At 33.5% G+C, this 72,089-nt stretch overlaps 2 protein-coding genes, 1 non-coding gene and 1 pseudogene across 4 annotated transcripts; 2 read left to right on the forward strand and 2 right to left on the reverse strand.

The window, feature by feature from the left end:
* Positions 1–5: 5 nt before the first annotated feature.
* On the forward strand, positions 6–2,114 carry LOC131177101 (glucan endo-1,3-beta-glucosidase 4-like; the record flags this gene model as incomplete). The annotated part of the gene is made up of 2 exons (XM_058142086.1): positions 6–942; positions 1,648–2,114. Coding segments are annotated over 2 exons (969 nt in total), but the record flags the coding sequence as incomplete, so codon positions are not given.
* A 2,577-nt stretch (positions 2,115–4,691) lies between these two features.
* LOC131177104 (MDIS1-interacting receptor like kinase 2-like) lies at positions 4,692–8,541 on the reverse strand (annotated as a pseudogene).
* Positions 8,542–25,898: 17,357 nt separating this feature from the next.
* On the forward strand, positions 25,899–33,764 carry LOC131177102 (probable CoA ligase CCL12). 2 transcript variants are annotated; one of them, XM_058142088.1, is made up of 14 exons: positions 25,899–26,291; positions 27,013–27,142; positions 27,250–27,506; positions 27,821–28,022; positions 28,696–28,736; positions 29,903–30,052; positions 30,207–30,280; positions 30,375–30,595; positions 31,336–31,430; positions 31,510–31,726; positions 32,060–32,185; positions 32,948–33,046; positions 33,139–33,345; positions 33,467–33,764. In XM_058142088.1, the coding sequence occupies exons 1-14, from the start codon at positions 26,020–26,022 to the stop codon at positions 33,578–33,580; spliced, it is 2,205 nt and encodes a 734-aa protein (XP_057998071.1). In that variant the 5' UTR covers positions 25,899–26,019; the 3' UTR covers positions 33,581–33,764. The 2 variants fall into 2 exon arrangements, with proteins under 2 accessions (XP_057998071.1, XP_057998072.1); XM_058142089.1 differs by having other exon boundaries at positions 25,901–26,291; positions 29,924–30,052.
* Positions 33,765–67,330: 33,566 nt separating this feature from the next.
* Positions 67,331–67,437, reverse strand: LOC131177105 (small nucleolar RNA R71). Its single transcript, XR_009146807.1, has one exon. It is a non-coding gene; the product is annotated as a small nucleolar RNA R71 (small nucleolar RNA).
* Between the last annotated feature and the right edge of the window lie 4,652 nt (positions 67,438–72,089).

The raw sequence follows: 72,089 nt of genomic DNA on the forward strand, positions 1-72,089 counted from the left end.
CTAATGCTGCTGTTGTTCTGGTTCCTGCCATGAATTACCTTCATAAAGCCCTAGTTGCTTCAAATTTAAATTTTCAAGTAAAAGTTTCAACTCCCCAATCCTTGGATGTTATCCCTAGGCCTTTCCCACCATCAACTGCCACTTTTAATTCTACTTGGAATTCTACAATTTATCAGCTCCTTCAGTTTTTGAAGAACACCAACTCATATTACATGTTAAATGCCTATCCTTATTATGGGTACACCACTGGAAATGGAATTTTCCCAATTGATTATGCTCTTTTCCGACCACTTCCCTCTGTCAAGCAGATTGTTGACCCCAACACACTTTCTCACTATAACAGCATGTTTGATGCTATGGTGGACGCTACCTATTATGCCATAGATGCTTTCAATATTTCTGGGATTCCCATTATTGTTACAGAGACTGGTTGGCCTTGGCTTGGTGGAGCCAATGAACCTGATGCCACTGTTGAAAATGCTGAGACCTTCAATAATAATTTGATCCGGCATGTTCTAAATGATTCAGGCCCACCTAGTCAGCCAACCATACCCATTAATACATACATCTATGAGTTGTTCAATGAAGACAAGAGGCCAGGGCCAGTATCGGAGAAAAGCTGGGGCATATTTTTCACCAACGGCACTGCAGTTTATACTCTTAGTTTGAGTAGTTCCAATCGAATCACTGGAAATTCTTCTGTCACCTACTGTGTTGTTAAACAAAATGTAGATTCTGGAAAGTTGCAAGAAGGGCTGAATTGGGCTTGTGGCCAAGGTGGAGCTAACTGCACTGCTATCCAACAAGGGCAGCCTTGTTATATTCCTGATACTTACCAGAACCATGCATCTTATGCTTATAATGATTATTATCAAAAAATGCGTAGTGCTGGCGGAACATGCGACTTTGATGGTACTGCCACAACAACTACAGTGGATCCCAGTAAGTTCTTCTATTCCGCTCTTTCGATGAAGGAAACTAGAATATAGTTTTTTTCCATAGACTGCTTGATTAATGAACTCTGAATTCAAGTGGCTCTTACAATTTTGTTGTCCTGGCAAACATTATGTTACTGTTCTCTGATAAACTAGTTACTTTATGCACATAATTTATTTGTTTGTAATGGGTTCTAATGCTATTTAAGTCAAATATTTTAGTTCATATGATATGTGTGGATATGTATTGCTGCATTGCTGCTCATCAGAAGTTACTGTGATCATTTTAGTCAAAAATCTTATCTAAAGATGGTATAATCATGAAGCAAGGAAAGTTCACCAGTTTTTTGCGAATGTGAAAATGCAATACATCTGATGAGTAATCTGCTCACTGCTTCCTAGGATCACATTACGAAAAAATCTCAATTAAAAGTTTGTACACTCATGAAGCAAGGGAAGTTCTCCAAACTGCATTAACCTGCAAAATGCCATACAATTATATTTAAGTTTTATTTTGGTTCAAGTTTCTAGAAGGCCTGAACACTGTTTTTGCCTGGCATCTCTTCCATTTGCTGCAGTTCTTGGTCAAGAAGTGAAAATAATTAAGGACATCATTTTTTCCCAATCAAGCATTTTTATGACAGTTGATCTTTTCTAGTATATATGTTTTTTTCTTCATATTGCCATCTTCACCAATGTTGGTGTTTTGCAGGTTATGGATCCTGCATCTTTACTGGAAGGTGAGAATCTAAATCTGCTCATGGTTAATTCATTTCCTTCTAGAAAATTAAGTTCACAATCATTCACTTATTTTGGTGACTCTAAATTTGTGTACATGTTGAAATAGTACAAATTCAAGCACAAGTGGGGCAAATTTTCCACCAGTGTCACCTGGACCCATAAGTCCTGAAGGAGGGAGTTCAAGTTCGAGCTTCCAAGCTTCAATATTTCAGTCTCTATTAACTGCAGCGCTTCTCGCTCTAATCTTGCTTTGACATCGAAGGTCTATTCATTTTTGCACAATGTTAGGTGGTTCAGTAACTGCAGAAGATTAGTAGCTGACTAGCTTCATTAAAGATGGTTAAAATGTTAATTTTGCTATGTGCATTAAAGAATAGGAAAATTTTCAATTGTTTTTGTCATTCTATCTCATTTTCAAGGTTTATCTGCTCATTTTTTTCAGTCCCTTCTCTTCCACCTCAGTTTTTGGTGTGGTGAGGTTTTGTCTTGGGGGTTCACTGTTGTGTAATTTTTAACTAGACAATTAATTTTAGGACAATGCAACTGTTAAGATCATAAACTCTGTTGCTAGGAAAGATTATCTTCTCGTTGACATCCTTTCTTGAAATTCTGTTTCTGTTGGGATAATGAAGTACTTGCAGATTAAAAATCACAAGGACAGTACCATTTCATACACCAAACAATTGGGGTAAATTGCAAAAGGCCTCTCCATATTCGGTAAGCTTACGTTGAAAAGATATTCAACCTTTTTATATGTAAAGAATTAATAAGATAAATTTAAATAAATTTTGAAAAGACAATATAAAACTTTTAAGAGATTAAATTGGTCTTTTGTAAGTTTTAAACACGTAAATGATTAAGATTAAAAAGAAAACACATAAATGAGTAAGACTTTTGGGTCGACCATATTGGATTTGGACCTGAATATTTTTTTAAAATAATTAATAATAATAATAATAATTTTATAATTATATTAGTTATTTTTTTTTTACCGTTTATAAATTTCTTTCATTGATACTTTATATATATATATATATATATATATATATATATATATATATATAATTTTATTTTTTTAAATAATTTTTTTTTAATTTAGATATCATTAACTGAATAGTGTAAATTTTTAGGCTAATCTAGATTAATTTTCACTGATAATTACTCAATTTTAAATATTTTCTTAGTAGCTTCACTCAACTTTTATTTTTATTTTTTAAACTCAAAACTCTCCCTACTTTAATTTAAGTAAACCTAAAATTCATGCTACTTGTAATTGTAGATTTACAAATTACGACAAATAAAAAAATTATTTTTCTGCCATCACATTTCTTTTAATTTTACATTTTCTATTAAAAATTTAATAATTTCAAAAAATTTCAAATATATTTACACCAACTACGTAATGCCTCAAAAATTTTAAGGAATATATAATTTATTAATTTAATTATTTTAATATTTTTAATATATTTTGATAATCATTTTAAAATTTAAAATTTAAATTTTTTACTATTAAATTTGAATCTACTTATTGTAGTACTATTTATTTTTAATTTAAACGAATAAATCATCATCATCAATAATTTGATAATGATTATTTAAGAATATAAAATTTTAAATTAATAAAAGATATTTTTAGATTTAATGTTATTTTATTAATTATATAATAAATATTTTAAATAAATTTATTATTACTATTTTATTTGGTACTAATTGAGATATTTGAAATTTAATAATAATATTATTATTAGATTATAAAAAAATGAAAAAAAAAATCGTTTTGAAAATTGCGTGATAGCCCCACTTCTCCCTTTCCCAAAGACCCCTTTTTGAAATTTATTTTCATGACGTGGTTAATGTAAATATATTATTATTAGTATAAATATTTAAAATTTATTAATAAAAAAATGATTCCTGCGATAGATAATCGCAGTAAATTCAGTGATAGAAATTACACGTCTGCAGCAACTAATTCATCAGCGAAAGCTTTGGCTTTTGAGGATATTGAGATACAAACAAATCATTCTTCTTTAAACTCAATGCGCAACTGTAATTGCTGGTTTTGAGATACAGAACCAAAAGCATTATCAAGAGCATTCCAAACATCATTGGAAGAGGATAAACCGATTATATAAGGAAATACTCCTTCAAATAATGAAGAGAGAAGCCATGACGGTAATAATTGACCCTCTTGGTACCAGGTCACATATTTGGGATTGGGAATAAGTTTGTTGCGATTGGTTTGAGGAGACCATTTTCTGAGGTGGGAAAAAATTATTTCTTCCAGGCCAAGTAATTCTTGGCGTTAGAAGGAGTGATGGGCGGCAGTGGGTTGAGAGGTAAGTGAGTTTGTTGTGGCAAGTGTGAGTTGAGATGAAATGGAAATTTAAATTGGAATGGATTCTTAAATTAGTAAGGTTTTGTTACAATTTTAGGATAAATTTTGACAATTATCACTGAATTTATTATCACTGAATTTTTCTAATTGTAACATTACAGATGCTGATCTGGATAGTTCTAGTATATAGTTTAGTCAGTATTTCTCTTTTTTCTCTCAAACCATGTGTAAATTGAATCCTTATCTTTTTTGTAGACATAATGATTTTTTACATGTAGAGAGAATAATTTTACACTTTGCATAACAGAGGAGAGAAAAATATTAACTAAGCGTCATATGGGAGCTATTCACTGCAATTATAACTGGAAAATCAATAATTAAAAATCAGAGAGATTTTATTGTACAAAATTTGAAAGTTTAAAGGGTTTTATGTTACATTTTAAAGTTTTAGTATTACAACCATATAAGTTTAGGGGGTTTTATGTTACATTTTAAAGTCAAAGAACTGTAGTGTTATGACCATATAAGTTCATAGACAGTTATTGAAATTTATCTTACCATTGTGCAATAGCAAATGATGAAAAAAGTTTGTTGTATATTGAATAACACAAGCACAAGCTTTTATAGTCCAAAGATATAACTGATAGAAGCAACAGATAACTATAAGAAACTAAGTGATAAAATACAACAAAGCAAGCTAATCATTATAACTGAAACAAGGATAAGAATAACCTCTAACAAAAATAACCTCACAATCTAAATATAATTTGTTAAACTTCATTAGTGGCACTCAGCCATTGAACTATTAACTTAGAACTTTGTACTTTAGAGTGGAATCTTAGCTGATAAAATCTGAGAAATCATATGCATAGTTGGCCGAGATTGAGGATTGCTATATAAACATGCAGTTGCAACCTTCATGATTGTCATCAGTTCATCTTGAACTTGAGGGGAAGGAGTTGGAAGGCGTTGGTCTAAAATATCTTCCAGGAGTGGTCTTTCAACTAAAGGGGATGACATAGAGAAGATAATTTTACCCGGACATTTGCCATTGATCACTTCTAATGCCACCACTCCAAAATTATACACGTCAAATTTTTCAGTCACCTTCATTGTGTAAGCAAGCTCTGCCACATAAAATTAAAAAAAAAAAAGAAAATCAAAATTTTTTAAATAAGAGTTTGCAGTATTCTTAATTTTCTTCTTTTTTTTTTTTTTTTAATTTTATCTGGATCCAATTGAGATTTGAATTCAAGACTTCTAAAGTCTCAATAGCTGAATGTGAATATGAAAATTTTGATTTTTTTTTTCTATAGATAGGCATTTTAAAAATGGGAATTAATAGGGATAAATTTTCAAGGTAACTTCAAATCAATAGAGCCAAAGTTAGTGTATTACCTGGTGCAACATATCCATATGCTCCTGTCAGTGCAGTCCAATGGGATGAATCAGGATTTAGAAGCTTGGCAGTGCCAAAATCTGTTATGTGAACCTCGAATTCAGAATCAAGCATAATGTTTTTGCTTGCTATGTCTCGATGAATAATTGGTGGTGAGCAATTGTGGTGCATGTAAGACAGGGCATTGGCAACACCTTTAACAATATTTACCCTCTTACTCCAATCCAATTCTTTAGCTTCTTTATCATTGCCCAGGATTGTGGCCAAGTTATCGCCTTGAAGGTACTCATAAACCAGAAATGAATGTGAAGCATACGAACAAAAACCATAAAGTTTTACTATGCTCTGATGCCTTATCTCGGTTAATGCCCTGATATTGTTCAAGAACTCTTTTTCACATGTACTCTCGCCGTCATGAAATGAGTAGAGCTTCTTCACGGCTGCTATAATTCCTGATGGCAAATTTGCTTTGTAGACGCTGCTACATCCTCCCTTCCCAACGCAAAATACAACATCGAAACTATTGGTAGCTTTTATGATTTCGTCATGCATGATTCTTCCAACAGAATTTGATATTGGAAATTCTTCATCATCTTGATCGTCTGCTTCTGGATCTTTTCTCTTTTGTAAACAGAAAAAAACTCCCAAGAAAGCGAGAAGTGAAAATGCTCCACAAAGAGGCAGGAAAATTATTAGAAACAACATTTTATGGCTCCTTTTGGAGGTGCGTTTGTTGATGGAAAAATTGCATGGTGGCAGTCCTGGAACATCCCCACACAATCCTTTGTTCCCCTGAAATGCTTCTATGGAAGCATTTTGAAATGCTCGGTTGGAAGGAATGGAACCTTCCAATTCGTTGTAAGATATATCGATGGACGACAAACCATGCATCTCTTCGAAAGTAATTGGAATAGAACCAGAGAGATTATTGTGAGAGATATTCAACGTCTCCAAGCTCTCTAAACTGCTCAATTGTGATGGTATCTTTCCTGTGAGAAAGTTCCTGCTTAAATCTAACTCCGACAAGTGAGTTAACTTCCCCAACTGAATTGGAATTTCTTGGCTAAACTCATTGTTGCTCAAATTCAAATAGATGAGTGCAGCCAAGTTTCCAATATTTTCGGGAATTGATTGGTTCAATCTGTTTGCCGACAGGTCGAGATACTCAAGATCAGTTATTGATCCAAATTCTGAGGGAATCCCCTCAGAAAGCTTATTGTCATTTAAGACCACCTTCAATAAAGAAGTCAACTTCCCCAATTCCTTAGGAATCCTTCCAAATAAATGATTTGAAGAAAGATCAAGTACTTTTAGTTGAGAGGCATTTCCAATATCAGTCGGTATCCTACCCGAAATATTGTTCCCTGCAATCTTTAGGGTCGACAAGTTGTGACACCCCCCCTAGTTGGATGAGATTTCACCATAGAATTTATTGTAGCTTAGATCTATGAACTTCAGGTTCGAATATACACCAAAATCTTCAGAAAGATTTCCATGGAGTTGGTTTCCATCAAAACGGGCTCTGACTAAGCTTGAGCAATTTTTCAAACTTCCAGGGATTGGACCTGTGAATTGGTTGTCATTCACGGCCAATTTCTCAAGTAATCCTCCAACGCAAATATTCTGGGGCAAAAAACCAGTGAATTGGTTTTTGTCAATGTCCAGCTCAGATAATTTCATTAGATTTCCAATTTCATGGGGGATGGAACCAGAAAGTTCGTTGTCACGAAGGAATAAGATTTGTAAGTTGCTTAAAAGACCAAATGAAGCAGGAATCGAACCATTTAGTTGATTCTCACTCAACTCTAGATCAACAAGAGACAGTAAGTTTCCCAACTCTTCAGGAATGGATCCAGAAAGTTGATTTTGGTAGAGATGAAGTTGTTCAATGTTTCTTAGCTGACCTAATGATGCCGGAATTGTGCCAGAAAGAATGTTTGTGTTAAGGCTTAGATTCGTAAGAGACTTCAAATTCCCGATTTCTTCAGGGATGGGACCGGAAAGTTGATTGTTAAACATGTTCAACACAGTGAGATTCTCTAAGAAGCCTAAAGAGGAAGGGATGGAACCTGTTAGGCTGTTGGTGTCCAGGTAAAGTTCAACCAAATTGGAGAGCTTTCCAATTTCTAGAGGAATGGGACCAGAAAGTGAATTATTGTAAAGAGATAACCAAGCAAGGTTAGTCAAATTGCCCAAGCAAGAAGGAATTGAATCATCTAGACCATTCTCATGCAATGCAAGCTCTTCAAGCAACCTTAGTTGACACATTTCTCTTGGAATTGAGCCATTTAACTTATTGTCATTGAGGTGCAATGTTCTAAGATTTGTTAGAAGGCCAATTTCTGGTGGAATTTTTTCAGACAACAGATTAATTTGCAAATCAAGATAGATGAGCTTGGTAAGGTGACCGATTTGAGGTGGGATGATGCCATATAATTCGTTAGCACTGAGATCAACGTATGCGAGTTTAGGAAGGGACGAGAATGGAAATTCTTGGAGCGTACCTTTTGAACCGGAACTTGTGAGGTTGATATTATGGACTCTTCCAGCTCTGTTGCAGCTAATTCCATGCCAGGAACATGGGCTTGCATTCGTTTCAAGGTGGCTAGAACTTGAAGTTGGATAAAGAATCCACGAAGACAGGAGCGGGCTGGCTTGGTTAAGGCTGGCTTTCCATTTTAACAGGAACGTGCTTCATCAATAGAGTTAGAACCAACATTAAGTGAAGAATGCGAAATAACAAGCAGGATCAAAGGAACAAGTATGAGTACTCTCTTCGAGGTTGAGAATCTCATGTTTATTGTTTTGATTGAAGGCAAATAGTGACTCAGGACTCGTTAAGTAAATGTGGACATGCACGCTCCTAATATATAATTTGGGGATTTTTCTTGTTTACACCGAGTTTATCATAAACTCAAGATATAAATATATGAGATCCATATATATATAAAAATTTCCCATAATTAATCCAGTGCCTTACAAAATGTGCAAGAGAAAGACCTCAAGCCTTGAGAAAGAAGTCTTCCACTAAGGAAATTTAAGGTGTTTAAGTTATTAATTAGAATGACAACATAACGTGAAATTTAAGCTGCTTAGTCAAATGCCAACCCAGCATGACCTGCAGTATTCATCTCCGGATTTATCTAGGAAACAGCATGTCTACCTACATCAATTTAAATAATATTGGGGCATTTTTTGAGGGATGAGGCATGAGGGGTTTTTTTTTTTTTTTTTCATTTGGCTCTAATTAAAATTTAAATTTTTTTTAAAGAAATTTTGACAATTTAAGAGACAAAAAATACAAACATAGATAATTGAAAATTTCTTGTTAAAAAATAATCTAGATAGAGTAGATTTTTTTTTTCTTTTTGGACAAAAAAGAAACCTTATGCGATACTATCTTTTTGACAATTTGCTATCTCTGTTACCCACCAAAAAGTTTAAACCATCAAATATCAATAGATGAATAGGCCAGTACTAGGATTCATTGATAAAAGATTATTATTCATACTTAAAGATCTAAACTCTTTAACCAAAAGGAGTTAAGATCCACGTACATTTCGAACTACTAAATAATTCATCAAATATTATAAAAAACAAAAACAAAACCGCTGCTAAGGAGAAGAAAATAGGATTTAAAAAAAAAAAAAAGATGTGAGAGTAGCCACCGATGACTGCCAAAGAGAAAATTAAAGGAGAATATTCATGAAAAAGAGAGAATATATCAAATATTGGTGAAGAAGAGATAGTTATCTATTATTGTATAATTCCACCATGCATGATTTTCCCAATATATTAAATACTTGTAGGTAGTGTTTGATACAAATGAATTTTATAAAATTTTATGGAATTCATTTGTAAATCTCAGTAGTATTTGGTATAAATAAATTTCACAAAATTTTATAGAATTTATTTATAAATATAAAATTTTAGTGTTTGGTTTAAATGAAAATTTATTTAAAATTCTTAATAATCAATTCTATAAAATTTATTATAACTAAATCAAATTCCATCAAAATTGATAGAATTTGCTAATAAAAAATTATATATATTTCAAGTGATAAAATTATTCTCTTATTTTATTTTATTTTATTTATTTCAAATATAAAATTCATCTCATTTAAAATAAATTTCATATTTAAATAAAATATTAAAAAAAATTCATTTGTAAATGAATTCTATCATGGAAATCATTTACAAATAAATTAAATTTTATCATAGAATTGAACCGAATAAGGTCCTAGTTATTTAATTCTACCTATTTTTTGATTGTATAGGATTTGAGTATTTCCTAAATTCATAAAGGATATGAATTTACAAATAAAGTGCTCATTTTAAGTTCATTTTTTGTGTTTATGAATATATAAATTATTAATTAAATATAAAAAATAAATATACTAATTATAGAATTGTTTATTAATATTTGGAGCATTATTGTATTAAATAGAATTTTTTTTATAGAACTATTAGATTATAAAATATAACTAAGTAAAATTCTATATAAAATGGGTATTCTACGCCATTAATTTTATGTTGGAGGCAAATTAATCGAAGTTAAATGAAATGAGAATATCAACACAACGTAATGATTAAAATAAAACAATTTATGAGTAATAATTAATGATATTAAAGTTATTTAATCAAATGAAAAAAAAAAGTTAATTTTTTTATTGAATTAATGAATGCAAGGAACTAATCTTTAGGTGGACTTTACTATAAAATGAAGGATTTGAATTTAATTAAAAAAAAAAAAAGGCAAAGTCATCTTTAAAGTCAACTGAAAACGTAAAATTAGAGGAATTTGTGGTCGCACTAAAAACGCTAGAGAATTTACCAAAACAAACAAAATAAGAACCAGAGAAAACAAAGAAGGAAGACTTTGGTGGCTTTCACAGTCAGTCAAGCTAGTAAAGTGCTAAATGTTGGAAAGCGATTGACTTCCCCATGACGTAAACTTCAAGCCACAAGCTTAGATTATTGGTCTTTTTAAATGAAGAGTTTCACTTTCCCTTCCAATCTTCCTAACAAAAAATTAAAAATAATTTTTTTAAAAAAGATTTTTTCTTATACACAAAATAAATAATACAAAAGATTTGAAATATTTAATAGTATTGATGTTACATGTATGTTGGTTAATAGACAAGCTATTTGCTCTACTATTTATTTATTATTTATTTATTGGTCTAACACTGTTTTAAAGGGGGAAAATATTTAAGTGAAAAATAAAAGAAAGAAATATTGATGAGAAGAAAAATTTGGATATGGAGAAAGAAGGTATGAGAAAAAGTTATTTTATGAAAAATAAAATTATAATTTAATCTCATAATTTTTTTAAAATAAATATAAATTTAATGTATAATTATATATATATTTGTGTTATATAATAATATATTAATATTTATATTTCATTAATATGAATAAATTTATTATTGTAAAAATTTTAAATTCAATTATTTTTTATTATAAATAATTAAATATTATTATTTAAAATTTTAATTAATTTCTAAAATTTAATTAAATTTAATTTATACAATTATTAATTATGATATAAGCTTTATTATTAATTTTATAATATTTATTTAATAATATGACAGTTAAATCTCGAATCGATTTTAATTAAATTTTAAACTCTTAACGCTCTGCTTTCACCAGTTTAGTGACCCAACCAGATTTAAAACCATAGTTTAAAGTTGCATTTATAATTTTAAATATTTTTCTTTTGTTTTTTTTTTTCAAATTGAAGAGGACATGAAAGTGGGGCTCATATTTATTTTCTATTCTAAATTTTCTTCTCTCATCTCTTTCTGACAAGAAATGGATGAAAAATAAAATTATAATCTAATCTTATTTTCCTCTTCCTCTCTTATTTTTTCCATTTCAAACAGAGCATAAATGGAGCTAAATGTTTTTCTTCTTTGAATGGAGAAATTATATTATAAAGTGGTAATTATATGCAGTGATATTATATAAAATAATAAGTCAATAGAAAATAGACACATATAATTTTAGTTATTAATTTTTTTAAAAAAATTATTTGATAATTACTTAATAATTATAATTTTATAAAATTTATATTTTTAATTTTATTGATTTATCATTTATTTAAGATATCATATATGAAATCAACTCCACCCAAGCAATATATATATATATATATATATATATATATATATATATATATATATATATATATATATATATATATATGTGGTGTATTCTATTGTTACTTGGTTTAAAACAAAGTAAAAATTATTTTATTATAAAAAAATAAGGTATTTAAGGAAATTATAAAATTTATCTCATTAAAATTTTGTAAAATGATACTTTTTCCGTAAAGTAGTCAATTACGAAAAATTTCATTAACTTAACGAAAAAATAAAATTTCTTAAATATATTAAATTATCATATTTTCCATGATATCTTAAATTTTAATTAAAATAATATATATTAAATATGAAATACTAAAAAAATATATCTTATTTAATTTTGTTTATAATATTTTTTAATATTATTAAAAAATATTATATATGTTTTGTTATGTGAAGAAATTTTATTTTTTTCTATTAAGTTAATGAACTTTTATAATTGACTATTTTATGAAAAAAAAATCATTTTACAAAAATTGGATGAGATAAATTATAAAATTTTATTAAATCACCTTATTTTACGTAACAAAGTAATATTGACTTTATTTTAAATATATATTTTTCTATTGATCAGATGTTTATCCACCTCTTGATAAGATAAAATTATTAAAGAAAAATTATTAGATATATTCAGTGCATATATGTTATCTTTTATAATTATATAAGATTCATTTTTAATATTATAAGAATAATTGAATTTTTTATGAAAAATAAAATATTATTTTTTTTTACTCTAAATATATTTAATAATTAGTCATAATTAAAATGCAGCCAATAAATCCGCCATAAAATTAGGAATCAATTGGTTGTCCATGTGGTGAGACTTTTTTTTTGGAGTAGGAGACCGTTTATTATGATTGTGCCCATCGTGACTTTTCCTACTCCCATTTGTCCCATGCTGAGGACTCCTCTGTAAGTAAGGACTATGCCGAGCAAGGGATAATATGCACAGACTTTCAAATCAGCTACCAGTATTCCAGACAACAACATTGAGAATGTCAATCATGGTATGCACTTGGCTCAAAGCCAATTTAATCTTATCAATGAATATAATCTTAAAAAAAAAAAAAAAAATCAACGGAGGATGGGTCTAAAAACTTGTTTTTCTTTTTTAGTAAAGTAATAGAGAACGGAAACTGACTCGTGTGAGTAATATACTTTTAGCCATTAAATTAAAATAAGTTAGGCTTAAAAACTTTTATTAATGAGGACATTATACACATATAAATTTATATCCTCTATCTCATTCTCTCCCCTATGCCTATGTGTGTATAATGTTTCAATGAAATATTAAAAATGAGACATTTAGATTTAATTTTAATATAATTTATTTGAATAAAAATAGACGTATTATTTACTTAATTACATTCATAAATAAATATTTAATTCATGAATGTATAATCGATAAATCATTTAAAATAGATTTCAATTAACATCCTCTTAATTGTATAGTATTTTGAATTCACAAAACAAAATTTCTTCACTTATGTTTTTAATTTAACATCATGATTCTAATTAATGAAAAATACTGATTATTTAACTTTATTAATACAGTGCTATTCAAAATGTCTAAATGAATATAATTCTAATTCCATACAAATATTATCCGCTAAGAATAAGTATTTCACTTTATTAGAGATTCCAAACTTCACCCTAAATGGATTTTCTCTAAAATAGAAATCCTACGTTAACTACTAAATGCTACTCAAAATAGGAATTTACCCGATGATTATATAAAGAGTTTAAACCTCCACAATCACGTATATTATTATCTCTAGTAAATTTTATATTCTACTCAGTTTTAATTACTAACTTAAGCATAAGAGAGGTTATTCAAACTAACTCATTCAGTGTTCTCTCTCTTATCTTACAGGTCCAAATCTACAGGTAAAATCCACGAGCAGTATCAGTGGTGTTGTGTGTGAGAACTAAGCAAGTGGACAGCTTGTGATTTATAACAAACCAGCTAAAAATAATTTTCGATGTTATTCAAGAATTCCTTGAAAGTATCTGAGGTTCATCGATTTATTTTCTTCTCTGTTGTATTTCATCAGAATGAGATCTAAATAAAATGTTTGGATGATCTACTTTTATTTTAAGTTTTGAAGCTGCAAAAAATAATAATTTTTCAAAATATTAAAATATACTGATTAGGGACTAGCGACTGGAATCCAATGAAGAGGGCCTCAAAATTGCATATAATTAAATGTTTTTCTTCGCACGGGCCTTAAGTAGATCCATGTTGAGATTAGCTTGTGTAGTAGTCGAACCAAGCTATGGGCATGTCTTTTCTCTTAATTACCGTATTAAAAAAATTAATTATTAATTTAAGTCAATGCTTTCTTTTTCCAATCATCAAGAACCAAATTAAGCCCCTATTCTAATTTTTAATGGCAGGATTAATTTACAATTTATAATCAAAATTGTAATAACAAAATTAGTGTAACACCCTTAATTTTTAAAATACTTATTTTATGTATAAATGTTAATATTTAATTTTATTTAAATTTTGAGATTTTATTTGAAATTTTTAGAATTTTAGAAATCGGATTTGATTTTTTAAAGTCAATAAACTTTGTTAATTTTTATAAATTAATTTAAAAACCATGTGATAAAAATAAAAATATATTTAGACTCCGTAAAAATTTTTTAGTTTTTTGGAATTTTTTTTGAAAATTTTGAGTCTCGTTTTTTGTCTCATGGCAGAGTAAAAATTCAATTTTGAGTATTCTGAATAGGACTGGCTGATTTTAATCGGACCGGGTCAGACCGATTGAATTGGACCGACCTTCTTCTTTTTCTTCTTCACTCTCCCTCGCGCGCCTGACCTCCTTCCTTTGTCCCTCGTTTTCTCTCTTCTCTCTCCTCCCCTTGCCAGCCAACCACTACCCCAGCCCTCCCCGGTCCTTGGCGCACCACCCCAGCTGTCCCAGCTCGTCGGTCGACACTCCAGGTAGCCGGAAAGTTGCACCAAACTCTTCCCAACGGGCGCACGGCGTTCTACATTTCTGGGCCGATTCCAGTCGATTCGGCCACCAATTGGGCCGAGTCTTGTCCCAAACTTCATTTACACCTCGAGAGCTTTCCATAGACACCAAGAACACCCAAATCCATCCAGCGGTTTGTCTAATTTTTGTCCAAAAAGTTTTAGCTTATTTTGATTTTTGAGCTAAATTTCTTGCAAACCGTGAATCTCACGAAAAATCCGAGAGTACCAGAGTGCTCCCTACAATGAGAGCTTCGTGGCAATACCTATTTCAAAATTTTTGGACACCGTTTTCGGTGGATCCCATTAAACTTCGCAATATTTTTCCGGATATTAAATGAGCTTAATAAATTCCATAAAAATTATATACTAACCCCCGTGTTATGGGCTTCACGTAGGTACATTCGATTCACAGAAATTCGATTATCGATCAAGTCTGCAATTTCAGGTCGGACAGACAGGCGGCCGAAGCTACTTCAAAATCGGGTCAAGATTATAGGCTACCCCACTATTTTCAGACATCCCGGATATGTTTTCAGTATCAAAATTAGCGTAGGTAAATCTGAACCCTAAGTTTCCTTAATTATTTAGTTTTGGGTTTAGATTAAAATCCATAAAATATTCGTGGGTAGTTAGAAAATTATAATTCCTTTTGTATTGGCTTAGTAATATTGCTAAGGACCATGGGACAAAATTTTAGAATTTTTAGAGCTCATTTGGGTAATTTTTGCAGAAAGAGTTAGTTATAGGGATTAAATTATAAATTTTCAAAATTATGGTTGTTGACTGTTTGGATGGGCCCAAGAGGGGCCATGTGATGTGATTGAGATATGGTTGTGTAACTTGTGGATATAGAAGTATATTTTGAGCCATTTTGCAGGTTGGGTAGGTCCTAGGTATAGGGGAAACTCTGCCGGATTTTTGACACAACTTAGGGTGTCTTTGGTTCTCTTTAAGCTTTTATTGAGTCATTTGTATTAAATAATTATAATGTAATTATCAGGTAAGCTGGGACAGCCTTCCTCCTCTGCTCAGCCATCACAATGACCTCAGTTTACGTCAGTGAGTAAAATATTAATTTTAATTATAATTTCAATATTATACATATTCAAGGCATGCCTATACATCGTTTATAAATATATATTTACATAGTTAAATACTAGGCATGATTTATATTGTATTTTTAATTGATGAAATGAATATAAATATTATTTTATGATAATTTGGAGCTCTGTGTGTGTGTGTGTGGTGATATTGGATATGGGCAGGACGGTAAGACGCGACTGGAGCTTGACTCGTTGGGATCCGATCCTATTGTGGTTAAGATGGGATAGGCACAGCTCGAGTTAATCTCGCTGTCCCCCGCATTTAGACTATTAAGAGAAAGTTCAGCTTGAGATGTACTCGCTGACATATGTTAGATTTAAGAGAGCTGTTTAGGGGATCAGCTCCCATATATATATATATTGATTGAACATTTTATGGGTGTGTGAGTGCTCCAAATTACCTTCTTATTATCTGTGATGTGACCTGTATAAAATATTTGAAGGTGTTGCATTCCATCCCTTAGGGTGCACTAGCTTTAGGTAGCTATAGAAATTGTACTTAAAATCAGTATTTTACTCTCTGAGTCGAGCGCTCACTCCTGTTCATCTTATTTTTTCAAGATACAAGAGATTTCTTATTGAGTTTTAACCTGTCTCTCTTCTTCGTAGGTCATTTAGTAATATCTATTATGTTGTGTATAACTTTATTAAATTCTAAAACTCTACATGTGTTAGAAGTATTTTATTTGATTTGGGTCTGTAATATAATTCTATGTTGGATCTGTGAATCTATTAAATGCATGTATGATTGGATTGGACGAGGGAGCTGAGCTCCTATTTGATTTTATGACATGATGAGTATGTGGAGGGTGAGCTGAGCTTCCCAAATTGATATATTTATTGTGTTTACAGGTCGGGTGAGTCAAAAACTTCCTGTTAGGTGGTCTATATTATGGCCGGACTCTGTCCTGTTGATCTCTTGAAATTGGGCTCAATATGGGTCTTAGGATTAGGTTAAGAAATAGTTAGGCTTACTACGAGCCTCAAGGGCTTTAGGCTAGCCCAGGTCCTAGTGTCGGTTTAACCCATAGGTTGGGTTGTGACAATTGGAATTATCCTTGATTGAGCAATTCATACCTACACCCAGGTGTGTACAGCAAAGCAATCAACAATGTCATTTTGGCTAAAATTATGGTAGATCCCACTTAAAAATATATATAGATAGTTATTTATTAGTTGCATGTTTATACTCCTTGGTGTGGATAAGAAATTTCCTCCTTGCTTTATTCACGATTTGCCACCTAGATTTGATGAATAAAAAGTATCATACTTTTGCTCATAATTACAACACTGCCATGACCATTTATTTTTTCTTGTCCTTGATGTAATTACAAATTGTGCCATCCGATTTTGAGCTGGAGAATGTGATTATCCTTTAGATGATTGAAAGCATGGTTTTGAAAGCTGGTCCAACTTGGCTGGTCAGACAGTAAAACCTATGAACCAACCCTTTAAGTGGTTTGGTTTATCCTCACAACCTATGTGGCATCAAAATTGGCAAAAGTTCGATGACTTGGCTAGAAATCTAGTCACCCATTCGACTCGTTATGGATTTAACAGTTAGCTGGGTCTTTATTAATTTCTTTTATTCACTTGATTTGATAAAAATGGCTTTGTTTTAGAAAAAAATTAGGGTTATGTAATTGAATTAAGGCTAATTTGCATATATATATATATATATATATATATATATATATATATATATATATATATATATATATATATATATATATATATATATATATATAAATTTGTAGTGGTCGTGGCTTAAATCGTAAACTGTAAAGAAAATGTTTATAGGTTTATATATATAATTGTCCTAAATAGTTATTTCCTAAAATAAATTTAAAAAATGAAAATAAATATTATTGAAAATAAGATAGCAAAATATTTGATACATCCAAAACCTAATTATTTAATGATTCCTCTATCCATTGCATCTATTTATCTGTAATTACTTAGTTTGTTCCATTCATTATTCTACCTAGAAGATAAGCATTCTTTAGGATTTTTGTCCGACATAATAAATGAGTTATTCATTAATGAAGTTATTTTTTTTCCAATACAATAGAAAAGAAAATAGATATTTTTAACCTAATTTATATAGACAATTTTGTTATATTCATTTTTTAATTAATTATGATGCAGAACATGACTTATGGACATTTATATTGAATATAATGATCTTGTATTAGACTGATAATATTATTATATAGGATTTTATGTTATGGCCTGATTCAACCTTGGTTGGACCCTAAACCCTTAACTTTCTGCTTTCATCAGTTTTTAGACCAAACCGAGTCTGAAAACTATGATTGAAAGGGCTTGGTTCTTTATTTATTTATAAATGTGTCATCGCAATAAGTGGCTTGTTTTTTAGAGTGCAAAATTGCCTTTGTGATACCCCTTGCCCGATCTACAGTGTAGCTGAGTAAGGAATGCTATATTCTGTGTCGGAGCACCTTATCTTATCTTACTTTATTCCCTCTTAAATTTTATTGTCATTTTAATTAATTATTCAGTTTGAATTTAATGAAGAAACTAATAGAGTTTCCCTTATTTATTTAACAATTACACTGTTAAAAGTAGTCATCTATTCAAATAATAATTATAGCAATGTCATATTCATCAATATCTCAACATTTCTAAATCAAAGTCTCATCCCACAATAAATTTCATAAAATTTTCATCTTTCATTCATACCCTTCATGGAGTGTACAAATTATATTAATTACATAATGTACAAAATAATTACATAAATTTATAATTTACATTATAATTTAATGCTTAATTACAATGTATAAAAATAACTAACATGGCCTAGTGGGCCCTAAGAAAATGCACTACATATAACTCTTAAATAAATTCTTCTCAAATTTTTAATCTTACTCATTTTAATAGACATTGAGGTCAAAAGTCAACCCTTAAAGTGTATTGATCAAAATGCCCCTTTTCGGGTTATAGTTCATCTTTTTCCATAATATCCGATGAGTCCTTAGATTTTGATTCATCTATTTGTGCTTTTCTCCTTTTTATTTCTTTGGCTTCCAAATTCTCAATAATTTCTAAATAATCCATTCATTAAGGTCCCCATAGGGTCTCACGCGAATTTAGGATATTAACTGAATTTATAGTCGCTTTCCGTGCCTGTCACTCATTATCGGAACCTAGGCTCATTTAACCTATTTGTGCTTCATTACTCTTATTTTCATCCGACCTCATTTAATCTTTATCAATTTTATTTTTGACTCCTCTATGTGATTTAAGTTTAGTTTCAGATATTCTAGCTATCCAGACAGATATAAGTCACCGGAACAGTAGAATGTACGGAATTATTTAGTATGAGGGTGTTACAGCTTTCACTTGTGTTGTGCCCTATTTTGCTTTAAAATACACTCTTGCATTTATTCTTTATCCTGAATTATAGTCCTCCATGGATGAAACTATGATGAGATTTTGAGTTTTTATATTCTTTTAAAATTGAATTTAAAATTATCATGTCTTATTAAGATACTTTCTCTACACTTGGATATTGATTTTGGATTGCTATTGAAGTTATGATTGACACCACAATCTTGTAAGCAATAAAAAAAGTACAGTTGTCTCATAATCAAGAGGCTTGGAGAAAAAGTTTCAAAGTTTGTACTTTATTTCAATTATGCCACTGGAGGAGGCTTGATTTTGATATTACCATAAAAATAGTCACCAAAAGAGCCAATGTACAATAAGTTATGTAAGTGCTTTAAATTTCTCTCATTTTCAATAAATGCCACCACATTTGAGTCTTGCTCTTGTTTACAAACTTTGCCGTCAATCCCATGCTATGGGAGTCTTTCCATTTTAGTCTCGTTTACATGGGATGCCTTTGATATTTTCTTTGTGATAATTGCAAATTGCCATAACTTGTGGCCATTGTGAGCTTGATTAACAATTTCAAAACTACAGGCCGTCAACTCAATTTCCATATTGGCAATCATAGATTGTTTATGAAATTGCCATCAATTTCTTGGTCATTAAAATGGCTCTTCCCTTTAATAATTTTACAATCCTACCATACATATACAACTATGAATTATAATTTTGACTGGCCTAAGTTCAAAGAGTCCAAATTCAATGTTAATTATAGGAAGTTATTTTTAGAATTAATTAAGTATAATTGTACAAAGTTAATGTACAAATTTAAATCAATAATATTTTTTAGAAAGCATATTATGAGGCCATCTAAAATAGCTTTAGAAGTTTATCTCTATAATTTTCTTATTTCAATATTGCTTTGAGGTTGCATTTGGCTTTTTCTAATGTTACAAGCTTTAGCCCCTAAACTAAATTTATTCACATATATGCAAATGCATGCATAAATATTTTACTTCCAAGTGTTCCTTAAGTATGAAGACCTTTATTTTCAGTTAAAATCAATATTTAGACTTATTTAAAAAATGAAATATACACTTGATGTAGTATAATATTTATTGGAAATGTTGAATATATTTGCAACATGTAAAATTACAACATATAGATTTATATAAGCATTATTTTTTTAGAAAATCTTCAAAAACTATTTATGCGATTATGGGAGCACCAAACTAGAAGGAAATTCTCTAATGAGTAATTCAAGTGAAGATCCTCAAACTTGGCATGCCAAAGGAGAAAAAATGGCTCATTTTAGTCCAAGTGTGCATGGGTGGAGTTGGTGGAATTCAACGCTAGCCTTTCCATTCACAAGAGCTAATAAATTCCCAAAATAAATGTTGAATATATTTGCAGCATGTAAAATTACAACTTATAGATTTGTACAAGCATTTTTTTGTAGAAAATCTTCAAAACTATTGATGCGATTATGGGAGCGCCAACCTACAAGGAAATTCTCTAATGAGCAATTCAAGTGAAGATCCTTAAACTTGGCATGCCAAAGGAGATTAAATGGCTCATTTTAGTGCAAGTGTGCATGGGTGGAGTTGGTGGAGTTCAATGCTAGCCTTTCCATTCACAAGAGCTAATAAAGTCCCAAAATAATTCCATTTACAAAAAGGGATAGAATATTTGACCATAAGATGTACACAACCAGCCATGGGATTCAAGTGGGGCGCATGGCTGCCCATAAGAAGCATGGAGGGCTCACCATTGCCATTGAGAAGCTTGGAGGGCGGATGGCTACCCATGATATGCATGGAGGGCGCACCATTGCCCATAAGATGGAGGAATGGTGCATGGGAGGCCATGGGATGAGCTAATAGGAGCATAAGAGGCTATGAGACATGTTTGGGAGCTTGTTTAGGTAGCAAATCACATGGGAAGGTGTGAGAATTTAGCATAGGTGCACCAATGCTTGTGAGATTTACTGGAAAACTAATTTCTTTGGTTATTTTGCAATTTCTTTACATTTTATTAGGGTTTATTGTTGCTTATTAGTGTTTTAGACAGCCACCATGATAAACATGTATTTTTCTTCCTCTTTAAGGTAGATTTAGATTTCAAAGATTATCATCAGTTACTCATTCTGGTTTGGGAGATATGATTCTCTTCTTAGTTCTTATATGAACTGTAACGGTCAGCCTCCAACCTACAGTGTGATTTTGGCTAACCTTTATTCATCAAAGTTGTTCCTTAATGTCTCTACTTTAAATTCCCTTTTGAATCACTCCATTTGGAGTTTTGTAGCTGAAGTTATAGCATTTTTACCATAACTGGCCGGATTGGTCATTGTCCAGAATTTCTGGGTAATTTTGATTCTGGCAGTTTTGATGAGCTAACTTTGGTTAGCAATTTGAATAGGTTATGATCAGAATTTGAGTTTCTATTCTTCATTAAAGTTGTTCTAACTAAGCTTTCTATGGGTTCAAAAATTAGGTTATTTGGACCTCTCTACACAAAGTTATGACCATTTAAACAAACACTATTCATTTGATTATTTTTCCAGGTCCAGATTTTGGTTACCCGGAATTAGGCAAATTTTAGGTCACTTTAAGTTAGTTTTCTGGGCAGGGTCTCTTTATAAAAAATGTGGCATTATGCCCCTAGCTCCACCTCCAATTGGCCTTACACCAATTGAAGCTACACACTTCAAGTTATGGCTGCCCAAACTCACTGGACTCAAAGTCCAGAATTTCCAGCAATTGGGTAGCACCTCTAATGCCTAATTCAATTCCACAATCAATTTTATTTTATGGTCAAATCCTATCAAATAGTCACTAATTGACCATTAGAACATCAAATCACCATCAATTTAGCAAAACCCTAATTTAGCTCAAACCCTAATTCCCAATTTCTTGCACCACACATAGAAATTAAGGTTCTAAGTCTTATATTCTCATCCAAGACCATCAATAAACAACTTTAATTGAATTTAAAATTATCATACACTTCCCTACTCATGGCTGCCAACAATCAAGATTACTCATATATGTATATTTTTACTTCAATTTCAATAAGTCCTAGCTTAAGTCCTTAACCATGAATAAAGTGAGAGAGAAGTGGAGAATAGCACTAACCTTAGTAGGGCAGAATTTTCTCTTAGCTAAACTTCAATTTTTCTTCACTTTCTTGGCAGCCAATCACCTTAGCAAGTATCTAGGGCAATTTTTAGTGTTGAGGCCTTGAAGAATTATAGTGTGAAACTAAGGTTTTAAGAGCTTGCAAGGAAGAAAATGGAGGAAGGGCTATGGAGTGGGTTTCGATTGGTATGGATATGGGAAGAAGATAATGGGTTTTATTTCTTTTAATTAATTTTTGACTTCTTTTATAAGTGTTTGTCCAAGTTTAATTGGTAGAAAATTTTAATTACATCATCTTTCATCATGCACATGTCATAATTCTAATTTGATTTCATTTTCTTTTATTTTTCTTTCTTCATCCTTTTACTCATTTCTAATTAAATTTTTAGCAATATTTATTCATATTTTAGGACATAAATCTCACTCACTTAAATGGATAAGTTGGTCAAAAATCATCTCTGAAGATGAAATGACCAAAATGCCCTTTATTTTGCTTATCGAGTTAAAATTATCTGTACCGATTTACAAAATTTTCTTAGCATTTTCATAGCATTCTATTGTCATCTAAGCCTTAATAACTCTTTACTGGAGTCCCAAAAATTATTTCACAGGGTTTCCCCACAGGTCTAGGGTCGGCAACTGTCTTTATAGTCACTTCCCATTAAGGTTACCTATCGCCGTAGCTTCGGCTCATTTAACTTTATTGCATTTCGTCTCTTAAATTTTTTCTTATAATTATTTAGGTTATTTATGACTCCTCACTCTAGTTTAAGTCGGTTCAGACATTCGATCATCGAGCATACATTAGTCACTAAACAAGAGAACGCATTTTGACTATTTAAGTAAGGATGTCACATGAACTACATTTACATTCTTAGCAAGACTAATCCACTTGTAAGTTTTAATAGGATATTCATAGTTTTTCGACCACAATGTTGGTATTAGGTTATGAATCATTGATTTCCTATTGATTTTATTCTTGGTTTTCTATCACTTATTCATATTGGGTCAAGTTTAGTCATTAGATTTAGATACAATGCTATCATAGTGGCCATCAATCTAGCAAATACAAATTTATATTGATAAAATTTATTAGTAAATAGAAATTTATTTAGTTTAATATCATTTATCTAATTAAATTAGGATAGTCTTTTTTTTTATTCCTCTTATTTTAATGTGTATAACTGAATATTAAAATTTAGAGCTTAATTACGTTTTAATAAAATGAGAATTTTTTTAATATTATAAGTACTAAAAAAAAATTAAAACTATGTTTATCCGTTTATAAATTCTTTCTTTTATTTATATTTTTTTTATATATTATACATTAATTTACTTTTTTCTTTTTAAAATCTTGTTATAGTTTCATATATCTTCACATCAAATTCTATTTTATAAATAATTTCCTTCATTTTTAATAGAAAGAAACATAAATTAAATAATTTTCATGTTATTTTTCAAAAAAAGAGAAATTCTATAATTTGTTTCATAATTTCAAATTTTTATTATTAGTAAAACTATTGTGGTTAGCGTTAGGAATTATAAGTTTATATATTTAAATCTATTAAAAAATATGATAGTTTAAATTTTCCATTCAACTATTTCTATAAGTTTTTGTTTTAACATTCAATATTTATTAAGAATACAAAAACTAATTGCAATTTATATATAGATCCATGCAATTGTTGCTAGAGACCAGAGCGCCGAGGACGACTAGACGAGGAAGAGCGATGAGCGACGAGGACAGGTGGATAGAGGGTCTCACTGCATCGTGGATCTCACCATCAGACTCAAGCAGGTGTGTGATCACTTGTCAGAGTGAGGGAGATGGAGGTGACATTATCAAGTCAAGAGAGGAAGGGTAGGGCGCCGATTGCTAGGATTGTCCGAGTCTAAGAAAAAAATTGAAACAAAAACCTAATATTAAAGAAGCCAAATAAGAAGGGAAATTCCTTTTCGTTTGGTTCAAGATAATAAGGAAAGAGGTGCTAGTTTTGTGATTAGGAGGAGGGAAGTTGATGTTTGTACTGGGTTTCATGATGGGGGGTTGTGATTTGCTGGGTAATGGGGAAGTGCTGGGTTGTAGAGGGAAGGGATTGGTCTTGAAAGGAAAGGGAAAAGGGAGAGGGGGATATATGTCAGAACTGATTTTTTAAATTGAACCGAATCAAATTATTTTAGTTTGATTTAGTTTTATTGTTCTAATATTTCGATTTGATTTGATTTTCAATGAAATTCAATTTTAATTTATTCATTTTGATTTAATTCAAAATCGAATTGACTGAGTGCTTAATCGTAGGAATTATTACTTCTTCCCAATAAGAATATTATAGTTATATTATTGGAAGAGATTATTTGGTGCTTATGAGCACATGCTCCCTCTATGAGGAGGACAATTGTATGAGCAAGGCTATTAAACTAAGGCTATAATGATTTAATTGAGAATCAAAGTTTGATTCGGTTCCATTTAACTATTAAATCTTCTTTTTTAGAAAATCATTATAAATCAATGTGAACCAGTAACTATTTAACTAGACAACTTGGTTGGATAACTCGATCGATTTGTCTTAGACCTAGGCTTAGTTTATAATGAACCGAAGATATAAATATATAAATTTCACTATATATATATTATTTTAAATTTATGGTGGACTAAAGCTAAACGAGAATTTTTATATTTTTTTTTATTAATTCAAACTAATTATATTAAAATAAAATAATTAATAATTATTAATCTACAACTATTATAAAGAAAAATAAAAAAAATTTTAACTTCATCCACTTACATCTCATTAATGGTTCCAATAATTTATTTTATTAATATGTTAACTTAATTTATTGAATTGCTTTTTTTTTTAAATTTTATTATCATTTATACAATAAAAATTATATAATAATTTTTCTATTTATCATGTTATATAATTTTAATATATTAACATTTATTTTTTATTAATAAGAATATATTTATTATTATTTAAAATTTTAATTAAACTTTTAAATTATTTTTTTAAAAAATACTTAAAATTTTAGTTAAATTTATTTTAAAATTATTTATAATATATATAATATTAAATATAATAAACATTATTATTAATTTTATAATATTTATTTCATAATATACTAATTTAATTCTGATTCTATTTTGATTAAATTTAAAATTCTTAACTATTTACCTTTATCAGTTGAATGAGGAGCACAAGTTTTTTTTTTTGTTACATCAAATATATTATAAATTTTATATTGTCTAAATACATGCTTACACTCACTCCTCCTGTAGTATTTAGGATTAACTATTAAATATTTGAACTTAAATTTTAATTTATTAAATACCTGAATTTATAAAAATTATAATAATTAAATACAAATTAAACATATCATTGATTACTTGTATTTTTTTCGTTGAAGATTAATTTATTTAATTATTATATTTTTATAAGCAAATATATTTGATAAATTATGATTATGATTTTTATTGAAAGTAAATTATAAAATACACTCAATATATTAAAAAAATAATATATTTTATACTCGTATAAAAAGATAAAACTTACTAGTTTATGAATAAAACTCATAATTTTGTGAGTAAAGGTGCAAGTCGACGTTTGCAGCTAATAATTTACCATTTTCTGTTAATTGTAAATAATAGAGGATGTAGGTATGTGTTTGACCATTCCCGGTTATTAGGATGGTTAAGTAGCAGCTATCTGCTACCTCACGTGGCTCATTATCCGCTCCAATATCCCAACTACCCCTTCATACCAAACATGGCTACTGACTGCTCCGGGTTGGTACCTAACATAAATGAAACATGGAGGAGAGATGTAAAGTACTCGAGGACCTTTCACAATACCCTCACTCGCACCAGGGCTGAAAGAGAGTAATGGAGAAGAAAACCATAGCTGATGTTGAAGTTAATGACATGATCAAGGCAGGCTTGTCAATGGAGGAGGCCAAAGAATTTCACAAAATCCTCAAACAAACGATTGCTGAAGCGAAAGGGTCAGACGCCAGAGAGGTTTGGCAAAAGGTGGTGGCTAAGAGAATGCTAATGCCTTGGCATCCACATCGGCTGCACCAACTCATCTACTATTCTGTCTATGCTCACTGGGATGCCTCCATTAATGGACCTCCTCTTTATTGGTTTCCTTCTCTGTAATATTTCTCTCTGTCTGCTGTGCTTCTGTTATGATTTTTTTAATTAACTTTTTCTTGAATATATTGAATTATTTCCCTTTTAATTCTTGTATATATAGCTCCCATCTCATTGTTGCTTTGTTTATTGGTGAATTTGGAAGATGCCGAAATAAGTTGAATATTGGAAATTGCTTTTTTTTTTTTCCAATTGCATGTCCTTTTACTTTAAACCATTTAATGTGATCTGGAACTTGCTTTAGGATTCAAAAATTGCAAATTTAATTTGATGGCAAGTTAGTTTGATAAGTGTAGTGAACATGATGAATTGGAAATGGAAGGATACATTCCATATTGCTGACATCACATAGTTTAGGACTAAAGCTTACCTTTCTAGTTGACTTGAGCTGTTGATGATCAATGGTATTGTGTATCTCTTATCTTCTTTGTGCCATGATATCAATTTGGACAACTTGAAAAAAATAACGTTGTTCTAATTATGTATCTGGATTCTGGAATTCATCTACTTCTAAATTCCTGTTGAACCCAACACCCTTGAAGTTGGTACTTGCTATAAGTAGCAGCAGAATTTGGACATTACATAGTGGCTTGAGATGAATACAAGAGTCGTTGTTACAGTTCATGGGTCAAATTGATTATTATGTCTCCTGAATTGTCATAAGTTGACATTGCTTATCTTCTTCTTGCTGATTCAATATTCCAAATTCTTTCTATATCTCAGATCTCAGTCAAAATATACAAACTTAGGACGTGCAATGGAAATTTATGGTCCTGAGTTCTTAGGAGCTTCATACAAGGATCCTGTAACAAGTTTTAGGCTCTTTCAGAAATACTCTGTTCAACATCCTGATGTAAGCACTTATTTCATGCACCTTTTAAATAAAGTTATGCAAATGAAGTGTGTTGTAAATTGTAAGTTGCATTTCCTACTCAATCTAGTGTTTACAAATGATTCCAGGATTATTGGTCAATTATTCTGAGAGAGCTTTCGATTGTATTTCATGAAGTTCCAAAGTGTATTATTGACACCACCAATAAATCAAAACACGGAGGGAAATGGCTACCAGGTTCAGTTCTGAATATTGCTGAATGCTGTTTGCAGCCTTCCAGTCATCCTAGAAAAAATGATGACAGTGTGGCTATTGTATGGAGTGATGAAAGTGATAATTCCAAAGTGAATCACATGACATTAAAAGAACTTCGAGAACAAGTAATGTAATGCTTCATGTGCTTATACCGTTTCTGCCCAATTTTTTTTTTTTAATATCATGTTGTGATGAGCTGCTCTATTCTTTGGGTTTTGATTTGAGAAAATAAACAGAATCACGAGTGATTTCTTTCACATCAAATGCAATTTGGGTGTCTGATTAGTGATGTTCCTGTGTTATAATGATTATAGAAAAATATTATACTTTCTGAAAGTGGTAATTTAAAAGAAGTTGAAAGCCTATAAGTAGTCTTTATGGTCTTTAAAAGTGTGATGAAAGGAAGTACTGAAGCAAAATTTGTATATGTAATTTGAGTTTCAGGTTGGTGGCTAATGCTTTGGATGCAACATTTGCAAAAGGCGATGCAATTGCTATTGACATGCCAATGACAGTCAGTGCTGTTGTAATATACCTGGCCATTGTATTAGCAGGGTTTGTTGTTGTATCTATAGCTGATAGCTTTGCGGCCAAGGAAATTGCCAGTCGTTTACGCATTTCCGATGCTAAAGCTATCTTTACTCAGGTAAATTTTTGTTTTCACAAGTCTTGTAAGGCATGAAAAGTTTGGAATTGCACTTGGAAAATGCGTTTATTGTGCGAGCTTCTTTTTTACTGAAGATGTGTATTTTTTTTTCTTGCACTCTTGATACGAGTAATAAATTGGAGTCAACTTTTTGGCTTCTGTTGTTTAATTGGCTTGAGCTGATTGAAAGTGTGAAGAAGTGGTTTGAGCTATTCTGTTTTTCTGTAATGTTACTCAACTTAAATATTCCCATATTGTCCTTCGTGTTTTATGAGTAGTTTCCCCTTTTTTGTTTGCCAATTTTCCTATTTCTATTTCTGAAATTCTTCTTGCTTTGTTGCTGGATTGCCCTAAATTTATAATGTTTTAAAGCATGTGATTTGATTTGTAACAATCCTAAGTTTGAATGTTCTAGGCATAATTATCCCTAAATAATAACACTTGTACTTTATTCAAGTGCAAAAAGGAAATTCCCTTTCAGTGCATGATATGATAATTGTTTACAGTTTCTGCAATGGAATTTAAGAGTTGAATAAATTAGCATTTGGGAATGCACTTTTCTCTGAGTTTAGCATAATTGAGTTGACAGTACGTGTTATGTTTTAGTTGTATGTGTTATGTTTCACCTTTTCTGTTTCGTGGTTGTGATACTTACCTTAATCTATATATTCAGGATTATATAATCAGAGGAGGTCGGAAATTTCCTTTGTACAGGTAAGACCAATTTCTAATTTTTGTACCATTTATGTAAGAAACCTTCTATCTGAAACTAAACTGAGATCTTGGAGGTGGACCCTGCTACCACCTAACTCAACTGCTACTCTAAGGGTGAAACTGCATAAGTTTTTTAAATGCTGCATATTATTCATGTGTGACTGACTTGAATCTGACTAGAGTATGTGTTGTGCAAGTCATATTTACACCTGCAACCTTAAATAAAGAGCGTAAAAAAAAAATACATAGCATGGTTACTGTGCTGAATTGATTTCTTTGAAATCCTAACAGCTTAGCTACTCGGATCAAGAATAATGACATGTAGTCTGCTGAATTCTTAACCTTGAGCCACAGAGGATGTTTTGATGCAGCTTTTTACAGTTTACACTCATAAAAAGGGCACTGGGGATGAGAAAACCTAGTTATATACTTGGGGAAATATGTTATAAAATATATTTCATAGGAAATAAACCTGTTTCTCCCCCTGCAAATATCTGGACACCTTGAATCCATCTATGCCTGTGATGACTGATAAGGCAGGGTGGGCTTGGGGTTAGAACAAATGACAAATTCCTGACAGGAGTGGGCAGCCACTATTGGAAGTTGAACAACTTTCAGTTTTGTTACAGACAAGTAGTGGATTTATTAAAATATAGCAAAGTGTTTGCATAGCTAGGATTTTGCATATTTTAGTTGCATTGAATAGAGAATTGTTTTGGAAGTAACACATAAATTGGGTGGAAGACAAGATGCGAAGTGGAGCCCTGTTCCTGCCCCAAACCACTCTTGCGTGCCATTTCCACAACATCAGGGTTGAGGTGTGGCAGGTGCCTGAAATATTGAATCAAATGACCATCTTTACCTTATGGGAGCCCTTGTTGGAGCAGATGCATTTTGCTAGAAATGTTATCCTGAAATGTCTTATATAAACTTTGTTAGCAACCATTTCAAAAATGCTGCTTTTGTATTGTAATGAAATTCCAGATACTGGTTATCACGTTTAGGTGCTTCCTTGAGGATCCTTCATGAGATTACTTCTTGAAGCACTTGCATAGGCTGAAGCCTAAACTAGCATGCTGAACTCTTATTTTTTAAATGCAGTTACTGTTAGATTTTATGAAATATGGTACATTTTTAGCCTACCACTAGCATAACTATGGCTATAGTTTCCCCCCCCTCTTTTGCAGTCGCGTAGTAGAGGCTAATCCACATAAAGCCATCGTGATCCCAGCAATAGGGAGTGATGTAGGCATTGAATTAAGACAACAGGATCTGTCATGGAAAGATTTTCTGTCAAGTGTCAATCACCTTCTAAGGTAATGTTTGCACCTTGATTTTATACTGGTCTAGTATAATTACCACTACAATATTTCATCTTCAATAAAGTCATCACCATTGAAATATCTCCAATTAATTTCTCACATACTTGCAGTTCAATCCACATAAATCATGCTATTCACTTTCTTGCAGACCAAATTATTACTGTCCTATTTATCAACCAGTAGATTCTATCACTAATATACTCTTTTCATCTGGAACCACAGGTAGAAATTTTTTTTTTGGAACACATAATCATAAGTGTACTGCATCTTTCCTGTTAACAATTGATTATCTAGCTTACCTATTGGTCCGAATTAGGAGAACCAAAAGCTATATTATGGACCCAACTTTCTCCAATTCGATGTGCTAGCGATGCGTGGGCTCACATTGATATTCAAGTTGGTGATGTTTACTGCTGGCCCACAAATTTAGGATGGGTGATGGGACCAATTTTACTTTACTCATGCTTTCTAAATGGAGCAACACTTGCTCTCTTTCATGGATCTCCTCTTGGCCGTGGGTTTGGAAAATTTGTTCAGGTAACATCTCCATTATTTATTTTCCTCTGTATTAAAGGTCATAATCTAATGTTGTCACATCAAATCTGGATTCTTGACACTGAAGCTATTGATTTTGAGAAAAATGAAATGCATGAAGACTAATCAATTTGGTTCAACTAATTCCACCCAGTTTAGCATTACATTTACATTCCAACAATATTTATTTGGATCCACATATTGAGATGTTATAAACGTTTTATGCTGGCTATTACCTATCACAATTCACAACCTTGTCCTTTATATGCGCTTGGGACCAGCTATGAAGGGATCTTATTTAGGCTATATCACTGACAAAAGTAAAGTTCCAATAATTTGCAATAGGAGCTAGCGGGTGGCTGAAAATATAATATAACCAAAGGTAGATTAAACATCTTGGAAGACTAGTAAGTAGTAAAAATTTTTTGAAATGAAACTTGGTTAGCACTTGAAAATCCTATGGTTACCACTGATTTCATAAATGCCTCTTCCAATTTGTTTGCTTTGCTGGTGGAAAACTAGACAAGAGTTCTTGTTGACTTTTATGAAAGCAGAAACTTGTGTTCTGGACTCTATTAAAAAGAAAATAGAAGGGTATCCTTGTGTTTTTATAGCATTAGGATTTCCTGTGTCAGTGAGAGTATAGAAATCATGGACATCACTGTGTAATCCAATTTGCAGTAGAAGTATTAGCATATCCTAATTAATCACAGCCTTATAATTCTTCTGTTATGTTTGTTCAGGATGCTGGAGTTACTGTTTTGGGTACAGTTCCAAGTTTAGTGAAAGCTTGGAAGAGTACCAACTGTACGGAAGGATTAGACTGGACAAAGATAAAGTAGTCTTCTTCTTGAACTTGGAAACATCAATGTTTGCATTTAATCACAACAAGAAATGAATGAAAAATGTGTATGCAGATCCTTCTGTTCCACTGGAGAATCCTCCAATGTTGATGATGACCTTTGGCTTTCTTCAAGAGCTTATTACAAGCCTATTATTGAATGTTGTGGAGGCACAGAGCTTGCATCATCCTATATCCAAGGATGTCCACTTCAGCCACAAGCTTTTGGAGCATTCAGCACTGCATCAATGACAACAGGCTTTGTCATCCTTGATGAAAATGGAGTTCCTTATGTAAGGACAATTTAATGCTATTTCGAGAGTCTAAATCCATTACTTCTGATTCACCATCAAATGATTTTAATACAGTAGTGGCTTTTGTCTGCGTTCATAGTGTCGGTTGGTGATGCATGATATGTGGGCTAGTGCAGGGATTTTCATTTTTATAAATGCAAATGAGTCAGCCTAAATTTATGTTTTAACCAATTCTAGAGTCATCTCCAAGTGGTCATAAGTTCAAACCCCAGTTGGAGCCAAATCAACCAAAAAAAAAAGTTTCATAAGCAAATATTTGAATAAATTTACATTTTATATGCATATATTTGATTTATTTGTTTTATGTGGCAGCCTGATGATCAACCTTGTGTTGGTGAAGTGGGTTTATTCCCTCTGTACCTTGGTGCAAGCGATAGGTTGCTTAATGCTGATCATTACAAAGTGTACTTCAAGGGAATGCCAATGTTTAAGGGAATGGTATGCTTCTATTTACCATGCATATTTTTTAGCTAAGATCATTCTAAATGAATTTTCTCCTATCATTTTATGATTTTGTCAGCAGCTATCCTTTTTTCTTTTTCTTTTTTTGATCATCATTCTACACATATAATGCATATTACTGACTAGCCAGTCTGCATGTATTAGTATTTTCATGTTGTCTTAGATATTTCATGATCTGCTTTTCCCAGATTATATGGCATGCATCCTTAAATCCTCTTCTGTATATATATATATAAATAAATAAATAAATAAATAAATAAATATATATATATATATATATATATATATATATATATATATATATATTTTAACTGGCTTTTTAGCCTAGATTATGTGGCGTGCACCCTTCTCTTCTAGATGTATTGGCCTGTTAACCAGCTTGTCAGACTTTACAAGGATTAGAATTATAAGCATCCAATTTTCTAGGTTTAGACTCAAATAATTTGCAGATAAAGATATGTTGCTTATTTCATTCATGTAGGAGGTCAATCTGAGCCAATAAATGTTGATGTCCCTTCTCCTTGTGCTGTCTAGAGGCATCAATTGTATCAAAGCCATCAATTAGCTCTGAATAAAACCTTCATCATATTTCAGTTATTCTGTTTAATCTCCCTGTTGCCCTTGAACAATTAGTTTAGCGGTAGTTGGAGAACTATCAAATCCCTATATCAAAGGAAATGTAATGGAGTATAAACTGCCCTAATTGTTACATTTCTGATTTTGCATATGTATATGCAGCATCTCAGGAGACATGGAGACATACTTAAGAGAACTGTTGGAGGGTATTTCATTGTACAGGGCAGAGCTGATGACACCATGAATCTTGGTGGCATTAAGGTCATGCTTATTGATACTTGCATTGCCTTTATTAGTTTAGCGTGCTTGGTCTAATTGTACCATAAAAATTTCAAATCTTCCTTGCTATGCAGACAAGTTCTGTTGAAATTGAGCGTGTGTGTGATCGGGCTGATGAAGGCATCATGGAGACTGCTGCAATTAGTGTAGCACCAGTAGATGGTGGTCCAGAACTCTTAGTAATTTTTGTAGTTCTAAAGAAGGGATTCAATGTTGAACCAGACAAGTTGAAAATGAAATTCTCCAAAGCCATCCAAAGCAATCTCAATCCCCTGTTCAAGGTTTGACTATTTTATTTATATTTTCTTTATTCATGTGAATGGTCAATTTCAGTAGTTTAAATTAGAAGTCATTGATGGGTGAGTTTGTTCTTTTGTGATTTTGGACCATGACAATTGACAGGTGAGCTTTGTTAAGATTGTCCCTGAGTTTCCTCGAACTGCTTCTAACAAGTTATTAAGAAGAGTACTGAGGGATCAAATGAAGCTTGAGCTCTCCTTACGCAGTAAAATCTAGCGTGAGAATCATCAAAATATTTGTACATTTCATTTGAAGAAGTTGCATATTCATGTAACATGTCTGAAATGTTTGTTGTAATTCTTGTGATGTAATAGTTCGTTGCTGAATGTGAGCTTTCATTGGTGGCCATCCATCAAAACTGGAATAAGAAGTTTCATAGTGCCACACATAGAATGACCTACCAGCTTTCTATATTTTATTCTAATCATATAGTATAAGCTTGACTTTATATAATAATGAGCATAATATTTACATTAATTTAATGTTTGTATTGAGATTTGTACATAGTAAGTGTGCATATAATTGAAATGATGAGTACGCGAATCTTGAAATAAAAAATTAATTTGATATTTATCAGACTAGTTTATATCCAAAATTCTAATTTAATTATTGGATAATTTTTTTTTTGTCAATTTTAAAGATTTTAGTTTAATTGTCCAAAATTAAAAAATTTTAATAAAACGAGCAATTAATGTATAGATTTAAATTTTCCTGACCAATAAACTTTTATTTAATTAAATATTAATGTGAAAAAAAAATTATTTATAACAATTTTAATTTGCACGATTAAACCCTCAACAATCATTTTCTTACTTTATCATTTTATAACAAAAGAGAGTCAATGCATAAAACACATATCAAATGTATCTTGATCATTTTATAAATCTCACCCCAACAAAACTTAAAAAAAAAAATGTTAACCTTTTTAAAATAACAAAAGCACATAGCAAATTAAAGTAAAAAAATATGTCAATTTTTATATTAAACTTCTACAAAGTGCAATCATAACTAAATTAGGATTTTTATTTGATGAATGATTGTAACAAGAATCATATAAAATCAATGTCAATTCTAAGGATTCGGTGGCAAATCTTTGCTATAGTCAATATTGGAAATAGTTATAAGCCAAAAAGTAATTAGATTAAATGTAAATAAGAGGAACTAGCAATTAAAATATTATTTAGATAATTTTATTGATTTTTCTTTAAAATTTAGATTGGAGTTGTGTCGATTATCAAATACCAACAATTTTTGGCATGTAATTAAAATATTTATTTTTTTACTTTGTAAATTTTTTCTTTTTTTTTAATAAATTAAAGAAGAATGTTTTTTTCCTCGCAATTTCAGTTTCATATATTTTTATTTTCTTTCATACTCCAAAATAAAAATCAATACAAATACATAAAATTTAATTTAGTTCATATTAAATCACAATATGTCATTTTAACAATACTCAATTTTTATTAAATGTACAATCATATTTATTAAAATATTTTCACGCAATAATGAAAATTAACTTTAATATTATTAAATAATTGTTCAAATGTTTAAATCTTTCTTGAAGACTACTCTTCTTTAATGCACCCATAGTAGTATTTCCTGAATGAGTGACAATTCCTTAGTTTATTATATGGTGACTTCAACACTCGCTATCTTCATGCTTCGGCTTCTAATAGAAGGCAGAAAAACAAGATTGTTAAGTTTAAGCGTGATGATGGGTCTTGGGCTGAGGATGCAGATAGTATTCTATCAATTATATCATCTTATTTCTCTAATACGTTTTCTAGCTTTTCTCAATCAATGGAAACTATGTTGAATTGTGTTGATAAAAAAGTAACCCAAGATGATAATGAATTTCTTACTACTTCTTTCTTTCCTGATGAGATTCGCATTGTAGCTTTCAGTACGCATCCAGATAAATCTCCTGGTCCAGATGGGTTAAATCCCAATTTCTTTTAGAAATTCTGGCATTTTATTGGCATTGATGTGGTTCAGAGTTGTCAGCTTTGGCTTTCTTCAGGTGTTCTTCCTAGTGTCTTGCATGATACTACTATTATTTTAATTCCTAAGATTAACAATCCTATAACCATTCAGGATGTTCGTCCCATTTCTCTTTGCAATGTAATTTATAAGATTGTTGCAAAGACTCTTACGAATTAGTTAAAAAGGATTCTGGACCATGTTATTTCCCCCAATCAATCTGCATTTGTTCCAGGGCAGTTAATCACTGACAATGTTATAGTTGCTTTTGAGTTGCTTCATTTTATGAAGAGAAAACCTAGAGGTAGTAGCAAGGGAGTGTGTGCGTTGAAAGTTGACATTAGTAAGGCCTTTGATAAGGTTAGTTAGGCTTTCTTGCAAAATATTATGCCCAAGTTGGGTTTTTCGGAGTAGTGGATTTCCTGGATAATGATGTGTGCTACTTTTGTAAGGTATTCAGTTTCTTTTAATAGTGAAAAGATTGGGCCGATTATTCCTTCTGGTGGTTTGCAACAACGTGACCCTTTATTGCCTTATCTCTTCATTATTTGTGCTAAAGGCCTCTTTGCTTTTTTTCAATCGGCAGAGTCCCATGGTGATAGTCATAGTTCTAAGGCTAGTAGGAGTAGTTCGAGTATATCGCACCTTTTTTTGCTGATGACAGCTTCCTTTTTTTTCAGAGCTAATGTTAGAGAGTGTATGCATGTTAAGCATCTACTGCATGTTTATAAGTTAGCTTTGTTAGTAGTATACCCTAGAGCATATCATTGTATTGTATCATGTAAATATATATTCCCATTTAATGGCAATTACTCTTTTCATTTATATTCGGTTTGAATTTAATTGAAAAAGTTCATTAATATCTTATTAGATGTTATATTCTTAAGTGTTAAGAATATGAGTGACGGAATATTCTAGTACCAATATTATAAATTTGGTTCACAATCTGGGATATTTCATTGGGCATGACTTATCCAGAAAGACGGTCACTTATGTTTGTTTTCATGGATTAGTATGAGATACTAATGAGATGGAATTGTAAGTCTCACGCCATAAGACAAACACGGTGGGCACTTATAAAATAAGTAGGCCGCACCAGTGACACAAGATGACTTGTACATGGAATTTACTCTCGTCAATACAAAGTCATCTAGATCATAATTATAACACCCCTTACCCGGTCTATAGTGTAGCCGAGCAAAGTGTGCTACATTGGGTGTCGGAGCACCCTATTCTGTCTTGTCATGTACAATATTAATTCAATTATATTATATTATGTGTAAAAATTTTTTTTTTTATCCCATTCTGTCACATCATTTCTCATGTTAATTGTTCAGGTACCATATCATAACATTACTCATAAAATTTTCAAATGAAATAAACCTGCATTTTATTCATATAACATTACTCACAATAATATACAATTTTATATACAATCCAAAATTTAGTTGCATATCTCAATCTGATTTATTACATACAATAACCAAAATACAAAATCTAACTATACATGACCCCTACCAAAAAGAACTGGTGAGGTGACAATCTACACTGTAGCAGATTTGCTCAAGTCCTGTCTAGGCTCTACTGCCATCGTGGCTCTCCTGCACTACGCTGCGTGGTAAGAAGCAACGCGCTAAGCATAATGCTTAGTGGTGCATATATTGAAATAAAAATAAACAAATAACTGAAATAATTATTCTACGTGTATTCTTATAAGGAAATATAAAAATTTATGAATTTCTAGGTCTTTTACATGTTTATAGAACTTTGGACAAAACAAATTAATCGAAGTCTTTTTATCATGTATCTTATGTTTAATTCAATGAAGTTCACCTTAACAATCTTCTCATGTATTTATTTCAATTAAGGATTTCTACTCATTTCTGTGCCCAAGTAACCTATGACAGACTATAAAGACTGGATACACGAGAGTATACAAGTTAGACAGCCGTATGTCTATCAAGTATACAACGGTCATGTCAGGCATAAGGCCAACGGGCAGGCATAAGCTAGTAATAATAAAAATTGGCGCCATGGCCATCGAGCAGGCATAAAGCCAGTAGAACAATCATCTTAGACATATGTTGTCTATCAATAATTATCCCTGTGGGCAGTATTGCAATATGTAGTCCCTAATTGGTATACCAACCAATCCAAGCTATATAAATGAGTCTAGGTGTACTTTGGGCAGAATAATATTATTAAGTATTTATAATTTCATTAATTCATGTTATTTTTATGCTTAGCAATTTATTCTAATTCATTTCATCTCATATGTCTAATTGTTTTATGGACTTTTCTTTAGGTCCAGATTTGGTGCACTGTCTTTACATAGTAGATTGACTAGGATGTGGCCACTGTTTGGCCACACTCCTTTCATAGAATTTGTTTCTCTATGTCTTATAGTCACTCAGAAATTTTTATTACAAATTTTCAAGTTTTGTAGAATTAATTATGGCCAAATCACTGGCCTGGACGCATGTACCCTGTTCTACCAGGACTCATATTTAGATCAGAAACTTTGACTCCCACTTTAGGGTTCCTATGTTCATAATTTGAGGACCAAGTCTAAAACAAAGTTGGAGCCCTGTTTCTTAGGGTTCCAGATCTGTATGGCCCAACCTAATTGGAGTTTTCTAGTAGGAGATATAGTTAAATGTGTGTTCTGAGGTCAAATGGTTCTTTTGAAAATTTCCAGAATTTATATGTTAACTTAACCTAATCAATTGACCTAGTTCCCTAGGTTTTTGGGTTTTGGTTAAAAGATCAATATTGTATATCTATGTCTTATAAAACTTTTTCCATTTGTTTGATTGCATTTGGATTTTTATAGACCAAGTTATGGCCATTTTGCCAAAACTGGTCGGGTGAGCTTTAGTCCAGAAAATTCTGGGCAGAATGGTGCAGGTCAGTTTGGTGTCCTAGATTGAGTCAACAATTTCATTTGGTTAGAGGCATTTCTGGGCTTGGTATTCTCAATGAAAGTTGTATTCCTAGGTCTAATCTTTCCACTGGTTAAAATTTAGGTCATTTAGACTTGTCTAGAAGAAGTTATGGCCAAATGAACACTGTTCATTTGGTCAATTTTCTGGGTTCAAGGTCTGGACATCCGAATTGGGACAGTAAATTGGTCAACTTATGGACAGAATTTGGGCATGATTTCTTCATAAAAAATGGGGCATTTTGTCCTAGGTTTCATCTCCAATTGGCCTCACACCAATTGGAGTGACACAACTCCAGTTATAACTCAAAAAATGCACTGGACTCAAAGGTGCGATTTTCCTGCATAAAAATCAACGCTCCCAAACTCAATTCTCCCAACTCCACAAACTTCATTTAACATATATAACACTTCTAATGGTCATTAAATCATCTCAACATCATCCATTTCAGGACACACATCAATTTCCTCAAAGTTAGGTCAAAAACCCTAACTCACATTTCTTCAATTCATGTAAACACATGCCAATCAATTTGTTCATCACAATTACTCATTAATATCACTAATAAACACAAATAATTTCTTCAAAACCATCAAACCACAACTCATATAATGGCTTCTGAAATTTTGTAATTTCCTATCCCTACAAATTTCTTTTAATTTTATATCAATCTAATTTAATTTAGCAAGCTTGTCATACTTAGAAAAGAAATAGAAATAAATTAGTGCACTAGCCTCTTTAAGATCAATTTAAGCTCTCCAAAACTTCAATATTTCTTCTCTTTGTTACTACCAATAGCTTTCCGAAGACTAGAAATGAATTTTTGGTGAAGGGAGTATGAAGATTTGTGGAGGAAATTAAGAAAAATAGAGCTTGAAAAAAGAAGAAGCTATGGAGCTTTCTTTAGGGAATGGTTCGGCCAACTCTAGAAAATGGAAGAAGATGAGTGATTTTTGGGTTTTTTTTTTTTTTTATCTCATTTTAACCTTTTTATGAATGCTTGTTGAATAGTGATTGGCTAACAAATTTTTATTACATCATGCTTACATGTGCATGATGTCATAATCCTAATTAAATTTTATTTTCTTTTCTTTTATTTTCTACTCAATTTCAATTTAATTTGTAGCAATATTTATTCATATTTTAGATCATAATAATTATTTATTTAACTGGACAAGTTGGCCAAAAATCATCTCTGAAGACGAAATGACCCAAATGCCCTCCGTTTGGCTTAATAGACTAAAATTGTCTGTACCGATTGAAAAATTTTTCTAAACATTTTCTTGGCATTCTAATGCCATAGAAACCTCAATGACTCTTCTCTAGAGTCCCAAAAATTATTTCATGAATTTTCTCATGGGTCTGGGGTCGGTAACTGTCTTTACCGATACTTTCCCGTGCGATCACCCATCGCTAGGGCACCGGCTCATTTAACTTGGTTGTATTTTATTTCTAAAATTTTTCTTTAATTTTTCTTACACTTATTTGAGTTATTTATGACTCCTCACTCTAGTCTAAATATTTTTTCAGACGTTCTAGCTGTCCAGACTGACACTGGTCACCGGAACAGTATAATGTACGGAATTGCTACAATTAGGGTATTATAATAATAGTGCATATAATCCATTGACCTAAGATAATATAGTTATCTTGTATATAGATGGTTTGAGTTTGATACTACTTTCATACTTGTACTATGTATGGGTATATGAGCATGTGTTGGCTCCGACTGATTATATATGGAGATAGATGTTAGTCAAGATGGGATCCGTTACCCTAAATAAATAGGGATAAAATCCTATCTGTTACCCTAAGTAAATAGAGATAAAATCCTATATCTATTTAATTGTTCTTGATGAATTCAAGTTCTTGGCCAGGACAGATAGACTTAGTTAGAAAAGAGTTTCTGAAAGGAAAGTCTCATTAATTAAGAATTGAAATTAAAAGAGGACATATGATTCCAAGCAAAAGAGTTTGACATGAAATCATGACTCTCGTTGGAATTGAGATTTTGTAACGGAGAGATTTTAGTGTATAGTATGTATGATCAAGGTTCATCAATTGGAGAATCAATTCAGAACTAATTGGGTTGTCATGGTACATTATGCTAGATGTCAACCATGATTTATGAGAACTTAAATGAAAAGAAAATTTCATTTTAAATTTGGAATGGTTCCAATAATATTAAGGAGTTAATATTATTCTCATTGTCAATTAGTAATAAACCTAATAAGTCAGACATATAAGAGCGACTTGATCAAAGTAAGATTAATTTGATTAATTAATTAAATAATTTAATTAATTAAATAATTTAATTAATTAATTGAATTAATAAATTTAGTTTGTAATTAGATTACAAAGTCTTTAGCATAACTTGAAACTAAATTTACCCATGGAAGTATTTAAGTTAATATTTAAAGTGTTTAAATATAAACTTGAAGAATTAAGCTTATGAAAGAAATGAAAATTATGGACTTGGTCAAAATTAATGCAAGTTTGACTTGTCAAATTTTGACAATTTGACCATGTTGACTTGGTAAAAAATGGGAGGAAAATTCTAATTAATTAATGGTTAATTAATTAGTTTAATTACTATTTAGAATACTAATTAATTAAAGTTTAATTTTCTTGATTAAGATTAAGGAATGACAAATGAATCAATCATGAGATGAAAACTCATTCAAGAGTTGAATGAGACTTTGACACTTGTCATGATAATCTTAATTAAAGGAAATTAACATAAATATAAAAGAAGAAAAGAGAAGATAATTTTAATCTTCTTCTTCCTTCTTTGTGCCGTCCATCTCTCCCACCAAAGAGAGAAAATTTCTTCTTCTTCCTTGCTTGATTAAAGGGTGTTAAGAGTCAATACACTTGAATTAGTCTTAGAAAAAGTGTTTCTCTTCACTTCCACATACATAAGATCAAGAAATTCTTCCCTTCATCTCCTTTCTATTTGGCCAAACCAAAGAGAGAACCAAAGGAGGAATTTTTTTTGTAACAAGGTTGTTTGATCAGGGGCTTGTGTGGACAAACTAGAGAACCAACAGTTGGTGGCTTCACTCCTCTGATTAAGTAGTTATGCGCTTTGTTGGGTGAGTTTTTCTCCAAAACCCTAGCTTTGGTAATTTGAGGATTTTGTTTCCTAATAGCTAATTAGGCATGTTAGCAATTAATTATGACCAAAACTATGTGTTGTGCAATAGTATAAAGTGTTCATGCATGTTGCATGAAATCTAGGGTTATAAATTTTAAAATTTCTACCTTAAGACTTGTTTTGGTATATTTTTCTTTCAAGCTTCTGGCCAGGCAGTCAATTATTAGAAGTCTGGCATTTTTTATAGTCCTAATGTCTCTCCAGAATCTCGTGGTGCAATTTCCTTTGCAATTTCAGTTTCTCTTCCTCTCAACCATGGCAAATATCATGGGTTGCCTTCCTTTATTAGTAGAAATAACAACAAATTTTCTCATTTTTAAGGGTTCGGCTTTGGTCTCGTCTTCAATCTTGGAGAGTAAAACTTCTTTCCAGAGCGAGGAAAGAAATTTTGATTAAGGCTGTAGCTCAGTCTATTCCATCATACTGTATGAGTTCTTTTCTGATCCCGGTTTCTCTTTCTGATGAGCTTCAATGTATGATGAATTCCTTCTGGTAGGGAAACAAATAGAACGGTCAGAGGAACATTCACTGGCTTTCTTGGGAGCATCTAGTTATACCTAAAGACAAGGATGGAATGAGTTTTCGCCACCTTCAGTGTTTTAATATTGCCATGCTTGGGAAACAGGGTTGGCGGTTGCTAACTAATTCAACTTCTCTTCTCTCTCGAGTCTACAAAGCTAAATATTACCCTCAGGGGGATTTTCTTGGTGCTCAGCTGGGAAATAGTCTAAGTTTGAATTAGAGAAGTCTCCTTTTTTCTTAAAGCATTCTTCGTCAAGGCACTCGTTGGAAGGTTGGAAACAGCTTAAGTATTAATCCATGGCATGATGCTTGGTTCCGAGACCTGTTAATTTTCATGTTATTTCTGTGGCACCGCTGGGGTTGGAGAATATTCTTGTTTCTCATCTTATGCTTGAAAATGGAAGGGGTTGGAATGTTGAGCTTATTCAGCAAGATTTTCATGAGAGGGACGTAGCTGAAATCTTGAATATTCCTCCCAGCAATTTTAATCCCAATGACAGTTTGGTGTGGCACTTTTCCAATGGAGGCATCTACACAGTGAAATCGGGCACTTTTCTTGCCATGCAAGCTTGTAATGATCTCTTTTAGTATCATTGTAATGCTGACTAGAATAAAATTCGGAAGGCTTCTGTCCCGCCAAAGCTCAAAAACTTTTACTGGAGAGCCTGCCGTGATATCATTCCAACAAAGGTGAAGTTGCAGCAGAGAGGCATTCCTGTCTCACCTTCATGCTCTACTTATTCTTGTGATGAGGATCTTGCGCATGCTATTATCACCTGCCCATCTATTCGAGCTTGTTGGTCTGTCGTTAAGGTGGACTTGCTCGACTTTGGAATGCATGGTGTTTAGGAGTTTGTTTTCAATATTATTTCTCACAATGACAGTGACCTCATAGCCCAAGTTATGGCTACAGCTAGGGAAATCTGGAACCACTAAATAATGTTATTTGGAGGAACAAGTTGTCTTCAGTTCCAGATTTTATTTCCAGAAGCTTTTCTTTCCTCTCGGACTGGAACTCCAGCAAGCAAGGCTATCCACCTAATACTACTGTCATCATCGATACTTTATCTTCTGAAGTTACAACTTGGTAATGCCCTCCAAACGATTTTCTGAAATTTAACATTGATGTTGCTACATCCTCATCACTTGGGTGCTCCTCCTTTGGTATTGCTCTCCAGGACGCATCTGGCACTTTCATTTTCGCTTTATCTGGTTTCAATATGGGTATTCTTCAAGCTTGTGAAGCACATGCTTTAGCTATCCTTACTGCTTTGTGATGACTTCTAGAGGAGGGTTATACAAATGTCTTGCTGGAGACTAATGCTAAAGAGTGTTGGTTGGGCATCACTTCTATCTCATAAGGAATTGATGAGTGGCATGATATTCTTCCAGATTGTCGTAGTCTGTTACACCAAGGGGTTGGTTTCACTCTTAACTGGGTTCATAGGTATGCTAATCAGGTGGCCTATGTTCTAGCTAGGGATGCTTGCTCTTATGCCAATCCTACTTTCTGGATTGAGCTTCCAAGTTCTATCAAGATCATTGTTATCCTTTGATTTGCTTTGAGTGTCATTTCTCAGTTTTCTCTTAAAAAAATGGAAAAACATCTGCAAATACCTCATTTTATCTTTTTTTTTTGGTCAATAGATATAATATATACATATACGAGTCAATGATAGAAATAAACCATTGTCAAAACTATGACAAACACCTCATTTTATCATAATATGGTCAGAAAAAGAACAAATAAAAGTCAAGACCTTGATAGTGCCAAGCAAAACATTAATTTGCCAAATTAATCATAAACTTTTATTATTTAATCATAAAGGAGTACCAAGCATTCTATCCAACTTCTATCCAACTTTAATTTATGTCCATCATCGTATGCAACAAAAGAAGTATATAAAGGTTCCCGCTATTATATTTGTGTAATTTGATTGTCCACAATCTTATACCAACCCAACATCAAACATCTATAATCCCATTTAAATACTATTATGAAAATTCTATTAAATTCCCAATACCATATACATAAGTTTTTTAAATTATTTTTTTTTATTTTTTTTTATTTTATGATATTTTTATTTTATTTAAGATATATTAAATTTCAATTTAATTAAATTTAATTATTTATTATTGCATAACAATAATTTATTTTTAATATTTAATAATAGTAGTATATAATGGATTAGTAGAAAATCTTTTACTAAAAAAAGACCGTTTTCTAGTAATTATTTTTAAATATTAAGATAAGATTATAGATTTGTAGTGTATATATATATATATCAAACCTTTAGAAATGGTATTGCAAGGATGTCACTAATCAAATAAGGATATCTAAAAAAGTGCTATGTGTACGATTTTTATTTTTATTTTTATATTTTATTATATAATAATTAACCTATCACATTAAAAATTAACTTTTTTTATCTAAAAATTTTTTAATTTCAACTATTAAAATTTTATCTCATACAAAAAAATTGATAGTTATTTAAAATTCTTTTTACTATATTTTTTTAAAAGTTTAATTTTTAAATTTATACTCATCATAATATATATATATATATATATATATATATATATATATATATATATATATATATATATATATATATAGTTTTAAAGGAGTATGTTACCATGTTACATAATCAAATAAAGGTGACTAAAAAAAGATATGTGGCACAATTTTTTTTATAATTTGTTATATAATAATTAATTTATTAAATTAAATATTAACTTTTTACTTAAAAATTTTCATATTTCATTTATTAAAATTTTATCTAATAGAAAAATAGTAGTAATTATTTAAAATTCTTTTAACTATATTTTTTAAAAATTTTAAAATTTTAAAATTTCTATGGATGATAATATCTGTAAAATTAACTATTTTTAACTACATTTTTATTCAATTAATAAAAGAGTCAATTATTTTTTAAAAAAATTATATTAATGTATGCATATTTATATTTAAATAGCCATTCACTAAAAAAATTATTTATAAATTTAAACATTTATTTTTAAAAACATTTCTTATTATATTTAAATTTTAAAAATTTTATAATGACATTCAATTTTTTTTCTACTTTATTTTTTTTTATTGATATATGCCAAATAAGTTAAAAATAATAAAAACTAATATACTAATCAATTTATTTATTAACACTTGAAATAAAATTATCATTAATTAAGAACTTTATTATTAACATTTTATAATATGATTATAACAATGTAAAATATAAAACATTAAAAATATATATTAAATGATGTTACTCACCGAATACATTACTTGCCCGAATACTATTGGATGATAGGATGAGGGGCGCCCGCCCACGAAACAGAAGCTCGGGGGACATTTGTCTACCAAGATTGGTATGAGAACGTTTGCCCGCAACATGATTGCCCACAAATATTGTTGGCCTGAGAATACTCGGGCAGAAGATTCCCCTCTCCCAAATACGGGATTTCGAGATACTCACATAATGAGTTAGAATCCTAATAGGAGAATGATGCCTACACCAATGAAAATTCTATCACTAAGGTGGTTTGAGACACTCGGGGATTAATCCCTATCACGACTCAACACTCCTAGTGCCACGACCTAACCTATGGGCTGGACTGGTACTAGGACTTGGGTCGGCCTAAAACCTCCGAGGCCCGTAGTAAGACTAACTATTCCTCAACCTAACTCTAAGGTCCATTTGGGCCCAATTTCAAGAATTCAACCGGACAGAGTCTGGCCATAAAATGGATCATTCAACGGTAAGTTTTTGACTCGTCCTACCTGTAAACACAATATATAATAAATTGGGGAGCTTGGCTCACCCTTCACATAATCAAAATGTCATAACTCAAATGGGAGCTCAGCTCCCTCATCCAATCCCATTATGCATACTGTTAATAATTTTACAGGTCCAATATAACTTTTATAATACAGGCCCAAAATAAAAAAAATAAGTATTTCTAATACATGTAGAGTCTAAAATTTAACTCAATTGTATAAAATACATTAAATACTATTAATGGACCTGCGAAGAAGAAGAGTAGGTTAGCCATAATAAATAATCCTCCTGTAGCCCTGAAAAATAGATGAACAAGAGTGAGCGTTCGACTCAGAGAGTAAAATACCAATTTTAATCATAATCTCTATAGCTATCTAAAGCTAATGCACCCTGTGGAGTGATATGCAATATCCTCATAATTTTCATACAATTCATATCATAACAGCAAAAAGGCAATTTGGAGCACTCACACACCCAACACTATAAAGCAATACATATATGAGAGCTGATCCCCTATATAGCCCTCTTAATCCAACCTCTGCCAACGAGTGTCTCTCAAGCTGGACTTTCGCTTAATAAATCAATTGCGGGGTCCCAGCGAGTGTCTCTCAAGCCGTGTCTACCCGTCCTGTCCATATCCAATACCATACCATATGCATGCCAACGCACACACACTGCTTCAAATTACCACAAACAACATCCATAACACTTCATCAATTTAAAATGCAACATAAATCATGCCTAATATTTAACTACATAGATATATATTTATAAGTGATGCATGGGCATGCTTAAACATATAATAATATCGAAATTACAATTAAAATTAATATTTTACTCACAGACTTAACCGAAGTTATTGTGGCGGTTGGGTGGAGAAGGAAGGTTGTCCTGACTCACATGACAATTTCATAGTAATTATTTAATATATTTGATTCGATACAAGCTTGAAAAAAACCAAAGACACCCTAGGTCGTGCCGAAAATCCGGCAGAGTCTCCCCTATACCTAAAACCTACCCAACCTGCAAAAGGGTTTAAAATACAATTCTATATCTACAAATTACACATCTATAACTCAATCACATCACATGGCCCCTCCTGGGCCCATCCAAACAATCAACAATCACAATGTGAAAAATTATAGTTTAATCCTTATAATTAACCCCTTTGGCAAAAACTACCCATATGAGCTTTAAAAATTCTAAAACTTTGCCCCGCAGTCCTTAGCAATATTACTAAGCTAATGTAAAAGGAATTATAATTTTCTAATCTATCATGAATATTTCATTGATTTTTAATCAAATTCAAGCATTAGATAATTAAGAAAAATTAAAGTTCGGGTTTACCTATGCCGATTCCGACCCTGGGAATGCATTTGAGACGTCTAACAATGGTAGGGTAGCCAAAATCTCGATCCAATTTCGAGACATTTTCGATAGCCTGTCTGTCCAGCCCGAAATTTACAGACCCAGGCAACTGTTGAATTTCTGCGAATTGAAGGTACCTACACGAAGCCCACAACACGGGGGTTAATACATAATTTTTAAGGAATTTTCTAAGCTCATTTAGTGCTCAAAAAAATACTATGAAGTTTCTCGGGACCCACCAAAATATGGTGTCAAAAAATTTTAAATTGGTACTGCCCGAAGCTCTCAATGAGTGGAGAACTCCGGTACTCTCGATTTTCTCGTGAGGTTCACGGTTTGTGAGAAATTTAGCCCAACAGTCAAAATAGGCTAAAACTTCTTGGACAAAAATTGGGAAAACTGCTCGATGGATTTTGGTGTTCTTGGTGTCTATAGAAAGCTCTTGAGGTGTAAAAGTATTTTGGGATAAGACCCAGTTCAATTGGTGGCCGGATTAGCCAAAATCGGCTCGGGAAGGTGAAATGGCGCGGCACGCGCATAAGCACCTTTGGGCGAGTTTTTCTGGCATTCCAGGGGGCAGCCGGCGAGGGGGAATGGTTGAGGTGGTGCGTCGGCGTGCTGGGGAGGCTAGGGCAGCAGTGGGGCGGCGAGAGGCAGAGGGAGGAGAGAGAAAATGGGAGAGAGAGAGAACGTCGAGGACGCGTGAAGAGGAAAGAAAAAGAGAAAGAGGGCCGGTCCGATCCGGTTCGGTTTGATTCAAGATACAAAAATTTAAATTTCTACTCTGTCTTAGGACTGAAAACGAGATCCAAAAATTTCGAAAAAAAATTTTAGAAAACTCAGAAAAATTCGTAGAGTCTAAATATATTTTTAGTTTTGCCACGTGGTCTTTAAATTAATTTTTAAGAATCATCAAAGTTTTATATTTTCGAAAAATCGAACTCAATTTCTAAAATCCAAAAAATTTCAAATAATTTCCCAAAATTTAAATAAAATAAAATATTAATATCTACCCATAAATAATTAATTTAAAAATTAGGGGTGTTACATTATTCCCCCCTTATAAAAAATTCGTAGTCGAATTTTTTACACAAGACAGAATAAAAGATCAAAATTACATATTGAATAAATAAGAGTACTTGCTACACATGTCCCGCTCTGACTCCCAGGTGCATTCTTCCACATACTGGCTCCTCCACAAAACCTCAACCATAGGGATTTGTTTTGATCTTAGCTGCCTCACTTGGTAGTCCACTATGGTTACAGGTTGCTCCTCAAACGTCAAGTTTTCTTTCAGCTCTGCTATATCCGGCTGTAACACAAGAGAAGGATCAGGTATGTATTTCTTGAGCATGGAGATGTGAAATATCGAATGAACATGAGAAAGGTTGGTGGGTAACTCCAACTGATAGGCAACTGCTCCAACTCTATCAGTAACCTCAAAAGGTCCAATATACCGAGGTGCCAACTTGCCCTTCTTTCCAAATCTCATGACTCCCTTTATCGGAGAAACCTTCAGAAATACGTAATCGCTTACTGCAAACTCTACATCCCTCCGTCTGGGATCTGCATAACTCTTCTGCCTACTGAAAGTTGTTTTCAATCGTTCCCTGATTAAAGGAACCATATCTGAAGTGTACTATATTAGTTCTACATCATGCACCTTCGCTTCTCCCATTTCTATCTAACACAGAGGAGACCTACACTTTCTGCCATATAGCGCCTCATAGGGTACCATCCCTATGCTGGAATGATAATTGTTATTGTAGGCAAACTCCACCAAGGGTAGCTGGTCATCCCATTGACCTCCAAAATCCAAAACACACATGCAAAGCATGTCTTCCAGTGTTTGGATTGTCCTTTCGGACTGCTCATCTGTCTGAGGGTGGAAGGGAGTACTATAGTTTAATTGCGTGCCAAGTGCCTCTTGCAGCTTTCTCCAAAACCTAAAAGTGAACTGGGGCCCTCTGTCAGATATTATGGAAGTAGGAACTCTATGAAATCTGACTATTTCTTGAACATAGAGCCAGGCATACTATGCAACAGAATATGTGGTTTTCACAGGCAAGAAATGAGCTGATTTAGTTAGACGATCTACAATTACCCATATCGAATCATATCTTTATGTGGTACGAGGCAATCCAGTTACAAAATCCATAGTGATAGTGATCATTTCCCACTTCCATTCTGGGATAGGGAGCTCTTACAGCTTCCCTGATGGCCTTTGGTGTTCAAACTTCACCTTCTGACAAGTCAAGCACTTGGACACAAAGTCTGCTATATCTCTCTTCATACCATTCCACCAGTAGCTATCTTTCACATCATGGTATATCTTAGTGGAGCCTGGGTGGACATTGTACAATGTATAGTGTGCCTCTCGCATGATTTCATTTCTGAGATTGTCCATGTCGAGCACAATATCCTGGAACCTTGCATAAGGTCACCATCATTGGCAAATCTAAACTCACCACCTTCACCCTGCTGTACTCTTTCTATGATCTTCATTAATTGTTGGTCTCTGTGCTGGAAAACTCTGACTCTGTCTCACAGGTCTGGTTTCACTAAAAAATGGGCCAATAATAGCCCCTAATATGAAAGATCTAAGATTAGACCTTGACCATCAACTCATGTACTTCCTAAATCAACGGTCTCTTCTCCGCTGATATGTGCACCAAGCTGCCAGAAGATTTTCTGCTCAAAGCATCTGGTACTACATTGGCTTTCCCAGGGTGGTACTGGATGGTACAATCATAGTCCTTTAGAAGCTCCATCCATCTCCTCTGTCTCAAATTTAAATCCCTCTGTTGGAAGATGTACTTCAAACTCTTGTGGTCAGTGTATATCTTGCACACTTTACCATACAGGTAGTATCTCCAGATCTTTAGTACAAAGACTACAGCCGCCATTTCCAAATCATGGATGGGGTAATTCTGCTCATACCTCTTTAGCTGCCTTAAAGCATAAGCCACTACTTTTTCATTCTGTATCAAAACACACCCTAAGCCAACTTTGGAGGCATCACAGTACACGGTATATCCTTCACCACTCATTGGTAATGTCAACACAGGGGCGGTAATTAGACATTCCTCAAGCTTCTAGAAGCTCTCCTCACAATCATCTGTCCAAATGAACGGAACATTCTTCCGAGTTAACTTAGTTAGGGGAGCTGCTATCCTGGATAAATCCTGTGCAAAGCGTCTATAGTAGCTAGTTAGGCCCAGAAAACTTCGCACCTCAGTGACTATTATAGGCCTAAGCCACTCAGTTACCGCTTCAATTTTCCTGCGATCCACTTGAATGCCTTCACTAGAAACCACGTGTCCCAAGAATGAGATGCTTTCTAGCTAAAATTCACATTTTGAAAATTTGGCATATAGCTGGTGCTCCCTCAAAGTCTACAACACCATCCACAAATGCCACACGTGTTCTTCCTCAGTCCAAGAGTATACCAAAATGTCATCCATGAATATGATGACAAAATGGTCCAGGAATGGCCTCAATACCCTGTTCATCAAGTCCATGAAGGCTGCTGGTGCATTAGTGAGTCCAAAAGACATCACTAAGAACTCATAATGACCATATCTTGTCCTAAATGCTGTCTTGGATACATCTTCATTCCTGATTCTCAACTGATGGTAGCCTGATCGTAGGTCTATCTTGGAAAAGAATCTAGCCCCTTGAAGCTGATCAAATATATAATCGATCCGAAGGAGTGGATACTTATTTTTCACAGTCACCTTGTTCAGCTGTTTATAATCAATACACAACCTCAAGGACCCATCTTTCTTTCTCACAAATAGAATAGGAGAGCCCTAAGGTGAAGTGCTCGGACGTATGAAACCCTTATCCAAAAGCTCCTATAGTTGCTCCTTTTAGTTTTTCCAATTCTGCTGGTGCCATCCTGTAAGGCGGCATTGATATGGAGTTTGTGCCCGGCACAACATCAATGTAGAACTCTATTTCCCTTCCTAGTGGCAACCCTGGAAACTCCTCAGGGAAGACATCCATGAATTCTCTGACAACATGAACATTTTCCATGTTAACACATTCTACAGATGTATCTCTCACCAATGCCAAATACCCTTAACATCCACACCTCAATGTTTTTCTAGCACTAATTGCTGACACCAAATTATATGGAGCCACGCTCCTGTCACCATCAAAGCTAAACTCTTCCACACCAGGTATGTGGAAATACACCTTTTTGTTCCTGCAGTCTAAAGTGGCATAATGAGTTGCCAACCAATCCATTTTCAAAATTACATCGAAATCCATTACTAGTAGAGGAACCAAGTCTGCTGGGAGGATCCTTCCATCCACTACTACTGGGCTGCCCAGAAAAACTATATCCACATCTATGTTGTCACTAAGTGGGGTAGCTACAAAAAAAGGGCATTCTAAAGTTGTAGGGTTCCTACCCAATCTCATGGCAAAAATTGTGAAGACAAATGAGTGCATAGCACTCGGATTTATCAAAACACGAGCCTCATAGGAACAAACTAGAAGAATACCTGCCACAACTGTATTGGAAGCCTAAGCATCCTAGTGGGTCAAGGTGAAAACTCGAGCTTGACCCCTATCTTGCATTGCAGAACCCTGAAATTGACTTCTACCCCCTAACTTGCCTCTAAATCCACGTCCTCCTTGTCCTTGGCCCTGTTGGGAACTGAACTAACTGCCTGCTATGCTGTGGCTCGCTGAACACTGGACATTCTCTAGCAAAGTGACCCTATTGGCCACACCGGAAACATACTCCTGAAACCATCATACAAGGTCCTGAATGTCCTCTTCCACATTGCGTGCAAGGTGCCAAGGAGGATCCTGAACTGCACCAGGCTGCCGTAACCATCGTGACCCTTTCTGGATCCGCACAGTCCGAATCCTTGAGATTTGTGTTTAAAACCACCTTTCTTGTTGCTTCTACCTCTTCCTCTGTAATGACTTTGGCTGCCACTATCCATGGTACCCATGTAGGGAACACCTGAAGAACCCTTTGTTCTATTCTTTTTTGCCCTTCCACTGTCATCTCCTGTATAGCTAATCTCAATCTGTCAGGCTCGATCAACTACCATATCAAAAGACTGATCAGACATCATGGCCAGGTTTGCATACCTCCTGTCCAGCCCCTTTAGGAACCTCTTTACCTTCATACTTTCTGTAGCCACTGCTGTAGAGGCATACCTGCTCAGTTCCAGAAATTCTGTAGCATATTGCCTTAAGGCCTTAAAGGACCACTGCTTTTGATCTCTGAAGCTTTCTGGCACAAACCTGTTAATGAACAGTTTCACAAACTGGGTCCAAGATAATCCCTCAATACGAGGTAGTACATAGTCTGTCATCCACTGCCTTGGCACTGGCCCCAATACATATTGTACACACTCTACCAATCTCCTGTCAGTTAACTGTAGTTCCACTCCTGTCTGTTTGCAGGAGTCCAAAAATCGGTAAGCATCATCAGTCACATCATAAGTACCAGGCACCAACTTCTTAAAATTAATTATTTGTTTGTAAGGTTCCCATCTTGGTGCGGTGGACTGCTACTGTTGGGGAGGGTGGACCATATACCATGCCATCATATCAATGGTTCTCTGCAATCCGGCTAAGGTAGCTGCCATTGGGTCCATGGGACCCTGAGCCATTAAAGACTATTCCTGAACTAGTGGCAGCTGCTTTTCTATTTGAGCAGCTCTAGGTCTCCTACCCTGTCTCCTCGGGACAGGCACTTCATCCTGTGCCGACACTTCATCAGGCACATCCGGTTCTAGTGCAGCGGCAAGTCTTCTGTTTCTACACATTTTCCTAAAATTCAACGGCATTAGCCCACAAAAATTCAAAACGGTATGTTACACAGCTCTATAGACTCATATTTACACACAATTATACAAAGCAGAAACTAGAAACAAAGATGACAATGCAAGGACGAATGTGGACCCTATTCTCCGCATGTGACTCCTATTAGACTCTTCCCAAAACTTTAGACGTATATTCCCTATGAATCTAGAGCCTAGGCTCTGATACCACATTTTTCACGACCCAACCTATGGGCCGGACCGGCACTAGGACCTGGGCCGGCCTAAAGCCCCTGACGCCCGTAGTAAGCCTAACTATTCCTCAACCCAACTCTAAGGCCCATTTAGGCCTAATTTCAAGAATTCAATTGGACAGAGTCAGGCCATAAAATGGACCATTCAACGGGGAGTTTTTGACTTGCCCGACCTATAAACACAATATATAATAAATTGGGGAGCTCAGCTCACCCTCCACATAATCAAAATGTCATAACTCAAATGGAAGATCAGCTCCCTCATCCAATCCCATCATGCATATAGTTAATAATTTTACAGGTCCAACATAACTTTTATAATACAGGCCCAAAATAAAAAAATAAGTGCTTCTAACACAAGCAGAGTATAAAATTAAACTCAATTGTACAAAATACATTATATACTATTAATGGACCTGCGAAGAAGAAGAGCAGGTTAGCCACAACAAATAATCCTCCTGTAGCCTGAAAAAATAGATGAACAGGAGTGAGCGTTTGACTCAAAGAGTAAAATATCAATTTTAATCATAATCTCTATAGCTATCTAAAGCTAATGCACCCTGTGGAGTGATATGCAACATCCTCATAATAACAGCAAAAAGGCAATTTGGAGCACTCACACACCCAACACTGTCAAGCAATACATATATTGGAGCTGATCCCCTATACAGCCCTCTTAATCCAACCTTTGCCAGCGAGTGTCTCTCAAGCTGGACTTTCACTTAATAAACAAAGTGCGGGGTCCCAACGAGTATTTTTCAAGCCGTGTCTACCTTGACTTATCCATAAAGGACCGGGTCCCAATGAGTGACTCTAAAGTCATGTCTACCCATCCTGTCCATATCCAATACCATACCACACGCACGCCAACGCACACACACTGCTCCAAATTATCACAAACAACATCCATAACACTTCATCAATTTAAAATGCAACATAAATCATGCCTAATATTTAACTACATAGATATATATTTATAAATGATGCATGGGCATGCTTAAACATATAATAATATCGAAATTACAATTAAAATTAATATTTTACTCACAGACTTAACCGAAGTCACTGCGATGGCTGGGCAGAGGAGGAAGGCTGTCCTGGCTTACCTGACAATTTCATAGCAATTATTTAATATATTTGACTCGATACAAGCTTGAAAAAGACTAAAGACACCCTAGGTCGTGCCGAAAATCCAACAGAGTCTCTCCTATACCTAGGACCTACCCAACCTGCAAAAGGGTTCAAATACACTTCTATATCCACAAATCACACATTCACAACTCAATCACATCACATGGCCCCTCCTGGGCCCATCCAAACAATCAACAATCACAATGTGAAAAATTACAGTTTAGTCCTTATAATTATCCCCTTTTGTAAAAACTACCCATATGAGCTCTAAAAATTCTAAAACTTCGCCCTGCGGTCCTTAGCAATATTACTAAGCTAATGCAAAAGGAATTATAATTTTCTAATCTACCATGAATATTTTATAGATTTTTAATCGAATTCAAGCACTAGATAATTAAGAAAAAGTAAAATTCAGGTTTACCTATGCCGATTCCGACCTCGGGAATGCGTTTGGGACGTCTGACAATGGTGGAGTAGCCAAAATCTCGTTCAAATTCTAAGGCTTTTTCGATAGCCTGTCTGCCCAGCCCGAAATTTACAGACCTGGGCAACTATTGAATTTCTGCGAATTGAAGGTACCTACACGAAGCCCACAATACGGGGGTTAGTACATAATTTTTATGGAATTTTCTAAGCTCATTTAGTGCTTGAAAAAATACTATGAAGTTTTGAGGGACCCACTGAAAAACGGTATCAAAAAATTTTGAAATTCGTATGGCCGCGAAGCTCTCGACGAGTAGAGCACTATGGTACTCTAGATTTTCTCGTGGGGTTCAAGGTTTGTGAGAAATTTAGCTCAAAAATCAAAATGGGCTAAAACTTCCTGGATAAAAATTGGGCAAACCGCTCGATGGATTTTGGTGTTCTTGGTGTCTACAAAAAGCTCTCAAGGTGTAGAAGTATTTTGAGACAAGACCCGATCCGATTGGTGGCTGAATTAGCCGAAATCGGCCCAGGAAGGTGAAACAGCGCGGCGCGTATGTAAGCACCTTTGGATGCATTTTTTCGGTTTTCTAGGTTGCGGCCGACGAGGGAGAAGAGCTGAGGTGGTGCGCTGGCGCGCTGGGGAGGCTAGCGTTGTGATGGGGCAGTGAGAGGCGGAGGGAGGAGATAGAAAACGGGAGAGAGAGAGAGAGAGAGAGAGAGAGAGAGAGAGAGAGAGAGAAGACGTCAAGGACACGCGAAGAGGAAAGAAAAAGAAAAAGAGGGCCGATCCGATTCGATCGGTCCGATCTAGTCCAATTCGATTCAATCGGCCTAATTCAGGATACAAAAATTTAAATTTTTACTCTGCCTTGGGACCGAAAATGAGGCCCAAAAATTTCGAAAAAAATTCTAAAAAACTCAGAAAAATTCATAGAGTCCAAATATATTTTTAGTTTTGCCAGGTGGTTTTTAAATTAATTTTTAAAAATCATCGAAGTTTTATATTTTCGGAAAATCGAACCCGATTTCTAAAATCCGAAAAATTTCAAATAATTTTTCAAAATTTAAATAAAATAAAATATTAATATCTACCCATAAAATAATTAATTTAAAAATTAGGGGTGTCACCTAATCCCAATGGAAGTCTAGTTGATGCCTATATATATATATATATATATATATATATATATATATATAAAGATTTCTATTCTTATTCTCCAAATTATCAATACTAATTTAGGCATCAGAGTAGTGGTCAACTAACTCACCCAGTACTTTATTGTTTGCCAGATTCATACCTGTGGAGATTCCTATGATAGCATCATCGATTCCTCTGGCAGCATTATTTTTAAATTATATATATATATATATATATATATATATATATATATATATATATATATATATATATATGTTAAAAAGTAATTCACTTGTTTTCTTAAGTTATTAAAAATGAAGTTAAAAGAATTTATTCACTAAAAATTATTTATAAAGTTTAAGCATTTATTTTTTTAAACACATTTCTTATTATGTTGAAAATTTAAAAAATTTAATAATGATATTTAAGAAATTTTCATTTATTATATATGTTTTTTTACTTTATTTATTTTTTTATTTTTATTTGTCAAATAATGTAAAAATAATATATTAATCACTTTATTTATTAACCCTTGAAATAAAATTATAATTAATTAAGAACTTTTATTATTAACATGTTATAATATGATTATGAAAATATAAAATATAGAAATATATATTAAATTATGTTATTACGTAAAGGTATAAATAATACGGACAAAACAACTAGTATAATATTATATCCGGAGTGTTTGATGAGTAATCCTACATAAAATCTGAGCCATGTAATTATTTTGATTGATGACCTGCTCTTTTTTTCACTTTACTTTTAAAATAATAAAACTCTATATCAATTGATTAGGGAAGATATATACACTCTACCCCATTAATCATATATGGTTAACAGCCATAGTAAGTCAACAAAATAAAATTGTAAAATAACAAAGGGAATAAGAAATTAAAATCTGGAGTGGTCGGTTAGCTTAATTATAAAGTTGAGTAGATTTTTTTAATTTATAAAATATATATTAATATGTTATAGAGAAGACTGAAAATCTACGAGACAAGACGGCAATCTATGGTGTAACGTCCTAAATCAAGGGCTATTACTAGCGTTAGGGATTAGGTCAACTTAAGGTTATCGAAACCCGTAGCAAGTCTAAAACCTGTAAAATATACACATATTCCTGCACGTCATCATCTAAGCATACTGTAAAGTATTACACCTTAATCTTTTCGTCCATACATAAACATCTTTAACATAAAAATGGTTCATAATTTGAATCTTAATATACGTAAGTTCTAAAGTGTATTGGTTCAACATGCCTGCTTCCAAAAAGGGTTAACATAACACATACATTAGCACACTTAAAAATATTACATAACTCCATATTTCTTAAATTACCAGCATAGTACTATCCATTCACAGTTTACACATCCATCTACCCATACATCATACATAAAGAAAAAGGCTAAAGCTACCGCTGATGCTCACTTTTCAAAGAACTCTTATAGTCCTGCAACCCTAAATCTGGGGTTAGGGGATGGAGGTAAGCTTACACAAGCTAAGTGAGTAAACTAACCAATATTAATTATATCATTCATTCACACATATGCAATGCATCATTCACATGGGTTTTCATATCACAAACATTTTACGTAGGATGAACTTATCACCAGTAACTCCCCAAACTTTTTCTTTTAAATATGACTTGTGCCATGCACCCGGGGGCAACTTACAAATCTCCCCTGAAAGGCATCATAAAGATCTCTCTATGGGATTTACTTATGGATCCATAACATACGTAATGTCACAGTCATAAATATGGGGGGAGTCAGTGGGTTATCCAACATCCATCAATGCACCAATAATAAAATATGCAATTATGAAACATCTTCGTGATCTAGAGACATACATCCTAAATAAATATGACATGATGCATGAGCATGATTATTAATTACATGTAAATTGTTTCCATTTTATTAATGTTAGAGTTACTCACATCTTGAAGCCCATTAACCACCTAACTCGAATGGTAGCTATCCTTGAATTCTTAACCTTTCGAGTCCTTTAAGTCTGATCCTATAAAATCAGACCCTAGAGTGTTATACAAGATTCTAAAATTTCATAAATATCATAAACATCTTATTCTAGGCCCTTAGGAACCATGAAACTATTTTTTGGAGCCTTAGAAAAGAAGGGGAAAAAAATCATGACCTGTGTCATGCACCCTAGGGCAACTTACAGATCTCCCTTGAAGGGCATCATAAAGATCTCCCCATGGGATTTACTTATGGATCTATAACATACGTAGCATTATATCATCATAAACGTGGGAGGGGGGAGGAGTCAGTGGGTCATCCAACATCCATCAATGCACCAATAACAAATTATGTAATTATGCAACATCTTCGTGTTCTAGATGCAGACATCCTAAATAAATATGACATGATACTTGAGGATGATCATTACTCATCTTTAAATGGTTTCCATTTATTAAGGTTAGAGCTACTCACCTCTTGAAGCCTATCAACCACCTAACTCGAATGGTAGCTATACTCGGATCCTTAATCTTCTAAGTCCCTTAAGTTCGATCCTATAAAATTAGACCCTAAAGTGTTATACAAGGTTCTAAAACTCCATAAATATCATAAACATCTTATTCTAGGCCCTTAGGAACCATGAAACTGTGTTTTGGAGCCTTAGCAAAAAAAGGAGAAAAAATTAGGCAGAGCCTACTTCGGTTGCCGAAGTCCAGAACTTTAACTACCAAAGTCTTAGGCTTCGGATAACACTTTTGTCCTATGCTAACTTCGGCTACTGAACCTAGAAATTTTTTAGATTTTTTTAGAAACTACATGCTTCGGCTATCGAACTTTTCGCTTTCGACAGCCAAACCTAAGAATTTCTAGAATTTCCAAGTCGAAAACTTAAAACTTATAGATTCCTTCTGCCAAAAACCTCAAAACTCATCCCAAAATTTCAAAACAAAATCCCATCACATATACAAATCTTTAGAGCCAAAAACAACTTGAAAACATGCTTAATACCCATATACATTAATCAGAACTCAAATCCTAGGTGTTCCCTGTCACACCTTACCCATCTGTAAGGCATAATAAGATCCCGTAGAATACTTAATGAACTACCGAACTTCACCTACCGATAACTCATTAAGTATCCTAAAAGGGATTTTAAAACCATTTTCTTACTTTTTAGAAGTGGTGAGCATTTTTTTATATTTCAAAGAAGTTTAAAAACTAATTCAAATTTTTGTCCATTTTTATTTTTTCGCAATTTTTGAAAAAATTTCGGCAGAGTGCCGTCAATATTTTAGGAAAACAGTTCTTCAAAAACTTGTAAAAACACTTCCAGTAATTCTTTTTCATCAAAATCCATCACTACCACAATAACTCAACATCAATTTTTCCCAAACTCCAAAATTTCAACATAATTCTCAATTCAAATATCATAAAAAATAATACTAAATAATTTCATTAAAGTAAAATCAATTTACATTCATCAATCAAACTTTACATAAGCAAATCCAAAATAATATTATTACAAACTTTATACAACTGCTCATGACCAGTTCTACATGTACATACATCTACATACATCAAAATAATTATTACAATCAGGGTATAAAATATATCCGATAGAACTTCAAGGAAGGTGGCTCCACGATCCTCAGCAGCTCACTCTGCTGCTCCTCTAGTCTTTATATCTACGACAGCAATAATAGCCATCGCTGAGTACTATGACTCAGTGGTGCACAACATACTAAAATACATTTATGCATAATTCAAAACACATTTATTTAAATACTGAACGGAATATGAGAAACAGATACAAAACATGATTTACAAACTTTTAGTCCAAATAATTTCATTTAGGAAGTCTCAAAACAAATTTTATAAAAACACACAGTTATATCATGCCATTCGAAACAATAATCATCTCAATAGCCAAAGGCTTATGAGAAATCACATCACAAGGCTAGCTAGCTCAAATATATGGACATCTATTCAATTTCTTCTTCTACTGACACACACCTCAACACTTCAGCTAGAGAAGGAATCAAAATTTGAAACTATTTCTTCCCACTAGTCATGCTAGTGAGGTATTCAAATATATGGTCATGATACTGTGGTTTCAAAACTATCTTAATAATTTACTAAATATTTATTGCCATTTCAAACACATACAAGTAAACTTTCAATAATTTAAGTCAAAAGCATAATACACATTTTGTAATATAAGTAATTCATTTCATGCACTTTGTAAGTGAATTTAAAATAATATTGATGTTGTGCACAAACCTTATGCGAGTAGCCTCTTGGCCTTGACTCGATGCCTCGGGTTTTTTTTCAGTATTCTTTTCAACTGAAACACACAATTTCATAGTGTTTCAGTATCATAATTTATCATAAATCCAAAAATGAATTCAAATCTACTTATACTTAGCTTTAATATGCTAAACTTGACGTTCTTTAAAATTTGTATTTCGGGGTTACTATTTACGACACTATTCAAGTTAATTTGTTGACTTTCTAATGCTTAATAGGTATGGGAATTCTAATTTCACCCAAATACCACATTTTGGTTACCTAATTTGTTGGTTTTGGTTGTTTTCTCAAATCTTAAGCCTTTTAGGCACAAATTCTAAATTTTCAGTTTTGATGCCTTATTTTGCACTGTTCCATTGGTCATGTTGCTGTTAGAATTTGGCTAAGTTTTCTTCATAGAAGTTGTTCCTTATTGTCTTAAATTTATTTTCGTTTTTGAATCACTCCATTTGGAGTTTTTTAGCCCAAGTTATAGCTATTTGAACATGGCTGGATGGATTTGATTTTACCCAGAATTCTGGGTTTTGGCAATTTTTATGGTTGACTGCAGGTGGATTTTCAAATAGGTTATAGTCAAAATTTGGGTTTGTTTTCTTCATGAAAGTTGTAGGGCTATGTCTCAGCTTTCTACTGGTAAAATTTCAGGTCATTTGGACCTTCCTAAACCAAGTTATGGTCATTTGCGTAACTACTGTTCATTTGGTCATTTTTGTACAGGTCAGTTTGCCTAATCTGGATTTGGCCAATTTGTTCACTAAGTTATGGTCACTTTCTGGGCATGATTCCTAAATGAAAAATGTGCCATTTTATGTCTAGTTTCACTCCCAGTGTGTCTCACACCAATTGGGTTGGTAGATTTTCAGTTTTTGTCCCTGAAAAGGACATAGGTCCTGCTACCTGCAGAATGACCATAACCAATCTGAATTTAAACTTAGTTCCAACACTTCATACACACCTCAAATGGTCATACTTGACTATTACTCCACTCAAATAAGGTTAAATACATCATTTGGCTAATTCTCAAATTTTTCTCCTCAAACCCTAGATTCCAAGAACCCTAATTACTAAATCTTGGAATTTAATGAAGTTAACTTACATACTCATTATCTATACCTCAAACTCACCTAGATTAACCACTTAATTGCATCAAAAGAAGTCAAACCCTAATTCCCTTAAGCTGATTGAAATTCCCATATAGTCCACATACTTGATTTGTTTCAATAGTTTATCAATTTCTAGTGTAATTTAACTACTTGAACATGGATTAAAAGAGAGAATTTAGAAACAACCACTAACCTCATTCTTTGTATTTCAACTCTTCAATTCTCTCAACTTCCTTTCTTCTTTTCTTGATCAATATTCTTTTTTAGTTGCCAAAGTAAGATTTAATCAATAATAATGGGAAATTTATGGGAAATTTTAGGGTTTATGAAGCTTAAAAGTAAGCTTCCATGGAGTTTCAATGGTGAAGTGAGGGAGAGAGGAGCCGGCCAAGCTAGATGGAGAAGACAAAATAAATTTTTTTCTTTTCTTTTATGTATTTTTAAATCTTTATTAATACACAGTTATCCTAAAATTTCAATTTTTAATTATTAGGTTTATTGCATCATGTATGATGTCATGCATGATGTAAATAACCTTTTTCAACTTTTTCTTTTTCCTCTCTTTTTTTTTTTCATTTATTTTTCCTTAGTTCTTTAATTTAATTATCGCTTCTGACATTTTCATTTCTCTGATTTTATTGGACAGTTAGGTCAAGAGTCAGCTCTAGGGGTAAATTGACCAAATTGCCCCTCACCGGTTCGATCCGGTTTGTAAGTAATTCAATATTCCTTCCGGATCTCTGACCTAATTATTTGACCTGTTTAACAATTCTTTTTCGTGATTTTCTCTTTTCCATTATGTTCGCAATAGTCCTAAGGACCATGGTGTCATATTTTACGGTTCAAAATCGAGTTTAAGTCGACCTCGCAGTCCTTCCCGAGAAGGTCACCCATCGCTGTGACTCCCAGCTCATTTAACTTCTTGTGTTCTGTTTTTCTTATTTATACTTAGCTATTTGACAATTACTAATTATTTGTTTTCAGGGCTTATCTAGTTGTCTTAGATGTGGTTCTAATTCCCTTAATTATCCGGCCCGACACTGGTCACCGGAACAGTGAAATATACCAGGCTATACAACTAGGGGTGTTACATTCCCCAAACCCAACATAATATATACATGGATTTCTTCAATCCATCAAGGGAAACTAGCCATTTAAGGCCCATAACACTTAAGCATAACTATTCTAACCACAAAACATGCAACTTCAACATAAAATCATAAGACCCTAACCCTATCATGCATAAATTCTTGTAAAACTCAGCTTAAAACAACTTTTCATAAAATCAAACTTAGAGACACCTAATCCCTCCTCAACTTTCTTAGATCTACCTACTAGATCAAGAAGAAAAGGAAATTACCTCTTTTCTTGGAGCTTGAAGGTGAAAAAATCAAAGCCTCAAAGCTTGAATATACTTCCAATTTCTAAATAGAAGAATCCACCTCTAGATCTTTAAAAACTCAAGAAAATCTCTTCAAAGAGCTTATTGTATGCCTTAGTAGTTGAAAGAGAGAAAAGGAAAGAAAACCCAAGTGTTTTGGGTAGAAAAATAAGCTTTGGTCCCTTTTATACACTTGATAGTTGAAGGGCTTGCCAAAATCTATACTTTCAATTATCGGAGTCAGTTTTGCCCAAATGGGCATTTAAACTATAAAGAGGACTTCGACTGTCAAAAGTTTGTTCTTCAATTATCGAAGTTCCTTCTACTCAAAACAACTACTTTAAAACTTTTAGAAAATAAAACCTTTCAAATATTTTTTATTTTATAAATACATTTTTGCATCTCATCGTCGCTCCCTTGTCTGTGAAGTTTTAATTTTCACCAGAATATTTTATCAAGGACAGATATTTCAATGTCGAAAAGTGGCAAGTATTACATTCTCTCCCCCTTAACAACATTTTATCCTCGAATGTTAAAACAAACACGTAAAAATATAACATAACAAACATAATATATATAATATACAGAACATACCTAGAAAGGAAGGGTTTATTATTGTATCATGGAATCACAGATTTCCCACATGCACTCTTTCATGTTGTAGCAGTTCCATAACACCTTAACCATAAGTACCTCATTGTTCCTCAGTTTCCTTACTTGAGTGTTTACAATTTGGACAGGTTGTTCAATATAAGATTGATCTTCTAAAATTTTCATGTCTGGTTCACTTATAACCTTGTTTGGATCTGACACGAACTTCCTCAACATAGAAACATGGAACACTGGATGGATTCTCTCCATTTCTGGTGGCAAAGCTAACTTATAAGATACATTTCTGACCCTTTGTAACACTTTATGTAGTCTAATATACCTTGGAGTTAGTTTGCCTCTTTTTCCAAATCGGATGACACTCTTTATTGGAGATACCTTTAGAAGCACCATGTCCCCTTCTAAGAAAACTACTTCTCTTCTACAGAGATATGTGTAACTCTTTTATCTATCGGTTGCTATTTTTAACCTTGCCCTGATTAAAGGCATGGCTTGATTGGTGACTTTCACCAATTCTGTTCCCGTTAAGGCTCTTTCATCTATTTCTTCCCAACACACAAGAGACCTACATTTCTTTCCATAGAAAGTTTCATACTGTGCCATTCTAATGCTAGAGTGATAGCTATTTTGTGTGCAAACTTTACTAGGGGAAGGTATATTTTCCACAATCCTCCAAAGTCTGTAGGATCCTTTCTGATTGTCCATCTGTCTAAGGTTGAAAAGCCATGCTGAAGTCTAATCTAGTGCCTAACTCATTTAGAAGATTGCACCAAAAACTTGATGTGAACTATGGTTCTTTATTGGAGACTATTGTCATTAGAGCTCCATGCAACCTTATTATCTTCACCACGTATACTTGAGCTAACTTATCCACAGAATAGTTAGCTCTAACAGGAATGAATGAGTAGTCTTGTTCAACCTGTCCACTATAACCCATATCAATTCATGTCTGTTGGAGGGTACTAGTAACCTCACAATCAAGTCCATGGCCTCATTTTCCCATTTCCACTTTGGAATGGGTAGTGGGTTGAGCATTTCCTACTGGCTTCTGATGCCCTAGCTTCACTCTTTGATAAACCTCATAAGTAGTCATAAACTGTGCAATCTCTTTCTTCATGGAAGGCCACCAATACAACTTTTTTAAGTCCTGATATATTAAGGTGACTCTAAGTTGCACACTATACTTAGCATTATGAGCTTCTCTTATAATGTCTTCCTTGAGTTGGATGTCATTTGGTACACACAACTTGTTGCCATACCTTAACACTCCTTTTCTATCGAAACGAAATTCACTAATCTTACCTTTCTATACCGCTTCTACTATTTTCACCAACTCAAGGTCTTCATGATGTTTCTCTACTATTTGCTTGAGGTATACTGGTGTCACCTTCATTTGAGCTATCCAAGTACCCTTAGCTGATAACTCTAGCTGCAACCTTTCTCCAATCAGCTGGTGTAACTCCTTCAAGATGGGCCATCTATTTACAGATATATAAGCCAAACTACCAAATGATTTTCGGTTGAGGGCATCCACAGTAATATTTGCCTTTCTTGGATGGTACTGGATTAGCAATTCTACCTATCTTCACTATATGAGATTTAGCTCTTTTTGCTTGAAGATGTAGTGGAAACTTATGTGGTCTGTAAAGATCTCGCATTTTGCTCCATTAAGTTAATGTCTCCACATCTTTAGAGCAAAGACTACGACTGCCATTTCTAAGTTGTGAGTGGGATAATTAACTTTATGCTTCTTCAACTATCTTTAAGTATAAGCTATTACTTTTCTCTTATGCATGAGAATGATACACTTGAATTGTACAGATGTTTTTAAGCACATTTGTATACTATCTCACAGCATTTAGGTAAATATTTTCTTGCATAGTAGTTCATTTCATTAGTTTTTATAATTTCTATTGTCAAGCCCTTAATTCCATGTTTTCTGTATCATTTTAGGTGTTTGGGTAAAGCCTCACAGTATAGGAGTGCAAAAGGAAGCTTGGAGAGGTCAAGAGACTGAGTATTGCTGCTGATACAAAGTACACGAGTCATGTAAGTCAAGCCCTGTGTAACTTTCTGCTAGAAGAAAGCCAGATAGCCAATAGAGAAACAAAAGTACACGAGTCGTGTAATTAGACCAGTGTAATCTGCAGGGACCCGTGTAAGTCTCTGCCAGGCAGAAGCTTAAAGAACCTTATAGGAACAATAGTACACGGCCTGTGTAGTTGGTGTAGACCCGTGTAACTCTCTGTGCCAATACAAGACTCCGCAGTTCCACTCCAGCAAGTTACATGGCCTTACATGTCAAGACCCGTTTAGTGACACAAGGGCCGTGTACTATGTGACAGCCAGTTTTATAACTTGAATTCCCCTCTTGTTTTCCGATTCAAACGAGACTCCTAAAGCCTTTTGGACTCAAAATGACCTAACCCTAGAGCAACCATTATAAATAAAAGAGAAAACATCAGAAAAAAAAGGCTGGGTGGCTCTCTCTTTTATCTTTTGACAGCACTTTTGAGGAGTTTTGAAGGAGAGAAATCCACACTCTGCACTCTCTCCAGCCGTCTCGAGGAGAGAAACATCAATAGCAAAAGGAGTTTTCCAGCTGAAGCATAAGATCAAAGCTGCAAACTCTCTTCGGTTTCTTCATTTCATCTCCCTAGACAGATTTTTATTGCTTTATTTCTTCTACATAATTTTCTTTTTACTGTTTTTATCTTTTATCATGATGTTTACTGAACTCACCATGAGTGAGTAGTTTTTATATTCTGGAATTGGGAGAGTAATGCTTGTAATCATTGTTATGGATAAACATTAAATTTTATTTATTGGATTTGAGATTTATTCATTTATTTAATTTCTTGCGATCTTAATGCATGCTATGTGCTGGTACCTACTTAGCCATGATTGTAGATGTTAATTGAAGGACTGAAAAGTGAAGATTGATATTAGAAAATCAAGATCTTGAACCTAGGAATTCTGACCTAAACATAGGCTGATAACTTTGTGGAACTTCAAAATTAGTCAAAGATCTTAAGGGATTTTAATTAATCTGATCGCCACGAAAGTCAAGTTTAAGTTAATTAGAATACACCCTAGGTACCTTGAGAGAGGACTTAGGATACCTTAGGACTGATTTCCATCAAGGTAAAAGATTCTCAAAACTAGTAAATAAATAAGATAACATCCATAGCAAGATTCAGGTGTGAAATCTTAATTCCCGAATTGTTCCAAAATAGATTACTTCATTTTAAGTTTACCATTCTAGTATTTAAGGTTAACAAACTTTATTACCTAAGTATTCGATAGCCTAGACAGTCAAAATTACTGTATAGATTGGTACTTGCTAAACAAATTCCTTGTGGGAATGATACTCTACTCATCACTTTATTACTTGTTAGCGATTTGTGCACTTGCGAGGTTGTAAAACCAGTAAAACAAGTTTTTGGCACTATTGCAGGGGAATTTTTGGTTTTAGTAATATCAAGCGATAGGCAATTTAGCTGATTTAGGCAATTATATTTATTATCTAATTTTATTTTACTAGTTGTATTTCTCTTCTTTTCTCTCAGGTGCCCAATCTGGTATATGACCAGAACAAGGCCAGAAGAAGAAATTTTGGACTGTTATCCGGAGATAGACAGAACTCTGAAAGCCATCAGGAGGGAAAGGAAACATCAAGAGCACAGTCAAGGAGATCCTGAAATTCCAACCATGGCTGATAATAATGATAGGCCAAGACTCTTGAGAGATTATGGAGCTCCATCTGTCCATGGATTTCAGCCTAGTGTCACTAGACCCACAGTGGAAGCCAACAACTTTGAATTAAAACCAGCATGGCTCCAAATGATTCAACAAACCCAGTTTGCGGGTTCACCAACAGAAGACCCACACTATCACCTCTAGTGCTTTCTTGCCCTATGTGACACATTCAAGATGAATGGAGTGTCTGATCAAGCAATAAGACTTAGAGCATTCCCATTCTCCCTTCGGGACAGAGCAAGGAAGTGGTTACTTTCTCAACCGGCTGGAACATTCACCACTTGGGAAAACCTCTCTCAAGCTTTTCTAGCAAGGTATTTTCCACCTGCAAAGATTGCAAAACTGAGGCTTGAGCTTAACACCTTTAGACAAAAGGAAGGAGAATCACTCTATGATGCATGGGAAAGATATAAAGACCTATAGAGGGAATGCCCACACCATGGCATAGAAGATTAGCTATTAGTGCAAAATTTCTATAATGGATTACTACCCTCCATAAGGAGCACAGTTGATTCAGCTGCAGAGGGTGATCTAATGGAGAAAACAGTGACACAAGCAGTTGAACTTCTAGAAAGGGTTGCATACCATAATTATGAGTGGTCAAATGACAGAGGAAATGCAAGGAGAACTGCAAGGGTCCTGGAAGTAGACGCCCTAAGCATGGTGAATGCTCAATTTGATCAGCTCACGAAGAGACTCGAAAGAATGCAAGCCAATGCAGTTGGTACAAACAGTCAATATGAGGACAGCTATGGAGGAGGATACATGAGTTCAGAATACATCAATTTCAATGAACCCTCCACAGAATAGATGAACTATATGAATAATGGAGGAAACTTCAATCAGAGGCAGCCCAACAATCCATATTCAAATACTTACAACCCTGGATGGAGGAACCACCCAAATTTCTCATGGTCCAATCAGCAGAACCAGCCAATAAACAAGCAATAAGGGTACAAACCACCAGCACCCCCTGGATTTCAGAACAGAGGTCAAAACTTTGCACAACCATCACTACCTATCCAACCTTAACAAGCTGAACTGAAAATGACCATGGAAACCATGATGGAAGGATTCCTAGCAGCTCAACAATAATAAAATGAATTGATTAAATAGCTGACTTCTAGAGTGGACCAACTTGTTACTCATAATAAGATGCTAGAGAATCAAATCGCTCAGCAAGCAAGTTCTTCAAGTAAGGCTGCTAGCAAACTGCCTAGCCAACTAGAAATGAACCTAAGGGAGCATTGTAAGGCAGTTACACTAAGGAGTGGGAGAACTCTAGTACAACAAGAGGTAGAACCGATAGAGGAAACCATAGAAAAATCTGAAGGCCAAGCAGAGAAAAAAGAGGACTAAGCTAGGAAAGATCAGGAAGAGGAAGCAAGGAAGATAAAGAAATTACCAGAGCCATACTAGCCTCCCCTACCTTTTCCTCAGAGATTTCGGAAAGCCAAATTGGACAAGCAGTTTGGGCAATTTTTGGAGGTTTTACAGAAACTTTACATCAACATCCCCTTCACTGAAGCACTTTTTTAGATGCCATTCTATGCCAAATTTCTTAAGGAAATTCTGTTAAAAAAAAAAAAGAAAGCTAGAAGACTATGGAACAGTAGCTCTAACAGAGGAATGCAGTGCCATACTGCAAAACAAACTACCTCCAAAGTTGAAAGATCCAGGAAGCATCTCCATACCCTGCCTCATTGGTAACAAGAAAACAGACAAGGCCCTCTGCGATCTTAGGGCAAGCGTTAGTTTAATGCCTCTATCAATATGCAAAAAGCTGGAGATCGGAGAACTGAAGCCCGCAACAATCTCATTGCAATTAGTTGATTGATCTGTTAAATATCCTGTGGGAATACTTGAGAACATTCCTATCAAAGTGGTCCTTGAAATGGAAGAAGATGTTCAAATTCCTATCATCTTGGGAAGACCATTCTTGGCAACTGCCGGAGCCATCATAGACGTCAAAAATGGGCAACTAACCCTCAAGGTAGGAGAAGAAGAAGTGGAGTTCAACTTATTCGACACAATGAAACACAAATTTGAGCCTGATGAATGCTTCAAGGTTGAAATAATTGATGAACAAGTTGAAAAAGAATTTCATAAGACACATCCTAAAGATCCTTTTAAAGCATGTATTGTGCACAGCCACACAGTGGATGATGAAAATACAGAAATAGCAGCCTGTGCATAATAGTTAGCAGCTCATCCACCCCCACCCTTAGCTAAGGCTTCCGAGATGGAGAAGTTGAAGCAGGAACAAACCAAAGGTGAGCTCCAGGAAAATGTCAAACTGGTAGAGCTTAAACCTCTCCCCTCCTTGCTAAGGTATGCATTTCTGGACTCATGTTCTAAATATCCTGTTATAATCAATGCTAGCCTGTTTAAGTTAGAAGAGGAAAAATTGTTAAGAGAACTTAAGATCCATAGCAAAGCCATAGGGTATAAAATAGAAGACCTGAAGGGAATCAACCCTTCGATTTGTATGCATAGGATACCCATGGAAGAAAACAGTAAACCCGCGATCGAACACCAAAAAAGACTTAACCCAAACATGAAAGAAGTAGTTAAGAAGGAAATTTTAAAACTATTAGATGTAGGTATCATATACTCAATTTCTGATAGTAAATGGGTTAGTCCAGTAGATATAGTTCCTAAGAAAGGTGGGACAACTATTATCCAAAATGCAAACAATGAACTAATCCCTACTAGGGTAGTCACTGGTCGGCGAATGTGCATAGATTATAGGAAATTGAACAGTGCTACCAGAAAAGACCATTTCCCTCTCCCCTTCATTGACCAAATGTTAAAAAGGTTAGCGAAACACTCTTATTTCTATTATCTATATGGGTATTCGGGATTCTTTCAAATTCCTATTCACCTAGAAGACCAAGAAAAGACAACATTCACTTGTCCCTATGGAACATTTGCATATAGGAGAATGCCTTTTGGTCTTTGTAATGCCCCCGCTACCTTTTAAAGATGCATGATGTCTATCTTTTTTTATTATATTGAAGATATCATGGAAGTTTTTATGGATGATTTTTTTGTTTATGGAACTACTTTTGATGATTGCCTAGCTAATTTATCTAAGGTGTTGCAAAGATGTAAAGAATCAAACCTAGTCCTAAATTGGAAAAAATGCCACTTCATGGTAAGGGAAGGCATAGTTCTGGGACATTTGATATCAGAAAGAGGAATTGAATTTGATAAGGCAAAAATTGAGATCATTGAAAACATGCCACCCCCAACATCAGTCAAGGAAGTGCGAAGCTTTTTGGTACATGCAGGATTCTACAGAAGATTCATCAAGGACTTTTCCAAAATAGCTAAACCACTTACCAACTCGTTAAGTCAAGATGTTCCCTTTGATTTTGATGAAAGTTGCCTTGTCTCCTTTAACAGGATCAAAGAGGCCCTGATATCAGCACCAATAATGCAGCCACCAAGTTGGGAGCTACCATTCGAGGTGATGTGCAACGCAAGTGACTTTGTAGTTGGAGCAGTGCTCGGGCAAAGAAAAGATAAAAAGCTCTATGCTATTTATTATGCTAGCAAGACACTCGATGATGCACCAATCAATTATGCCACCACAGAGAAGGATTTCCTATCAGTGGTGTTTGCAATGGACAAGTTCAGATCTTACCTCATTGGGTCAAAAGTCATTATATTCACAGATCATGCTACAATCCGGTACCTTTTGAACAAGAAGGAAGCAAAACCAAGGCTGATTCAATGGATTCTACTCCTGCAAGAATTTGACCTTGAAATTAAGGACAAAAAAGGATCCGAAAATATAATAGCTGACCATCTTTCCAGATTAAAATTGGAGTACACAGAGGACTTTGAAGATTTGCCCATTGATGATTCATTTCCTGATGAGCAATTACTTGCATTCTCTAAGCCTCCATGGTACGCTGACTTTGTTAATTTTCTTATATGCAGGGTACTGCCTCCAAACATGGCTTATCAGCAAAGGAAGAAATTCCTACATGATGTGAGATATTACATATGGGAGGAACCTCTACTGTACAAGAGATGTAATGATGGGCTAATAAGAAGATGCATACCAGAGGAAGATATGGAAAGTATCATTCATCACTGTCATTCATCACTATATGGAGGACACTTTGGCACCTCAAAAACTGCAGCCAAGATTTTGCAAGCAGGGTTTTACTAGCCACATTTATTTAAGGATGTAAGATCCTTTGTGCTAAGTTGTGATCAATGCCAAAGAACAAGTAACAGTTCAAGAAGGAATGAAATGCCACTGCATGGTATACTTGAGATAGAATTGTTTGATGTATGGGGAATAGACTTCACGAGCCCATTTTCCTCTTCCTGTGGAAACAAATATATTCTAGTTGGAGTTGATTATGTGTCAAAATGGGTAGAAGTAATTGCGACCCCAACCAATGATGCTAGAGTGGTCACAAGGTTCCTTAAGAAGAACATCTTCATAAGATTTGGCACACCACGAGCAATAATCAGCGATGGAGGAAGTCACTTCTGCAACCAATAATTCGAAACACTATTGAAAAAGTATGGAGTGACTCGCAAGGTGGCCACAACTTATCATCCACAAACCAGCGGTCAAGTAGAAATCTCAAACAGGGAACTGAAGCAGATTCTAGAGAAAACTGTAAACAGATCCAGAAAGGACTAGTTCATAAAGTTAGATGATGCACTATGGGCATACCGCACTGCATATAAAACCCCAATTGGCACAACACCCTTCCAACTGGTTTATGAAAAATTGTGCCATCTCCCTATTGAACTTGAGCATAAAGCTTACTGGCAATTCAGTTCCTAAACTTTGACCTCAAAGCTGCTGGTGAGAAAAGACTCCTACAACTGAATGAGTTGGAAGAAATCCGACAGGATGCATACAAAAATGCCAAAATTTTCAAGGATAAAACCAAAAGATGGCATGACAGGCGCATAGCAAGGAAAGAAATAAAAGAAGGAGATCTTGTCCTCTTATTCAACTCTAGATTGAAACTCTTTCCAGGGAAGCTTAAATCAAGATGGTTCGAACCTTTCAAGGTCACCTGAGTATTCCCACATGGAGCAGTAGAAGTGTGGAGTGAAACCT

This window comes from Hevea brasiliensis, unplaced genomic scaffold (assembly GCF_030052815.1).
Source record: "Hevea brasiliensis isolate MT/VB/25A 57/8 unplaced genomic scaffold, ASM3005281v1 Scaf331, whole genome shotgun sequence".
Taxonomy (NCBI): domain Eukaryota; kingdom Viridiplantae; phylum Streptophyta; class Magnoliopsida; order Malpighiales; family Euphorbiaceae; genus Hevea; species Hevea brasiliensis.

What these genes read in the sequence shown, in the direction of transcription:
- LOC131177102 (XM_058142088.1), top strand. Translation starts at nt 26,020, where the DNA reads ATGGAGAAGAAAACCATAGCTGATGTTGAAGTTAATGACATGATCAAG. An exon ending in CTAAAGCTATCTTTACTCAG is followed by an intron (nt 28,023 to 28,695) that starts GTAAATTTTTGT and finishes CTATATATTCAG; the next exon opens with GATTATATAATCAGAGGAGG. An exon ending in TGCCAATGTTTAAGGGAATG is followed by an intron (nt 32,186 to 32,947) that starts GTATGCTTCTAT and finishes ATGTATATGCAG; the next exon opens with CATCTCAGGAGACATGGAGA.